Source organism: Callorhinchus milii, unplaced genomic scaffold (assembly GCF_018977255.1).
Source record: "Callorhinchus milii isolate IMCB2004 unplaced genomic scaffold, IMCB_Cmil_1.0 Scaffold6, whole genome shotgun sequence".
In the NCBI taxonomy this organism is placed as follows: domain Eukaryota; kingdom Metazoa; phylum Chordata; class Chondrichthyes; order Chimaeriformes; family Callorhinchidae; genus Callorhinchus; species Callorhinchus milii.
Window position 1 is genome coordinate 17,940,662 of NW_024704747.1, and position 72,089 is coordinate 18,012,750.

Genomic DNA, 72,089 nt, shown 5'->3' on the forward strand with positions numbered 1-72,089 from the left:
AAGACGCCCTTTCTTTTACCATTATCTGCTAATTGGGCCATTAAACTGCTCAGCAGTCTCTTCAGAGAACTTATTACTTCCCCTTTCTGCAAAAGCACATTTCTATACTTCCCTGTCATTTGGAAATATGCCATAAATTAAAATCCAGATATTGGCTTTCCTCTCCCTCTATTACTCTCCAGCTTCCTTTAATCTGGCTCAACCGTGTGGTATAATCCTGGGTTCAGGAGAGAATTCCCTATCTGGGAGCAGGAGGCTTTTTCCACCAAGTTGAAGGTTTTCCTTCAACCATACAAGTTTACAGCACAGAAGACAGCAAATTCAGCCCATTTTATCTGTGCCAGCATGTTTCTGTTCCATTTATTGTCCTTTCCCCCATACCTCTGTAGCTGACATGTGAATACCCTTGTATTTCGAAGTGGACCAGGGAAATTTTGAGCAGAAAAGAACGCCATTCAGCCCTTTGTGTCCATACTGGCTCTTTGAAAGAGCGATCCACTCAGGCCCATTCACCTGCCTTTTCCCCCCCATACAAAAGGAGATTGCATAGAATCAGGAAAGAATTCCTTGGAGCTCATCTCCTGGCTGGTTGCGGCAATCGTTACTGCACAGCGTGCAAAACTCTATCCTGCATGAAGGTGCTATATAAATGCAAATTGTTGTTGTATGAGATTTCATAAAAATGTAGGAATTGCTTTGGCGCCTTATCAAACATCAAAGTGCCAAAGTGCTTCACTGTAAAGTGTAGCGACTCTGTATTTGTTGACAGCACATTTAGTGCCTTTTCCCCATGCCCTAGGGATTAATGCCTCATTATTTACTGTGGGTTCACTATGATTCTCTTCCCATATTGCTCACCCTTAAAGATTGTAAGGAAACCGAACTTCTAAATTAAGGCTGTACAGTATTTAAAAAATTGCCAAATTCCAGATGCTCTGAAACGGTGAGAGAACAACATCAATCTACATCCAGGTGGAATTTCTTCTCTCATCCATATGTAGGTTTATCCTGGGAGTGCTTAAGGACCACCGTACGTGCCAAAGAGTCAGAGGACTCTCCCCATGAGGTGCAGGCACATAAATAAATCAAGTGCAAAGCTTTTTCTTGCCACCCTCTGTCTCAGTGCAAGGGGCCAGTGGCATTGCTGTGGGCTGATTGCATTGGACACACAGGGCAGAGCCCAACACCTCTGTCCTGCAGCAATAGTGAAGCTCACTGTCTGTCAAGTCTGGAGAATGCAAAAATCAGAGGAGAAAATGACCTTAAAGAATAGTAAGTAGGTTGTCCATGAAAATATGAAGACAAAGAAAGAGGGATTTTGCAAAAAGCAAGTTTACATGTACAATATTGAGAGTGGCTACCGCCTTGTGGTAACTGTGAGTATTACACAATAGTATTGATCAGCTCTTCCCTTTCTCATGGCAACTATATGCTCTTCCTGCTGCATCCCAGGCAGAGCCCATGCTCTCTCTGTGTGTTTAACGGGGGAACCAGTCTGTCAGGTGCCCTCTTTTTTAGACAAAAAAAATCAAGGACTTATGATCGTTGCTATCTTTTTAAACACTGCGTGAAGTGGGGTATTATAAAATTCAAGTTGTTGTGGTTTTATCTTTCATTATTGTTGGAACCAGCGATGGCTTGTGGAAGAGGATTTGGAAAGGAGGTTACAGAGTCCAGCTCTGCCAGGAGACTGAGCCCAGACACATTTACTTATTGTAGCTCAAGTGCTCTTAGTTTAAGATTGATGCTAAAACAATCTATTCGATCCCACTACACTATTCGGAAAGAGAAGTGAGTTTCTCAGGTTCATCTACAAAATACAGTCACTACTCTTCTCAGCAAAATACTGTGAAGCACTTCAAGACATCTCGACTTGATAAGGTGTCATATCAAAAGCAAGGTTTATTATTATTATATAAAATGCAAGGAATTGTTTTTTAAATCCTCCATCTTCCCCAACACCTACAGGGGAGCAAAATTCCACCTAATTCTAGGTTTACTCCGTTTATTTTGGCATTTCAGAGTGACCAGTTTGGCAAAATGTTGAACTCAATCTTTTTTTAAAAAAAACTCTTAAAACAAATTTAAAGGAAATGTAACTTCAAAATTTAGGCAGTATTTAAGAATTTGTCAAATTCTGCCCACTGCGAAATGTGACAAAAATAAGAGAAATGTGACAAGTCTAGACCGGGTGAAAATTCTCCTCCACAGAGAACAAAATCCAGGCAACATCCTCAATGCCCTGCTTCAGCTCTGTGAGAGCGAGTTCCAATCAACGCTGCCTTTTTTCTGTCATACGAGTGTCAATGCAATTTGTCACTTGCTGGCTCCTCTGTGCCAGTATGCCAGAGCTGTCAACACTAACATACCTCTTCTCCCCATTTCTGTAGCTTAATCCTGTAGTGGAGTCCTGTAGTTTAGTGGTTAAGAGCCTCGCAAGCAAGAAAATCTGGGTTAGATTCCCAGCAGGGCGAAACGTTGGGCAAGTTTCCTTACTCCACTCTTCTGTTTACCTAGCAGTAAGTAGGAACCCGCTTGTCTGGGGATAATAATTCCTTCAAAAAAAAATAATTTGGTCACTTAATCCACAACTGTTTGTGGGACACTGCTGTGAGCAATTGGCTGCCGAATTTCACCCACAAAACAGTCAATTCACTTTACAGCATATTCTGTGAAGAGCTTTGAGACGTCTAAAGATGGGATAAGGCACTATATCAAATGCAAGGATTATTATTATTTCATTTTGGTTTATAGAAAGAACTCTTCAAATTAATAATTCTTTACATTTATCCAATTTTTGAACCATGTGGCAGGTAGGAATATTTCTAACTAGTTATCTAACTATCTATCAAATGACCGACCAAGGATGAACCTAATGGTAGAATAAAAGCACAATTATTCAGAGCCTTACTTATCACAGGCTTGTAATGATTTTCTGTTCTATTAATTCACAGAATGGCCGTGACTTTATTAGGATTTAATTCTGAATGCGTGGCAAATCCGGCCCTCATTAAGTCAGCGGTTATTGGATCAGAGTAATTAATTTTCCGCCTGCATATGAGATTCTCATCAGTGAATGAAGCGATGATTTATTACATGCAACTGTTACGTTCGAGGTTTGTGTCCACACCCACTGCTTCTACTTCATTTGAAATGGTCATTGCATAGAATCTACAGCATGAAAACAGGCCATTTGGCACAACTGATCCATACCATGGTTTATATTCCACCCACCCTCCTCCCTTGCCTCCCTCTATTCCTTTCTCTCTCACGTGTGCATCGTTTCCTCTTAAATAGGTTGATTCTTTCCGCTTCAACCAGACTTTCGTAGCGAGTTCCACATTCTCATCACCTTCTACATACAGAAATTTAATTTATACACGTGCCCTTTAAACCCATTAGTGGTTATCTTATATTTATGCCTCCTTCTTATGGACCCAAATGAACCAAACTCACACTAGAATACCATTTTATTGAACACAAGACAATACTCTAAGCAGCTTGCAATACGAACCATTATTACACAAGATGATGGCGTGACGTACATACAACATGCAGATCAGGTACCAGTCACGGGGTAAGAAAGAAAGGCCTGGATGATGCTATGGCCAGGAGCTTGCTACTGTTAATGTTAAGATTGGCACAACAGGAGTTTTGCAATAGCCCCATGACTGCAACTTCTCAATTTTCGTCCGACGCTCTTCAAGACAAGTTGAGCAATGGATTGGGAGGGAGGGTTAAAATGAGAAGGGTGGGGGGGGGCGGGGGGGGGGGGGGAGCGAGGTGATTCAGCCGATTGATCCAAGAAGTCAGGGCTGGGGAATCACAAGGCTCTCAGATCCAGAGCCTGAACCAACAATGTGCCTTAGCCCCAACTGCGGCAATACGAAATTTTCATCGTCAACTCTTTCTCCCCCACCTCACCCCCCAATCAAACCAATCTAAAATTCATTCACCTTTTCTTAATTATAAAAAATGGCAGGGCATTAATAAGGGAAGCCATCAATTTGCCTCCAGGACCCGTGGATTCAGAGAGTGTGGGGAAAACCTGGGAAGAGGGGTAGAAATTCCTTAGAATGGAAGCCACTCCCGTTAAATAGTACTTCTCGTCTCTCATTGGCTGGACGGTGACTTTTACTTGGTTCCCCTTACTCCTGAAGTGCTGGGGGTTTCAGCCAGCACTCGGCTTCACCCCACAGCAATACTGCCAACTGAGCACCAACAGTCAACATTTAAAACCGCAACGTCAGCATTGATTAGTGGCAAAATGGGGCAGTGACCAAACCTGGGATACACTGCCAAACACACTATGAAATGCATTGCTGCACAACATTTTAATGAGGCCTGGCTCTTTTCCCCCTTCCCTTAAAAGAACACACGTCAAGTTCTTTTTTAGGAAGGTAAGTGTTCCTTCAAAAAGGGACAAAGTCAGGATTGTGGATGATTTTTGATAAAGTGCTTAATATTCTCCCTCACTAATTTCTCCAGTCTGGCTCTTCTCCTGAATGTTTTCGGACACTTTTCCTTTTATTGTCTTATGATTCCCCAGGCCCTGCCTGCCCTCCTTGGCCAAGTGAGTAGGTGTTATTTATGTGCGAAGCTCAATAGCGAGATTGACTGCAAGGGGCACCATTGCCTGGCTCAAACATGTCCTCACCCAACTACTTGGCACATACACCTCCATCGGGGCTCTCTAGAGAAGTCAGGAACCTCCCTGCTATTTTCCCCTGGAAACAGAGTGGTACAGGTAGTACGTCAAACTGGGCAGCTTTGTGATTCCATGTTCTTGCTGCATAGAAAGCCCTGGAGCCTGGATAATCTTGCTGAGCCATCAGAACTCAAATGCTGGGTACTGAAGGGAGCCCCCAACTTCTCACCACACTATAAAACATCTGCCATTGATTCTGACCGTTAAACTGTTAACCTCTTCAGCAGAGTCACTCAATTTTTAGCACATGATAAAGCCACCCGAGAGGATGGTCCATTAATCTCTGCAGTAAAATCTTACAAAAGTATGGCTTTGCAGTACGTTTAGCATTATTTTAGGAACAAGTCTATCTACCTATTTTTTTAAAAATAACAGTGACCCCATTACTTGAAGGGAGGACCATCTGTGGGATTTACGAGCCCAATGCAGGACTTTTATCACAAAAACCATGCAATAATAATTTAAGGGGTTTGGAAGTCACTTGGGCCAAGATTGCACACAAGAGGATTGGGATTTCAGTGAAGACCCTTCCACCTCCCCCAATGCTGCAAGTAGCAGACATCGCCCCACCGACTCCCACAGAAACCCAAGCGCATGCGGGCTCATGGCATGCCAACAATGGAATTCGGGAGTTAAGCAGCCCGATGGGATCACTTCCTAAAAACACTGGGTCCCAGGTATGTGTTGAAGATCCGCTCTTGTGTTTCCATGAAGCGGGGTTACTTGCACTTGAACTCTGGCTTTGAGGTAGGCTACCCATTCTCATCACCTTGGAGAATATTGCTGCTCCTTTAAGGTAAAACCACTACGTCATGTCACTTGTTGGGAGAAATGGGAGTAGGAATTGTTACAGTTGTGACACGAGTCAGCTGCTATAGGTAAGTGATTGGGTACATTCTAGTTACTGCACTACACGACAGAGAATAGTTAACTGGAGTCAATAGTTAAAATACGTCACCACGTTTTACATTGCCCAGATAAATCAACTTTAGACGTAAGAGCAGTTTGGCACAGAGTACTCTATCAAGCTGTGCCCCCCACAGGATAGGTGACCAAGGTTATCCATATTTCCAATTTTGGGTCAAGAGGTGAGGATCTGGATCATGACTGGGGGGCAGGGAAAGAGATGGGACTCTCTCTCGTTCCATCTTTCCCTTAGCAGTGAGAGAGCGAGAGGAGAGAGAGATGATGCCAACATGCACAAACCCATTGTTTGCTATGGATGAAATCTGATGCCGTCCTATTCACAGTGAAGTGGGTGGCCCTGAATTCAAAGCCATTCTATCTGAAGTTGATTTATCAAATGAAATTAAAACATGGTGATGAGGCCTCATGCCTTTTGTAAGATGCTGCACCTCCTCAGAAGCCAGACTCCACACTGAGACTACGCCGGTTAACGTGCTCAATTTGGCCCGTGATGTAGTCATCGAAGTGGGTCTGGTATTTCGCTAACATTTTCAGCAAAGGTCTCAGCTTCAGCCACCACTGCTCCTTCGGCATCCGGTGCCTGTGGGATGAGGGCAAATATTCCGGGGTTACATCTCGGTCAGGCCAAATCACTCACAGAAATACTGAAAAGTGCTATTCCCACCCACTAATATCAGCTCCAACCTCAATCAGGGTTCCAATCACTGCGTTATGCATGTTCAGTACTTTTAGTCTTCATCTGTCCCAATGATCATTCCAGAATCCTTTGACCCTTCCCCTTTTGACCTTGATTCAGAACAACAGTTTGCAACAGTTATATAGCACCCCTTATGCAGGATAGCATCTCAGAGCCCTGGACAGTGGCGTCAGAGGTGACCGTAAGCACTGTTGCAGAGGAAGGGCTTCAGACATGACTGGAAGATGGGGAAGGAGGTTGACATTTCTAAAACCATTGTCTCCCACTTTGTGACACTGTCCCGGCTGTTTCTATACTGGTATTTGTGTCAGTCAAACACACACTTTTGAACGGTACTGTGCTGTCTGGTTGTTTGAAGTCCGTCAGGAACAGCAGGGCAATACAATACAACACAACTCAACACAACTTGCGTACCAGAATTCAGCTCTACTTACTCAAAGTCAGTTAATGCCTTCAGTTGTGTCACTGGCCGGAAGACTAGAGCTTTCCTGTCCATCCCTAGGACACAGGCCGTATCCGGAGAGTTAGCAAAGACTTGCCCTGTGCAAGAGACAAAAGTAATTGCTAAGTGATGCCTTTGTCGATGCTCATGCAAAAAGGAGTTCCGATAAAACAGAATTTTATTAACTTCTTTGTTGCTGAAATCCCTATAGCACATAGTAACTGTTTGAGGCAGGAATAAATCATCTAGCTAGCTATTCATTTCCCAAATAATTCTTTATGGCACATCTTTCATCACAAATAACCACAAATCCTTTTCATTCTCATCTAGTTCCTTTTTGAAACCCTTCCTAGTTCCTTGATCCATCACCTATATCATCAGTTTGTTCACACGCCTTTCCTTCAGACCGGTAACAAGTCTTGCTCTAGACACACATAATAATAATATAATAATCCTTGCATTTGATATAGCGCTTTTCACATCTTCTAGACGTCTCAAAGCGCTTCACAGAATATACTATAAAGTGAATTGACTGTATATTTGTGGGTGAAATACAGCAGGCAAATTGCGCACAGCAGTCTCCCACAAACAGTCGTGGATTGAAGTGACCAATTTATTATTGTTTTTTTTCTTGAGGGATTATTATTAGGCGTGTGGAGTAAGGAAACTTGCCCAAGGTTTCATTCTGCCAGGAATTGAACCCAGGTCTCTTGCTTGAGAGGCAAGTGCTCTAACCACTGAGCTACAGGACTCCACATCACATAACCTGCACGTTCCATGGTTCTACAGGCATGTGTGAATGGCTGCACTTAACAGCACTGTTCCAACATTGAGCTGGAGGAAGTTGGCTCTCGTTCAGAACACAATGTCAGACAGACAATTAGCCAGGACATCAATGGTCCTGGAGTCGAGGGTGGAGATGGCAAGATAGTGTTTGGTGTCATCCACGTACACTGACCCCATGCCTGTGGGAGCATGTATAGATTGAAGAGGAAGGGACGAGGACAGAGCCCTGAGGGACGCCACACGTGACAGTGTGGGGGCTAGAGGAGAAGACGTTGGTGCTACGAAGTGCAGACAGGGGGAAAGTTAGGATTGGAATCAAGGAATGGAACCTCTTCTCATACGTGATTTCCACTTTATATTTACCTTTTCTACTATGTGTTTCAGCTTCCAGTCTGTGGTATCTTTCTGTCTTGTTGCTGCACTGATTACTCTACAACTTGTTCTAAAGGCTCCTTTTCCACGGACAATGGGCTCACTTGTCTTTAGCTTTACTCCTGACCCATTGTGTAAAAAGTTAACTTATAGTTCTCTGTGCATGTCTTTTCCCTCTGACAGTATAGTGGCAGAACTAGGCAGTTTAGTCACAGTTTGAAATCCTGCAATTCCACTCCTGGTTGTTCCCCTCACCCCCACCCTGAGCTGAAAGCTGGAAATCAGGTGAGGGCAGAATTGGACTTGTTTAAGAAGCTGCTCCCCCCTCCACTCCTGAACAGTTGAATAGCTGCCAAACTCACAGTCAAGTCTCTCACATAAGCCGTGTATCAAAACTAGTGGAAGGAAAAGGAGTCAAATGCCTTAATAGGAAATAAGAAGCTAAACATAAAACAGTTCAAACAAAATCCTACTACCTAGAGGTGGCTGACATCTAACTTTGTATGAAATATTCGCTCAAATGAGTGGATTACAAACTACCTTTCTTGTAGGTCTCCTTCATCGTGTCAGTCAGCCACAACACAGCCTTCACACCCAGTTTAGTTCCAAAATTCCTGTCGAATGCGGTTGGAGCACCTCCCTGGAGGCACAGGAGCGAAGTGTAAATATAATAATAGCTCTTGCATTTGATACAGCGCCTTATCACGTCATCGCAAGGTCTCAAATGCCCCACTTTACTGTGAACTGTAGCGATTGTATTTTCGAAATGGTACCAGTAGCCAATTTGCGCACAGAAATGTCCAACAACAGACGTGAATAGAATTTTTATTTTTCTATTTTTATTTGCATTATAATCAGATCTGGACAACTAGGGCCAGGACACCAGGAGAAATTATTTCCTCTTTTCGAACAGCAATATGGGATCCTTACATCCACCTGAACAGGCAACGGGAACCCGGTTCAACATTTCATCCAAAGGACTGCGCCTCCAACAATTGGTTCAAAGCTCCAATGTGGGACACGACATAATAATAATAATCCTTGCATTTGATATAGCGCCTTATCACGTCTTCTAGACGTCTCAAAGTGTTCACAGAAAATACTATAAAATGAATTGACTATGTTTTGTGGAAGAAACGCGACAGCCTATTGCACACAGCAGTGTCCCACAAACAGTCGTGGATTGAGTGACCCAATATTTTAAGTGATTATTACCCACTGAAAAGTGATCCGTCAATTGACTAACAACCAGATTCCTACTTACTGCTAAGTAACAGAGACATGTGGACCAAGGAAATTTGCCTAAGGGTTCGGCTGCTGGGAATCAAATCTAGGTGGTCAATTAAAACACTCTTACCCCACAGTCTAGTAACATGACCAAGGAATTGCCCATCACGGAGCAGCACAATCGGGTGCTGTACAAAGCAGAAGCAATAGGCCAGGCGGCTGAAGTTACCTGCTGCATGTGACCGAGCACATTGGTGCGACAGTCAAAGACGCCCTTGCCCTCTGCGGAGTACAGGTTGTATAGAAATTCCGTGTTGTAATACTGGTGACACTTCTCATTCCTTTATGGAAGGAAAAGGAAGTTTAGTCGGAATATTTCTGGGAATAAGTGAGGATCCTGCTTACAGGCATCTGTCAATAGCTCATAGGATGCGTAATAAGAGAGGCTGCCCTTCCTTGGTTTAAAGTCTTATCTAAAGGATAACCAATGCAGGGCTCCAGCAGTACTATCAACTTCCACAATGAGCTGAAGTCCCAACAAGGGGCTTGAACCCACAACCTTCTGATTCGTGAATGTTACCAACAGGGCTGACAATGAATGCTTGCCCATTCTCAGCCACAAAGTGTCTCAAATGCCTAACAAGTGGGTGAGTACCTGACAGGTTGAACTGCCATATCACCACTTGTTATAGGGTTAACACCCAGCGCTAACCTGCCTTTCTCCCTCAGGAGAGTGTTAACCTGATGGGCACCTCCAGTCTTACAGTTCCAGTTTACGGCATTTGCAATTTTAGCTCCTCAGTCCTGCTGTACGCTGCAGAATACTGAAAGGCAGAGGTGTCTGTGATACAGAGTTGCTCTTTACAGAATTTCTGAAGAGCTTTCTCCTATTTCTATATGTCCACAAGGCAAAAACATTTTGCCTTGTGGACATATAGGAAGAGGATATTTGAGCCTGTTGATCTATTAGATCTTCTAATCCCATTTCTCTGCTTCTTCTCCATATCCCTTAACACCTTTAATTCCAATAACCCAAATATTTATTCATCTCCATTTTAAAACATCCCAATACATTCTCCCTCTATTGCGTTTGATCACGCCTTATCACGTTGTTGAGACATCTCAAAGCATTTCACAGGATATACTGTAAAGTGGATTGACTGTGTATTTTGTGGGGCGAAACGCAATAGGCAATAGCGCACAGCTGTGTCCCACAAACAGTCGTGGATTGAGTGACCAAAAGATTTTTTTTTTTTTGAAGCATTATTACCCCCGGAAAGTGATCTGCCAATCGACTAACAACCGGGTTTCTATTCACTGCTAAATAAATAGAGGCATGTAGCGCAAGGTTTCGCCCTGCCTGGGAATCAAACCTGGGCCCTCATTTGCTAACCACTATGCTATGGGATTTAAGAATACTTAGCCTGACATTTACTCGTGCCCTTCAAATTAATTCCCTCTGCCATCCTCTACTATTGTCTGTCTTTCTTTAGAATGACAAACCTGATCACGAGCCCTCGCTGGATCGTCGTTTTCATCTTCCCAGTGAGATGCTCCACATTGGCCTGTGGGTATGAGGAAGCAGAACTATAGTAGCAGAAGCTGCCATCACCATTCAAAGCTCAGAGACAAAGGCTTTGGGTCAGATATCTCTCTGTGTAAAATATACTCTAAATGTAAAACTGGGATTTGTTTATCTTTTTAAGAAAAACAAGTGGAGAAGTAATCAATCCCTTGTTAATACGCTGAATTAATTGTCTGAAATTAACACTGGGGGTGGATTGTGTGGCATGCATTCTGTTCCATGTGTAAATACCCGTGTGAAAAGGTGGCCTTAATTATGTAATGATCAATGAGAAGGATTTATTTGTTGGGTAATTAATGACTGATCCCTTTATTGGGGAATTCCACAAACAAGGGAACCTGTTAATCCCTCAATCCATGCGGCACAGAGCCTTTGTTCCCTGAGAAAATGATATCTCCCTTTTCAGCTTCTGTTTGCACCTCATTGACTCACCTTCAGATCGTGAATGTTAATTGGCTCTTCAAAGACGTACGCGGCATCGGCTCCCACTGCCAGGGCCGTGGCAGAGGCCAGGTAACCACAGTAACCACCCATGGTCTCAACAATGAACACACGCCGTTTGGTGCCTGAGGCAGACTGCTTGATTCGGTCACAGGTCTAGAGAGGAGAAAATACCTGGCACATTAACAAACGGTCATAGTTTCAAAACAAGGACAACAAAAAGTCACCGAGAAACAATAACTTGCACTTACATACCGCCCTTCACCCCAGACAGCATCTCGGAGCACTTAAGAAAAGCTTAACAACCGAAAGTCAATAAACAAACGGAACAAGATGTGGTGGAGTAAAGAACTATAAATTGTTCCAAAAACTAATTAGCCAAGTTCCTGAAAATGAAAGGGATTCAGGGATATTAGATGATGATAACTCGACATTTGGATTTAGGTGCACTATACAAGAATTATTTTTAACAATATCGTTTAATAGTAATCCTTGCATTTGATATATCAAATATTTTGTAGGTGAACACGTATAACAGAGTGGCCATATATGCAAACGACCAGAGTGGTGGGAAACAGTCTACTAGCTGTACTGGTATTATAAGCAAACCCTCCGGTTTTCATTTACCTCCATGGCTGCGTTGACAGCAGTGTCACACCCGAGGCTGAAATCGGTTCCGGGCACATTGTTGCTGATAGTGGCCGGGATCACACACATGGGAATGCAGAGCTCTTCGTAGTGTCCACGTCCCTCCGTGAGCTGGAGTGCAGCCACGAACGCCTGTCACACAAATACACTCGGGTGAACATATTCCCCAATAGCATTATTATCCGTATCATTGCACCACTTCTAATAAAGGCGCCCCCTGGTAATGCTAAACTGATTTTCCTCTTTCGCTTCCACTTTTTCCGGCATTTTAATTTCAGATTCCCACAAGCTGAGCTCTTGCCTTGTATCTGCACAATCCTGCAGAGTTATGGCTGCAATGCCATTCAGTGGTCGGTAAGGTATCTGGTGCATGTGGAAACCCATCAGCGCTGTGAAAACTCAACATTGCCACCCACTGCGGTCCAATGGTACTGTAGCCACGTGTAAAATGTACGACAAGCAAACAAAGGGATTTGCCACACTTAGTCTTAAGAATGTGCCCCCTTTAATGGAACACACCAGAGAGCAGAGTTTACATATAATAAATATACATACATTATATATTCCCAAAGTGGAACACTTCGGTCTAATTCGGTTACTGGGGATGAGCAGGCCTACCCTCGCTCACTAGTAAAAAAAATACATTATGTATCAAATATTTATATAAAGCAAATAAAGCAGAGAAGGGAATTACTACAGAGTTTAGTTCCCTCTGCTACACCCAACAGTGAATCCTTAACCTCACAAGAGCAACTAGTGAGCCATTGCAATCATTCATACCAGTTTTTCGATTGGCCTCTCAAGAGTTATGGCAAACTACTTAATACCGCAGAGAGCTGGGCTGAAGCTGCGATAGCCACATTGCACCTAGAACCCACAGGGTGAGGGGCAAGCTTTCAGCTCATCACTTTGAGCCACACTGTACTCAGAAATGAAAGGCTCTCACAATGCACCTCCCCAGTCCTGTTGTTTCTAACCTCCAGCAGAGACTGAATGTGGCCCTCACCTCAAAGCCTCCGATGATGAGGATGCCGTGAATGCTGAAATTGCGGATCTGCTCCAACAACTTCTCCATGCACTTTTCAGGGAGCGTTCTGCAACAGATCAGAGCAGTAAAGGCAAGTGAATTCAGGCAAACGTTTCAACCCAACAGGGACAAGTAAGTCTGACCTTCTACTTGAAATAAAAGAACAGGCTCGGTCATGTTTCTATCACCCAAAAAAGAGACAATTTTTTTTAACATTTTAAAAATGGAACAGTTCTTATAATGAAGATGTAACGTTTGCTATTTTTAGGAATAACAATATAAGAAACTATGGACAGCATTACTCGAGAAGGAAATGAGCTGAACTATCAGGCAGGGAATGACTCCATTGCTCAAATGGGACATGTCTGACCAGCAGCGAATGACATGTCAGATTCTCCCACATGATTGAAGCAAATGATTTTATAAATCCCACCGCAGTGGAGCCATGCTCTAACTCCCTGAGATTGCCTACACACCGGGTTTCTGATCTCCACTGTTGCCTGGCACAAGGAGCAGGGATCAACAGAACCTCATGATTGGAAATGTGAAGGAACAGTTTTTTTAAAAAAAAATTAAGCACAGAACTGCTTTAATGGAGACTGTACGTTGGAAAGCGAGTCTCAGGTCTTTACGGTTCTTGAAAATCTAGTTGCTCAGACAGTGCGACCAATAGGAAATTCTTTACAACATAGAAAATGTTGCAAATGTACAGGATGATGAAAAACTGATATGTGTTCAGAAAGATAAAGGGGTCTCTGCACTCAACACCTCAGTCAGGCACTGTTCACGTACAATAGGGATTCCTCTGTGTATCTGGCACCATAAAACATGGTCCTCACAGAAAAACTCCTCTTTAAAATAGTTCTCGGCAACTCCAACATACGTTAACCATTGGGAGAATATCATTAGCATTTCCTATTAAACTAAAGGGTTTTAAACATTTTTTTAAATTGAAAAACCAAAATCAGATTGTTATCTTGAAAACAATCTTATAATTCATAAGTTGAAGCACAAAACATCAACGTAATTAAGAGGAAACTTGATGCATACATGACAGAGAAGGGACGAGTATAGGTGAGTGGAATAGGAAGGGGTGGGGACTGGTGGAGAATATAAACACCAGCGTAGATTGATTGGGTCGAATGGCCTGTTTCTGTGCTTTGATATTCTATGGAACTGATGTTCCACATTATTAAACATTTCTGCATTTCTAGCTTTCAAATGCAGATCATGACATTTAAAGCAAGCCAGCTTTTCAGAGACATTCTGTGCTCGTTAACTGTTCAGAGACCGAAGGTTGCAGAGACTGCACTGCCTCTTGAAGACAATTAATGTTCAGTGCCCTAAATCCCACGCACCGTTTAGTGCCCAATAGTGAGCCACCTTGTCCAGTCCAGCCTCCGACATCACGCCAGCTCATTTCTTTAATCTGTAGGGGAAATTCAAGGAATGCAAAGTTTAGCAGTTTTAGAGTAAAGTTCTGTCAAATAATAATAAGCTTTACATTTGATATAGCGCTATTTACATCAGGAGGATATCTGAAACATTTCACAGGATTTATTGTAAAGTGGAGCAACTGTTTATTTTGTGTGCAAACATGTGGCAATGTGCCTTACCCCCATGTTTCACAAGAGCACCCTCACTGAATCAGTGTGCGTTTCTACTTTCTACACCAGCCACCCGTCTAATTTCTGCGAATGACATTGGTTGTGAGCAGGTCTACACAAACAAAAAAAACACTGAGCGATATATATCTTGGTACCAAGTGGGGAAGTGAGGGGAGGAAATGTATTGCTGGACTAGCACTGTAAGCCCATAAAATGAGAGAGGGGTATTAACTGATCTTGGCTCAATTGGTACCACTCTCGTCTGTGAGTTAGAAGGTTGTGGGTTGAAGCTGCACTTTGGGACTTGGAACCCATATAGCCTGTGCTGATATTCCAACGTAATGCTAGGGATGTGCTGCATTGTCAAAGATCTTGTCCTTTAGACGAGATATTAAACCGAGATCCCATCTTCCTGTCTACGTAGACTTAAAGATCCCACTGCACAACTCAAAACGTGAAGGAAGTGTTTCCCAGTGTCCTGGTCAATCATCACCCAAACAAAATTGGTCATTCACTCAATGGCTGTTTGTGAGACATTGCTGTGTGCAAATTAGCTGCCACATTTGCCCACACCACATTACAGTAAACTCTGTGAAGCACTTTAAGACATTGCAACAATGTGATAAGGTTCTATATTAAATGCAAGGATGATTATTCTGATAATAATAAGCATAATCCACTGCAATAATTAAATAAATTAAAGAAATAATGCAAAACAGATAACAAAATAGTCAGTAATGAACAAATGCACCATTCAGTTAAGTACATTAAGAAACATTGCCCAATATTTCTGTGCGAGCAGACAGTTATTGATCTGCAAAAGCCCCCACTTTTTGAATCACTATACTGAATCATTCCTATCATTTTCCTGGTCTGATCTGTATGGCTCAGAACCAAACCACACGGTGCATTTACCCATAGAGCTACAAGCAGACTTCACAGTCGAAAAACCTCCATTATCAACTTGTGAAATCAGGTTGCTTTGACCATTTGTGTGAACCAAATGGCTCAGGCATTCATTTGCCCTCCACCTACAGAACCACAGAGCCACCTACCTGTCCAGTGGAAAATCCTTCAAGGCCGTCACTAACAGCAAAAACTTTGTGTCCTTGTGACAGTCCAACTCTGACTGCCGATCGGACTGCGGCATTCATCCCTGCAGCAGGAGCGCCAATGTTCACGATGGCAATGTTGAAATTACTCTGCAGCAAAGACAAAGTTCCAATAAGAGCATGTGTAAATATCAGCACCACATCCCAATATTCTCTACAGGATCAAGGACACAGATCTTACATATAACTCAAGTGAGCACTGACAATGGGACAAAGTGTTCGAATTTCAGTGGGTCCTTCCAAAGGCAATAAAAGAAGCATCAAGAGGTCTGAAATTTCATCTTGCCTTAGCCTGTGAGACAATTTTGTCATAAAATTTGACATTGCGCTAGATTGTGGAAAATTCTCGAGTCTAAATTCAGAAGTCAGTTTCCCCAGTTCTTCATCCTCTCCTCATGGGTTGTACCCACCCACCTATTGGTCCAATGACATTCAACACTGTCCCCACGAATTACTCTGAAGTTTTACCCTTATTGAAGGGTGCAAAAAGTCTGGGACACATTACTGTGGAATACACACGATTCCTTCCTAAATGTTTAGAACTGAGGAATGTTGTACAGGCAGAGCTGCTATGAAGTGCCTTTACCTTGGTTGGAGCAGGCTTCTGGTGAGCCAGCAGTTTGTAGATGTTCCAGTTGTTCTCGAAGCTTCTGCAGTCAGCAAACAAGAGAATCTTTCATTAGGATTCAGAATGAGCTCCTTAGATTTGGGCAACCTTACAATCCTAGGCTCAAGGAGTGTTTAGTTTTTTTTGCCTTTGGTAACACTTAGTTCAGAATGAGAGATAACAATAAGTCAAATCGGGACTACCCCTCTTTCCACAAGAGGGGGAGAGGGCAGAACCATCTACCAGCATCTAAATATTTTCTGACCAAAACTAAAATTGTGAATAGATTAAGAAGCAACAACACAAAGGAAATGGAAGAAATAAAAGAAACTAAACAGAAATCATTGCAACAACTTCAATTCCTGGCTATGAGAAGCACACAGACAAACTGAACTGTACTGAATGGAGCACGATCACAGCAGCATTGAGTACCAGGCAGTAACCCATAGAGAACTCAACATAAATCAATTACCTGCCACGCAACTGGATGGCCTCTTCAAACCTCTTCTCATCCATCGCCTTCTGAACATCCTTGGTCTTCAAACGAAGGCAAAGAAGAGAGTGAGAACCAGGTTACCATTTCCAAAAATATTTAGTAGTTCATACAGAACAACAACAACAACAACAAGATTCCATTTATAAAGCGCCTTTCACGTCAGGAGGACGTCCCAAGGCGCTTCAAACCAATCTTTGAAGCAGATTTGTGGGGAACAAGAATAAATGTGATGTTTTTTAAGCATTGCGATGCTCTCCAATGTTGGGTGCATGGACGTGTGCAGAGCCAGGCTTTATCACAAGAGTACCACATGCTTCGATTTGGTGATGTAGGAATGTTCTCCAGCAATGTTGAATTTTATGCCAATGCTGGAGTGACAAGGTCTCAATGTACCAGTAGATTCTGATATACTAAAATGGTCACAGTCCACTTTACAACAGAGCTTCTGACAGAAGGCCACAGTGTTGTTGCTTTAAACACTAGATGCTATTGCAGTAAGAATGGCTTAATGGGCAGAGCCTTTGACAATACCTTGCTTCGTAGTAAATCGTTTGTGTACCTTCAGCCAGGATTGAAAGGGAAGAGCTCCCAAATCCTCTTTAGAACACAAAGGCGATTAAATCCTAGGGGAGGAATGCACAGGCAGAGGGCACAGTGAGAGTCCTGTGTTCATGGCCTGATGGCTCCGGAGGAAAAGGGGATTGTAACATTGCCGAAAGTAGCCGAAACCTCAGCTATATTTGCTTTTAAACTCTGAATTCTGTAGCATTTGAGATTTTGTAGCTTTGCCCCTTTTTAAAGAAACACAATCCAATATAATTACATAGAATCTACAGCAGATACAGACCAATCAGCTCAACTAGTCTCTGCTGCGAGTACACCACATGAACCTCCATCCAACCTAACTTCGCCCCGCCCTCCCATACCCTCCTCCTCCAGCAAATATTTCACAAGCAGAAAAATCCCCCTCCCGATGTATCTGATTTAACACACTGTTGGGTTAGGAAGTTATTTGGGGTGGGGTGATTCCTTGCAACATATCCACAATGTAATTGACACATAGAACTGACCAGCTCTGCTAGGCTGCTCACACCGATCGACACTCACCAGTTGCACACACTCCATGAGCGGCAGCCGCAGGGCTTGGTTGCCGGAGAGGCTGACGACACAGGCGGAGGTCTCTGGCGTGGCTTCCAGCAGAGCGAGGATGGCTTCCATGCCCATCTTGCTGCTCTAGAGAGCGTGAGAGAGAAAATGAACACCAAGCAAGGCCATCAACATCATTCTGTGAAAACAAAGAGAAAACTGTCCCCAACAGACTGCTTTTTCAATCACGGCAGAGATCTTGCAGGCTCTAGGTTATTTGACCTCCAATTGTGGATAATTTTATCACTCCACCTTCCGCCTTCGCTCTGTATACAATTCCTCTCGCTTCACTACTGAGAATCCCCTGAACCTCCATCGAGCACCCCAGCCAACGCCAAGTTACTCGCCTTCCACATCAGTGTTGATGCCACCACTCCCAGAAAGGACAGGATTTTATATATTGTAGCAATAGCAGAGTGACCAAAAACATAGTAGCAGTAATAGACCTAAACAGAATGCACTGCAGATCTCCACACACACACACACACACACACACTGGGGGCACTGTGACCTGGTAAAGCATGGGGTGGGGGGTGGCTATGACGTGGGCAGTGACACAAATGAGGACAGCACTCATACGATTTCTTACAACCTACTTTTTACTAAGACCCGGAGACAGCAATTGATGTACGAAGATGTTCAAGGTCAATACTCGAGGCATACACTTACCAGAATTCGATCAAACGCAGAGGGGGTTCCGCCTCGCTGAACATGCCCCAACACTGTGACTCGTGTGTCGAATCCAAGGTTTTTAATGACAAGCTGGGAGGAAATAATAGTTAGTCTGCTGAATAAAGCCTAAAACGCTCTGTAGATAGTGTGTGATTTTTACCATGCTGAATAAACTCTTACTCTTTAGTTACAGTGTGAGGTCAGTAACTCTATACAGTTACAGTGTGAATATTCCAGGACTTACATCTTTGACATAACTGGAACTAATAAGTTTCCCATGGGTATCAATCGCTCCCTCCGCAAGAATGACGATATTCAGCCTGGAGCCTCGGCTGCGACTCTGGAGAAAGGGAACGTAAGGTCAGTCAATAGCCTCAGATATTGACAGAAGAGCTGATTGCATGGGAGGAAAGCTCAGGATTGTTGGGAGAAAACAACTGTGCTTTGAAAAAGTATGAGGGCACAACAGCCAAAAGCAGCAGCCAGTGGAATATCTCTGGATTTATTTCCTATCTATGAGCGTTGATGTATTACAGGACAATGCTCCTGCTATTTTACAGTACAATTTACATTAATAATGAATAATAATCCTTGAATTTGATATAGCGCCTTATCACATCTTCCAGACGTCTCAAAGCGCTTCACAGAATATACTGAAGAGTGAATTGACTGTGTCTTTCGCTAGAAGCAGTCAAAGTGCTTGACAATGTATTCAAAGAGTTTGACACTGCTGGCTTGGCACCGGAACTGGGGGTAAATTGCACTATGTTGCAAGCACCAAAGGCTTGAGAGTTTAATAAAGCATCTCCATCATCGAAACCACTTTTCAGTAGGTGTCTCCAAGGCAACTGTTCACTGTCATGCTCCACGCAGCAAACTGTTGCGATTACTTCCAATGCTGTGCTAACCTGCACTTGTGCCAGCACTGAATATGTAACCTTAAGCAGCCAGCCAGCCTGCCAGCCCAGTGATCAAATGAGCATGTCACACCAGAAAGAACCTGAGGGCATTACTCACAACATGGATGAGTTCAATCTGAACAATCTTTGTGCTCTGAATGTCCTTATTTGAGGCGAGTCTCTGTGAACAGGACAAAGGAGCTTCCCAACTCCAAAGCATGATTTTGTTCTGTAAACCTTGTCAAGTTCAAAAAAGTTCTTGGATTTTGGCCTCCCATTCTTTCAAAGAATAAAAAGATAAGGGATCACCCTGAACTGCTTATATGTCCTTCCTGACCGCTAATTACATCAGGAAGGTCAGCAGTCTCGGTCAATTCCCTGAATGGGAAATGGAGAAATTAAAATGGGAAATGGATGAGGCGAATATAAAAGCCCTTGAGCACACATGGTTTTAGATTTCTGCCTTTCTACAGTATATCGATTAACATTCAGGTTTTTTTTTGAACCAATGTGGTCAGAGAACCCTTACCTCTCCAAGTCTTTTACACATCAATTCCTCCCAGCCATCCTGTGGAGGGGCTTCTGGGATGAAAAGCCAGTCAGCGCCAGAAGCTAATGCAGACACCAGCGCCAGGTACCTGAATGGTTCAGAGAAGAACAACGGAAAATAATAGTTAATGATGTCAACAGAGTGTGATATTGTAATGCACAAGAGGGATTTGATGCTCAATATACTTTAATTGTGCCTCTGCTCTCTGGAACTCCATCCCAGGGAATCTCTGACCCATTCGCTCCTTCACCACTTTTAAAGCTCGCCCACCCCACCCGCCACCCCACCCTCTTCAGCTCCCACCCCACTGGCACAGATGCTCAGCACTTTTAGAGACATATATCTCAATATTCCAGCATGTCATATTGAAAGACAAAATTACATAAAAGGTTTAAAAATGAGCAATCAACTTGAATTGTCGTTTAAAACATTTGGCTTAATGTAAAAACACAAAAGAGTTTCGAAGACTGTAACTTACCCACAGTGTCTGCCCATGACTTCCAGAACAAAGGTTCGCTGGTGACTGTGGAGTGGAAAAACAAACACAGTGTAAAGAGGCAGTAATTCATTCAAAATAGAACAACTCAAAAACCACTTCTCCCCCAAGACCATGGATTGAATCAAACCTCTATCATCAGAAGGAGGTCCCAAGGGAAATTTTCTGCCGTCATACTCGAGTTTCTGGGCACACAAACCCACAACACGAGTGCCCAGTTCTAATCTTACATTTGGCTCACAAAACCACAGCAGAAGGTTGGGCTGATGTGGGGAAGGGAAAGGGACAGCACATTGTTGAGTAGAGGACAAGAAGCTTCCACTTTTACTGAACCCAGCTGGAAATGTTGGGACGTCCACCGGATATGAAAGGCGCTATACAAATGTAATTTTGTTGTGTTGTTGTTGGGTGCTACAGGATAGAAAAAGTCTGCATCAATGTACTTCATTCGAGATGTCCCATGTATAAACAAACAGATGTGTATTACACACCATAATAACAATACAACATAATCCTCATCTTTGAGACGTCCTCCCAAGATGAAAAGTGTTTCATTAAAGTCCTCTCATCAGAAGCAGGCCCCAAGGGAGATTTTCACTGGGGATCAGACTTCACAGGATTTTACTGTAAAGTGTGTTTTTGTAGGTAAACCGTGTGTGCAAAGGGAATTAATGGTGCCTTTAGTTATGTAAACTAGCAATTTATTAATCTTTTTCATTGGCTATAAATACTTAAGGGCAACTATAATTCTCTATTTACACTAGGTTTACAAGTGGTGCACAATACAAATAGTTTGCACATTGTGTACAAGAGACCCACCCCAGTGTAATGGGAGACAAAAACATTTTAAATTTGAGACGCACATCTCTCTTGTACAACTGCCTTACCACGTGAATGAAATATCTCAAAGCGCTTTACAGGATTTACTGTAGAGTGAAGTAACTGTATTTTGAAGGTGAACATGTACCTGATACTTTACACAATCACAGACTGCACTATAGATGGAACAGATGGGAGCAGTGTCTTCACTGTAGACACTGCAGAACAGGCTTTCTGACCATTATAGCCTCAAGTTAATCAGCATCATGTCGCAACTACCAGAATCAGAATTGAAGTTTCTTATTCTATCCCAACAGTGTCAAAGATCAAGTCTGATCCCCAGCGAAAACAATGGGGGGATTCTAATTGCTGTCTCACTGTCCCTTAGTCTTGTGATTTTGTATTTTCTTTATCCAGACACTCTAAAAACATTCTGAAGGGAGCCCATGATGATATTCTAACTCAGACATTTGGATTTTAATCAATACTGACAGTGTGAATTGATCTGAATGAAATGCCTATTTAACGGCCAGTTTTCAGAAAGAAAGTATTTTGAAAGCCCTCGGTTTTAATACCAGAAAAAAAGGCCCCATAGGCACGTTTCGACTCAATTTCTCTCACTCTGCCGAAAAACTAATTGCCGAATGCTTTTCGTAAAGAGGACCCCCCATAGAATGAGCTATGACAAACAGCATATGTGTGCCCCAATAACTCGCCAATACTCACTAGCAAGGCTTACTTGTGAATAAAGGCCATGTGGATGAGGTGTCAGAGAGGGAAAAGTACAACTTTGTGCAGTAGACAGAAAAATAAGTCACACAGAAGAGAAGGAAGGGGAGAAATTGGATAAAAATTGATTTGTTTTATGAATGCATTTGGTCCACATTACAAATGATAGGGCTGTGAAAGCTTAATCGTTAACCTCTTTCACCTCCCATGGAAAAGAATGCTGCCTTTGGCCAGGATACTAATCATTAGCAACCCACAATACTAGCATTGCCGTCGTTTTAAAATCAAAGCACTTTCGAGAGATCTGCTTTTATTTTGAAATAACCTGGAAAGGCACATAACAATCTGCTCTGAAAGCAACACGGGCAATCAATGTTTTCCATGGAAATGAGCCAGTGTGCCATAGCAACTAATCTGTACGGCCTGGGTTTAAAGGTTGGAAAAATGCAAGGTGTCATTCATTATGACCTTCAATCCCCCGAAGCTATGCTGCCCGGTTATCGAACATTGAACTGTTGAACTAGTTTTCATTTGATCATTCCAACACGCTCTTTCTAGCAACAAGTCAATACAGTATTATTTAAACTGAAAACAAATGCTCATTCTTGTATCCCTAACTAAATAGAGATACACGCCATTGCCAACGATAAACACTAACTGCGAGGAAAGGAAAGTAGAGGCTTATCTTCAAGATGCTATCCAAAAAGGCAGGATAAAGGCAGGTGCTACAGAGATAGGTTTCTTGTGAATGGAGCTTTAAGCAATGTACATTGAACTGCTGCAATGATACCAGTGACTATTCTTATATGGTTTCTCTTTTAGTCAGGTGTGTTCTGTGATGGGTATAATAATTATTCCTATTATTTGTTGTGAAAGCAAAACTGCAGTCCATATATCCTATTGCAAATGGAGATCTCCCGGAGCTTCAGTATGCAAATGGAATTGCACAAAAGACGTTCTAAGGAACAACAACAAAATTACATTCGTATAGCCCCTTTCACGTTGGGAGGATATCCCAAGGCGCTGAACAATCAATGTTTCAGACCCGAGCTGGGGGGTCGGGATCGGGAAGGGCAGAGGCACGGTCAAGCAGGAGGATCTTGAAGGAGACAAGGGAGAGGGTGAGGCGGAGGGACTGCTGGGTGGAGGCAGTGTGGCTGAATGCCCGACAATGGTGGGGTGGACGATGTGAAACAGGCCGGAGCCCACTGGGGAGGAAGGAGCAGGCAGATTGGTAGGGATTTAGGAGGTTGCAGAGATAGGGGTGAGCGAGGCCATGGAGGACTTTGAAGTTGAGAACCAGGATCTTGAACTGCAACCTCTGTGTGATGGGAAGCCAGCCTAGTCAGGCGAGGATGGCGGTGATAGGGTCAAACAGTTTGATGTGGGAGACGACACGGGTTGCAGAGTTCTCAATTACCTGCAGCCTGTGGAGGGACGAGTTGGGGAGACCGACAAGCAGGGAGTTTACATAGTCAAGCCTGGATGTTATGAACGCATGTATGAGGGTCTCGGCAGCCTGTGGTGTGCGACAGTGGCGGAGCTGGACGATTTTGCGGAGGTGGGGGAAGACAGAGCGTGTCATGGCACGGATGTGGGGTAGAAGGGATAGTCGAGGGTCAAACAAGACACCAAGGTTCCGGACTGACTTAGTAAGGTGCATCCTTGGATGGTGATACTGTCAGTGCCTGAGGTTTGGAGGTGGTGACGGGAGCCAATCATGAGGGCCTCGGTCGTGTTCACATTCAATTGTAGAAAGTTAGCTCTCATCCAGGACTTGATATCTGATAGACATTCTGTCAGGACAGCAGTGGTCCTGGAGTCGAGGGGTGTTTGAAAGCTTTCTATTTCCAGCAAGGACAGACAATGGGAAGTACGTAGGGTTTGTGACTGATTTGAGATGCTTTTCCAAACTATGCAGGTGCCTTTGCATCACCGCATTGTACTAAACCTCTGACAAGCCAGAGATATCCCAGCAGTAAGAGTGCATATGGTTTGGGACTTGTATCCTTCAAGCTCTTGTAAGTACACGAATGGTTCTGAGGTGTGAGATAGACTGGTTCCAGAGAGGCAAGATGCATTTGATAGCTTTCTATTTCCAGCAGGGACAGACACTGGGAGTACGCAGGTTTTGTATAAGTGGGATTGATCGCTGCTCCTTTCGCCAAGGTTCCACGTTCTCCAATTATTGCAATTTGGAATATTTCTCTCTGGCATGTCTTGCTTGTGAAGCCTTTTTATCCAGAGGAAATGGACCATCTCTAAACAGCAGATCAGAGGCCATTGTTCTCCAGTTGTGAGCATTCTCCAAAGCTCATCACTTTAATGCCTCACAACTCATTAAACACTGGCTGGACTCCCAACAGCAAAGCACAGTACAGCGCACTGTTTGCTGCTTTTCTTTAGAAGGACTATCATGTGGCCACCAAGTTAAAGACTCTGTGTTCTTAGCTGAGGTGAGGACAAAGGGAATGGTGGACCTATTAATTATTTACACTAATGATCTGGTTTATCTAAACAATGAAAATCCTGCAATGAGAAGCCAACATTTCTCCCTTCCCCCCAAATACAAGTGTACTTTTTATAAAGGTCCCACGTTTCTGTCAATGTTTCTCTGTAACCAGCTCCTCCCACACTTCTGCCAGTGCCTCTCTGGGACCAGTCTATCTCACACCATAGAACCATTTGTGTTCTTACAAGAGCTTGAAGGATACAATTCCAAAACCTTATACACTCTTACTCCTGGGATATCTCTGGCTTGTCAGAGATTTAATACAATGCTCTGATGCAAAGGCATCTGCATAGTTTGGAGATGCAGCTCGAATCAGTCACATACTCAACAGCATTAGGAACATAGGAAAACAAGAAGAGGCCATTCAGCCCATCGAGTCTTTTCCACCACTTTATTTAGCAGATATTTTAATCCCAATGCCTTCTCCTCAAGACCCCTACAACCCAAACCCTTTGGCTGGTTTGTTATCTGCACTCATAAGGCCTGTCACCCAGCAGAATAAACTTACCTCTGAGCAGTGGTGGTTATGGCATCAATCACCTCCATAATCCTGTGCAGGGCTGAGTCCGTGCCAATGGTCATGTCTGTCCCACAGAAGTCATTGTCAATTGACCCCACCATCCCAACAATGTTCAAATGGGTGTACTTCTGGGAACACTCTTCTGTGATCTTACCTGAATAGGGGAGGTAAAACTATTAACTTTTATATTCACTGTGTAAGGTTTAAAACACTGGTACAGTATTCTTTGTATAACCCTTTGGGAGCTACTTATTCAGCAGGGAAAAGGTTACTGACTGAGTACTTGTGCAGGAATGGGGAGGAGGTGGAATGGTTAATGCACATTAATATAGGAGAGAAAAGGAGATTCATCTGACACCTGATTGATGCTACTTTGGAAGTTGGTTCATTTTAAAGAACTGTGATAACTGCTGTAAGAATTTTTACAATTCTGTGCATTTACATTTTAAGACGCTAGACTTGCAGTGTTTAAGATCAGGTGTAATTTCAGGCCATTGTACTTTTATTGCAGTATCTGGACCAGTATCTTTGAAACTGATAGTTCCATATTAATGACCACCAGTAATTCTACTGTGTGCTCGCTCACGTACCCTCCTTAACCAGCTCAGCCAGCAGGGAGTTCCATTCTGTCCGAAAAATGTTGGCTCCAGTGAGACTGCCATCTCCTCCGATCACGCACAGGTTGTTGATTCCATGCTGCACCAGGTTAAGGGCTGCTGCCAGGCGCCCTTCACGGGTACAGAATGATTTACATCGAGCGCTGCCGATAATCGTTCCTCCCTAATCCTCGCCAAACAAAAACAATGTCAGCAAAAACAATTACAGACAAACTGATACGAGATGAAAATAAAGACAGTGACGAGCCTGAAGAAAGAAAAATAAATAAAAATGAGTTTTAACTCTTCTTAAAGGCTACTCTTCCTCCACTTTTGAATCCAGAACATGCAGCATCATGCGGCTAAGATTTATGCATCCTTATGTTTGGAATAACACCTTTCACATCCGAAGGGTGTCCCTAAGTGCTTCACGGGATATACTGTAATGTGCAACGACTGTGTTTTGTGGGCGATCATAGCAGCCAATTAGCGCCTAGAAGTGTCCCACAAACAGTCATGAGGTGAATGACGAATTTTATTTGGGGGATTTGTTGGCCAGGACACACCAGGAGAATCTCCCATCTCTTTTCAAATAGTACCAGAGGATCTTTAACGTCCACTTGAACAAGCTTGAACACTTCGTTTAACATCTCACCCGAAGGGCGGTTAGAGCAAAGTATAAATGCAAAGAAGTCACCCGAGCCACATAAAATTTTCCTGTTGTCGGTAAATTGATAGATCTTGATGGGCGAAAACATTTACAGATCAGCTGAGAATATGTTGTTCTCTTCCACTGGTCTGTCATTTTACAGTCTGGAGAATACCACCACCCTTGGTAATCTCAACTTCAACTTTCTTAATCAATAGCTTTCAGTCATGCAAAATACATGCAATGCTATTGCAATGAAAGAAAGCCACGTAACCTATTCTCCCTCCACATGCTACATAATTTAATGACCATTGGATTAGAACTAGTGGCACAGAACCTTAGATGGAGTGTCAACAATGTTGAAAACATCTCAAAATACTTCATAGATAGTACTGTAAAGTGTAGTGACTTTATTTTTGTATGCAAACACAGCAGCCAGTTTGTACTTGGCAAAATCAACAAAACAGCCATGAATTTAATGACCAAAGTTATCTGGGGGATTGTTGGTCAGGACACCAGGAGAAATTCCCTTCGGTTTTCAAACTGTGTTGTGGGATCTTTAAAATCTTTCTAAATATCTAGCAGATGCTGGCTCTCAACATGTATGGGCAGCTCTGTAATATGTTAATTAAGTAGAAGCTTGCCACTGAATTGGTCTGCAATGGCATTAAGTTTGCCAATGGAAGATGTTAAATTCATTCTATAATCAATGGAGCTTTGAAATGTACAAAACGTAAGCAAGACAGTGACAAAAAGTCAGATGAAGGATGCATACCACTTACTGAAAGGCAGATTTATGAGAAAGCTAGGCTGAGCCATGCAATCACTTTACAAATGTTCCAACCAGCATCTCCTACATTTCATCACAGCCATGGCAAGATTGAGTCAATGTATAACAGTGTCACCTTACCATATCACTGCATTGTTACTTTTCTTTTTTGAGGGTAACCTGAGATAGACAGACATAGTGCGAGACAAGAGAGTGGATAGTGACCGTAATAATAATAATAATAATCCTTGTATTTGATACAGCACCTTATCACGTCTTCGAGACGTCTAAAAGTGCTTCACAGATTATACTGTAAAGTGAATTGACTGTATATTTTCTGGGTGAAACATGGCAGCCAATTACACCCAGTGGTGTCCCACAAACAGTCGTGGATTGAGTGACCAAATTATTATTATTAATTTTTTTGAAGATATTATTACCCCCGGAAAAGTGATCCATCAATCGACTAAGAAGGGGTTCCTACTTAATGCTAGGTAAACAGAGGCGTGTGGAGTAAGGAAACTTTCCCAACATTTAGCCCTGCCCGGGGATCGAACCCAGCTCCTCTCGTTGCAAGGTGAGTGCTCTTGCCACTAACCTACAGGACTCCATGTAGCTTAGTAACTTAAGAGAGAGAGAAAAAAGAGAGGAAGCTCATCAGCAAGAGATAGAGAGAAAAGAATAACGAGACGAAGAGAAAGATTAAGCAAAGCAAGCGAGACAGAGAAAACACAGATGAACAAAGGAAGATCCAATAGCTCAGTTGCTGTGTATCAAAACTCTGACCTGTCCCTCATTTTGTTCCAATCACAGCAAGATACCTGATTATTCTGCCCACATAATGGCCAGAGAAGGCTTTATGAAAGAATGTGTAGCGTTTAACAGACATGAATTTGTTTGAATAATTTAACTTGTTTTCTTTCCAAATGCTGGCTGCTATTCCAAGCCTCCCAGGAACGCCTGTGTGATCTTCACCACACAGAGAGTCCCAGATCTCAACCGGGCTGTCAACGAGAGATGTTTAATCAGAGGTGAAGCACTCCCCAGAGGTAGGGAACCCTGGAACAAGGCTGCTCAGTTGGGAATAATGAAACATGGGTGGAGAGGAAATAGCACCAAGTAAAAAAGATATTACCACCAAGTCAGGCTCTCATTCAGTGATTATGCCTCATTTTCTTTTAGCTCAAACCTCATGCATGACCTCATTTATTCTTCAACACTGAGAGTTGACCAATACAATTCTCAGACGTGTGGCTGAATCATAGGGACAGGAGTAGTGATTTAGCCCCTCGAGCCTGTTCCACCATTCTATTAGCTCATGACTGATCTGTACCTCAACTCCATTTACTTGCCTTTGCTCTATATCCCTTGATACACTGACCTAACAAAAATCTAGTGACCTCAGTCTTGAAAATTTCAATTGATCCAGCATCCATAGCCTTTCGAGAGGTGAGAGTTCCATATTCCATCTTCCCTGTGTGAAAATGTATTCCTGATTTCACTCCTAAATATCACCAGATGAATTTGAGCTGTGAGTGACTGCGAAGGGAAGGAAGACTTTCTGGTGGCCCACCTAGACTTCCACCTCTCTCAATGATCCCATCCTCCTGATGATTAAGCTAAGGGGAGCAAGACTGTGGAGGGCTTTAAAGGTGAGGACCAGGATCTTGAATGGTATCCTCTGTGTGATGGGAAGCCAGTGGAGTTGGGCAAGGATGGGGGTGATAGGGCTGCGGAGCCTGGTGTGGGAGAGGACACGGGCTGCAGGGTTCTGGATGATCTGCAGCCTGTGGAACGAGGAGTTGGGGAGGCCAACAAGCAGTGAGTTTGCATAGTCGAGCCTCGATGTAATGAAGACACGTATGAAGGTTTTGGCGGCCTGCAGTGTGAGACAGTGTTGGAGCCGGGCGCCGTTGCGGAGGTGGGGAAAAGCAGAGCGGGTCATAGCGCAGATGTGGGATAGAAAGGATAGTTGAGGGTCAAACAAGATCCCAAGGTTCCGGACTAGCTTAGCAAGGTAGAGTGTGCAACCAAGGATGGTGATGCTGTCAGCACCTGAGCTGAGGAGGCAAAGGTACAAATTCTCTCAAAGGTGCATTTTTAACTTGAGTCTTGTGTTTATAAATCCTGAACTAACATGGCTCCCTACTACAGTATCTGAACGATAACTAGGTTTTTAGCACAAACCCAAAGCACTTTAGACAGTACTTGTAAACACTGTATTTTTCCCAAGCAAGGCCGAGAGAGCTGTGGAAAGAACAAAATGGAAGGCTGTAAATCCTTCAAGTTCAGTATCTTACCAGCTGTATGATGTTCGAAACACTGTCCCAATCAGCCAACTTCAAGTTCTCTGCTCCATCAACTAGCCCCTGGTAACCCTGCGATAGGAAAGAACGTCCATTACATCCTCACAAAACACTTGGGTCAAAAAAAGCTGTGCAGTTTGTTGTAACGGGGTCAAATGTGGCATGGCCCTCAGGGGATACGCAATACTCCATTTACCAACAAATAAATATATTGGTACACCACCTCACTCTCTTGACTCCTCCACCTCCCATCTTTGAACCCGGAGTTTTAGCAAGTCACAATGATTGACCACCTGACAATCTTATCCAGGAGCTACACAGATGAATTTCCATAAAGGGAAGTAAAATGCAAAGGAAATCAAATAGCAAAAAAGATAATTTAGTTTTTCATGTTTGTGCTGGTGCTTGCTCCCCACCTGCAGCTATCTGCTCCATTCTGATTCCCCTGCTCTCCCTCCCCCTATCACATCTGTATTGTGATAGCTCCCTTGCTGGAACCCTCTTTTCAAATCGCATTGCCCTGCACTTTTTACTGAATTGTTTGGTCAAAGCTCTCTATTGTTAATCCTGTTCCTTTAGCATGCTTCCTTTCAAATTTTAACTCAGTTGTACCTCATGTTCACATAATACTTGAACAGACTAGACTGACAGAAAGACCAAGCCTGACCATCCATACGCATTAGACATATCGACATTCAGATGGAATGAGTCATTACTAGCAGCAAGTTCCCACAGGCAGCCTGATGTTCACTGGATCCTCAGCATTAGAAAACCATGATGGGGCAAAAAAAGAACTGACCTCATACACAAAGTAAACGTCAGCTCCCACATAGATTCCCATCCGTACCACTGCTCGGACTGCAGCATTCATACCTGCAGATCGTATTAGAGTTTGCATTAGTAAAACATAAGCCATCATGTTACATATATAGGTACAAATGACACCAATGAATATTATTCCTCAATACAATCCTCTGTGGCGGTCCCAGTAGTCTGGTTCCTGAGCCAAGCGGGTCCCCAGTATTCCAGGGCATTGACAGATCAGCCAGACTGGCTCAGCGGTAGCGCTTGTATTAGCAGACTAGTCCTGGGAGCATGGATTCTTCCCACTCAGCTCCTGTTAACCCTGCAAGCCAAAGCTTGCCTGGACAATGCTTTAATTTCAAGCTATGAGGTTTTAGCTGGTTAGATTCCCCAATGCACAATCTGTGGTCCGTAAGCCTGGACTCTAGCCAACCTTCACCTAATACTCTCTGTAATTAAGTACCTGGCACGTGTCCCTCCAGGGAGAAAATCCACATTCCATTCCACATGGAAACTTAGGAATTTCCATGTGTAGGTGGCATACATGGAACTCAGTCTGGTTTGGATACTCTTAAGCATGGGGATGGGTTTCTACATGTGGCAGACCCCCAAATGACCATAAAAAAGTATTTTTCATCCAAATCATTCCTTGCTGAAATTCCAGCAATAGCAGCCATTGGGCAACAATCTTGCATTAATTTCTTGTGCTAATAACCTTATACTCACTGGTCATTTATGTGCGATCGAGGCCTTGTTCGCCAATTTCATGCCTAGTAGACAGTCAGGGAATGGGTGATTGAAAAGGAACTTTGTAGCATAGATGCTTCTATGTATGGATTTGTGTCATTATTTTTTTGATGTTCCTCAACAGGGATATTAGGATTTCTGCTGAATACTTCCATAAAATATAAAGAATAGTTTAATGCGACAATACTTGGTCAGCCTAGTAACTGACACATGCAGAAACCCCATCACTGTGCTTAAGACACCAGACACAATTCCACATATATATGCTAACTACACATGGAAGTTTCCTTGTCTGGAATGGAATACAACAACAACAAGATTACATTTGTATAGCACCTTTCACGTCAGGAGGACGTCCCAAGGCGCTGATACACTCTCCCTGAAGGGATGCACACCGCTTACCTAATTCCAGGGAATATTATGCGCAGATTGGTAAGAGCCAAATCTTGGGGACCCCAGAGCATGAATTGGGGTATTGCTGTGATTTTACCGGATAAAACCACATAGCTTGCCATTAACAGCACTGTCTGACAAGCTTCCCCTACTTGTCCAGCTGGCAACACTCGAGCTGTCAGGACTTTAGCTTGAAGAGTTAACAAGAGCTGAGAGGGAAGAATCCCTGCCCGCGGTGACTTACGAAGACATATAAGGATGCAAATTATAGACAGAAATTGATAAGACAAAATTTTGTGCTCAGTGCTACACATGGGTCCACACATCTTCACTGTTGATAAATATGGGTCATTTCCCATTGATTCATTCAGGAGATGCACCAGGTGGTACACAAATATATAGACGAGGAAGATTCACAGTTCAACTCTGATTTGACTGAGTTAGTTCACCTTGTCTAGGGTTGAGGTGGGGATCTCTACAGGTTTAGATGAAAAATTAGGTTCAAAATATGACGGATACTCACTCGTATCACTATATTATGCTGCAAAGTGCATGTATGTGGATCACATGAAGCCAGGATTGGACACGGTTGGGATGGCTCTGTCAACAGACTCACTGTACAAGTTCATGTATTAAGAATGGCTATTTTGGTAACATACTGAATAAAAGGGTTGGAGGGGAAGAAAATTAATTAAGCAAACGTTAATCATGAAGATGTAATTCGGTTCTGTGTTCCCCTGTGGTTCAGAATCAAGGAACACAAGATATTTTAGTTTAGTAGGCAGAAAAGTTTATTAGACCCAAGATACAAAGTCTAAAGTATGTATTCTCATAAGCAACTTCTTTCCAGAAATCTCTTCTGTTTCCTCTTCCCAAAAACCTCTCTGGTTGGGTCCTGAGTCCATTATTTTTTCAAGTCTCCTTGTGTAAAGAAGAGTCCAACTTCCCTTTTTATTCCTAATCTTTTTAATTTAAATCAGGTCTGTTTTGGTTTTAAACCTCTATCATATTAAGGAATTTTCTTGGATCAACATCAACATTCATAGTCTTGCAAAAATATTTTTGAATCCTTAATCCTTCTAATGTTACTAAACCACACAATTGACACTAAAATCTAATCAGCATTTGACACTGGTTAGGCACAAGCTGCATATTTATCTGTGCTTGGCCGCACCCCTCTTCGGCTCCTAGGCCAATGTGATTTCAGAGCAGAAAATATGAATCTGTCTCAATTTAATGTGTTTTTATTACTGGAACTGCTAACCAGGTTATCAGAAAGTGTTTCAGGCCAGGGCACTGGATTCATTTAAGAAACAGCTTGATGCTGTAATGGGAAGACAGGAGGGTGGGTATTCTGGAAACATGAAATCAAAGAAGCTGAAGGGCCTTCTTCATCGTCTGAACCTCTCCAGCCATATATAATCCATCATTAAGTGTATTTATTTTTCAGGAGCTTGTAGGAGTGCAATGACAAGCGTCAAAATTCCAACAACCTTGACTTGAGGTAGGATCCCAGCTCCTGTTTTTATCGTAGAAAAGGTATGCAACTGAAAAGTGATAGAATTGTTTTGCACCACCGATTATGTAGTACTATTTGAAATGCAATACAAATTTACATTTATATGGCACCTTTCACTTTAGAAGGGCATCCCAAAGCACCAGATGGTCTCCTAAGGTTAAATCTGCTGGGTTGGGGAGAAGAGGTAAAGCTGCTTTGTAAAGAGGGGCTGGGGGGTAATTTTTGGAAATCTGCTGAGGAGAGGAAGAGAAAAATGAAATAACAAGTGCATTGCAAAGGGGGGGTGGGGGGGGGGGGGGCAAATCTGCTGAAGGAGGATTAGAAAAGAGGATAAGTGGAGTCCTGTAGCTCAGTGGTTAGAGCACTCGTTTTGCAAGCGAGAGACCCGAGTTCAATTCCAGGCAGGTCACGGCGAAACCTTGGGCAAGTTTCCTTACTCCACACACCTAATAATAATCCCTCCAAAACCAAAAACAATAATAAATTGGTCGTTTTCAATCCACGACTGTTTGTGGGACATTGCTGTGCGCAATTGGCTGCCGCGTTCGCCCACAAATATACAGTCAATTCACTTTACAGCGCGTTCCGTGAAGCGCTTTGGGACGTCCTCCCGACGTGAAAAGCGCTATATCAAATGCGAGGATTATTATTATTATTATTATGTGAATTAACAAATGGATTGCACAGCAGGAGGGTGACAAGCCAATGGCCCAGTGCAGTACCAGTGCCTCACTAAGTGCAGCACCAGGAGCTGTAACTTCACACCAGAGCAGAAATAGCCCCTTTCCCCCCCCACCCTCGTCGTTGATATTATTATTATTATCATTATTATACGACGAGGGAAGAGCAACTGCTGCAATGTTCTGGTGTGTAGCTAAGCAGCACGCACCGCCGTACATGAGCCTCTCCGTGCAGCTCAGCACGTCCGCCCGCGCCGCGCCGCCATCTTTTGAGAGCGGTCAGCGCACCTCGAGCCCCGGTGCCGCCTGTTTGGGAAACGCGTCCGGTCTTTACTCCGTGCGTTTCTCAAACGGATATCTTAACCCTCTCGAGAGTCATTCAAGAGCTTAAGTCTTCCAACGCGGTGCCTCCCGTGATTTTTTTCCCGCTTCTCTTTCCTCCTCCCCCGCCCCTCCTCGCCTCGCTTTGCCAGTATCAAAGATGGCGGCGGGGATTCAAACGCGGAGCCGTTGAAAGGGCGCGAGACTCGCCTTCCCGCCCCCCTCTCGGGCGGGGTCGGTTTCTAACGGCTCGAAAACACACAACTCGTTGCATTGCGAGAGAAGCGTGTGGAGAAGCCGAGGCACAGCACTGAGGGAATCTCTCTTCTCTTCCTCCCTCCCCCTCCCCCTCCCCCGGCCCAACCGCATTCACTCCCAACCCCAACGGCAAATCTTCAGGACAAAAGTAACGTCGCGCAACCGGACGCCCATCGGCTTCCGGCGGCGCGGGAGGGCCTAACCATCAGTGTGTGTTGGCGCCCTCCTGCCCGGTCTGGGCTGCTCGCCCCGCTTCCCTGTCCGCTCGACCCCCACCCCCCCCCCCCCCCGCCCCCCGCGGCCATTGCTACCCGCCTTGACGCCAATGGCGGCTTTCACCTTAACAACGTGAGTTTGAACAGAAAGTTGCGGTGTAAAATCCGCACCGACCTCATTCCCTACACTGCAGCCGCTCCGCCCGGACCCCCTTTTTACACGCTGCAGTTTTAAGACGTGTAACTGGTTTCTGCCCCTCTCAGATCCGAGGGAGAGGGTCACGCGGAAACGTTGCGGTACTTTACAATACGTTAAACCGATTTCTACCCCCGTCAGAGACCCGCAGAAGAGGCAAAAGCTGCAGTAAAATACGGCTGAATTTAACCGAATTCTGCCCTCTCGGGTTTTAAGTCGGTGGAAATTGCTGCCTTTTTTTCCCCTCTCAAACCCGGGAAGTGGGTATCTGGAAATGCTGCCTAAGTAAAAGCTGCGTTCCTTCCACCCTCTCTCCGAAACCCGAGACGGATACTTGGAATCGCCGCGTGTTTATATATAACACACACAGTGCTGCAGCCGGACTCCTGGCCCCTCAGACAGGGCGGGTCTGTCCCTGGAGATGCCGCAGTCCCCCCGACAACTGGTATTGTACCACGGGCTGCGGTATCAACCCAAAGAGGGGCATCTCACGCTGCGAGTAAACTCGTGCAGCTTTCGGGTTTTTGTTTAAAAAAAAAGCAGATGCTTTTGAAGTGACGAGCAGGGGGACGGATGCATAAATGTACCTCTCTCTCTCTATATATATATAGTATATAAACGTACCTTGTGCATCTCCACCACTGGTCAGCACTGCGATGGATTTCCCAGCGCCGCTCCTCCTCAGCTTTTCCATTTCCAGATGAGCCATGATGTCCACTTTGCAGGGTTTTTTTTCTCCCCCTCCCCCCCCCCGAAAAAAAAAAGGGGTGAGAACAAAACCGAGTCCCGCTTTCCCTCCGCAAACTTCTTCTTAGCGATCTGACACCTTTTGCGGGCCACAGCTTCCCAACCACCGCAATCCCTGCCGGTGAACCCCAGATCCAAGTACGTGCTCGGTATCCCCCTCCCCTTTACAAAACGAGCTCCTCGTTATTTCTCACCCAAAATTATATCAGATCGACCCCCGATGCGAACGCGTTGACACCTCCTCGGAGAATTTAAAGATTAATTTCTCTCTCTCTCTGTCTCTCTCTACGTGTGGGAAATTACAACCCTCCTGTCGTACAAAGGAAATACTTTTCGGATGTCAAACGCAGACCTTGAAAGGGGGGGCACAGCCCCCTCTAAAACAAAAAAAAAGGATCACGTTGCAGCAAATAACTCCGCCTTTAGCACGGGATTGGTATGCTTGATTTTACCATTCGCCCTTGGCAGGACCGGGTTCAAAGTGCTGCTCATCGAGCCATGTGCAATCTTCACATGGAAGAAAATTCGCACCTTCGTCTTTATTTATTTTTAAAAAAAAAATATATGAGAACACACTAAAAAGAATACCGAAAAAGCCCGAGGAAGCTGGAACTCATTAAACATCTCTGGCCTGAAAATGGTTTAGCAGATTGTCACAGCCATTAAGCAGTCTTACCTTCCCTTTGCTATCCACCCGAAGACCTTGAAGTAGATGGTGCAAGTCTGGCTCAGTTGGTAGTACTCTCACCTTTGAGTCAGAGGATTGTAGGTTGAAGCCCCCTATTTGGGACATTTGAGCTCAAAGTCAGGGCTGATGCTCCAGTGTAATGCTGGTAGAGTACCGCAGTGTCAGATAACCTATCCTTTGGATGAGACATTAAATGGAGACTCTTATCTGTGAATTTTAAAGGTCTCATGTACGATGTGTGATGACACAAAATACCACAGGATCTCCCAATATTGGTTTTAAGGCAGGCACAATGTCCTGTTGTGAGAGGCCCTGTATAAATTGTAAATTTATATAAATTTGTGGACAAACTGTAAATTTATATAAATTGTAACGTTATATTGTATGTAATATGATGGAAACCTCGCAAAATACCATTTTCTTGCTGATTGTGAATTATGAATGAATGCAATTTCATATGGACCTTAAAGATAACACGACCCCATATCAAAAGAGAAGGGAGTTTCTCCTAGTTTCCTGGCCAACAATCATATGACTAATTAACTTAACGTTTATTGTGGGACAGTGCTGTATTCCAAATAGATACTGTGTTTGTCCACAAAGATACAGTAACTTTATATTAGTGGTGCTCACAAGCAGCCACAATGAAGTCTTACACAGTCACTGCACGTTACAGTAAATCCTGTGTAGCATTTTAAGATGTTACAATGATGTGATAAGGTGCTACGCCAAATAATAAGTTATATGATGTTCTTTGGAAGGAAGCGGCATGATGGGCCGACTGGTGTTATCTCATTCCATGCTTTTGTGGGTTTAAGCCCCATGGAATCACGTAGTCTAAACCAGGTTAGTCCAATCTTTTGGCTGCTGAGGGCTAGATGTCCTTTTGAGAAAAATCTGCAGGCCACTTAAGCAATAATTTTGTTGTTTCCCTTCGAGAAACAAAATATAACATTTATGGGTTATGGAGGAAGCGGGTGGGCCAGATGAAATGGAGGGGTGGATGAAATCGGCCCGTGGGCCGCCAGTTGGACCACCCTGGTGGAGGTGCCGTCCTTCAGATGGATGTCAAACCGGGGTCCCGTCTTCCTGTCCAGATGGACATTAAAGATCCCATGGCACTATTTGAAAAAAGAAGGGATTTTCTCCTGGCCAACAAAATTGGTCATTCGCTCCATGGCTGTTTGTGGGGTATTGCTGAGTGCAAAACTGACCCTCATGTTTCACCCACAAAATATAGTCAACTTTACAATATAACCTGTGAAGCACAATGATGTGATAATACGCTATATCAAATGCAAAGATTATTACTATAATAGCTGACAAAAATAATTGTTGCAAATTATTTTTCTTGCAGGTCTCTTAATGCTGAGAAAAACCCCATAGACTATTCATTAGCTGAAGAAGATAAAATCAGAGGAAGGTTTACTCCCATAAGTGTAAACAAAGCATTGTATTTCCTAAATGCTTAAAAAGAGTTGACTTGTTATCTCGGGTCGCTTGTAGCAACAGTAGAACATTGACCCTATCTGTTTTGGTTGTTTGGCTGTGATCTCTGCTGTTCGTCAGCTCACACAACTTCACAGATTGGTGCTATATTGCAAAAAGCTCCCACTGACCTGGATGCACTTCCTCAGGGAAGGTCTTCCGCTATAACTAAGCCATGACTTGGAAACAACAGTGATTGCATGAGACTTCGTGGCACAAATGTTTCTTTGTTTTTCTGTTAGTATGGATTACGCCCGGCACAATGAAGGGGGAATCCACAGCACCATTGTTTTATCTGAAATAATACTTGTCTGAATAATCAAACAAAACAAGTATACTCAATTGATATGTCTTTTGAGTGACAGTATGATGACATAGATTTGTATATTAAACACACAGCTACCAGGAACTATTTTCCATGTATTTGAATGAAAATAACTTGCACTTCATGCTACCTTTAGGGATACTACCCAGCACTATATAAATTCAAGTTGTTGTTGTTGGGTTCGACAGTACGGCTCTAAACTAACATTTTTGAAGACCAACTAAAAGTTTCTAAACTACAAATGAACTGATGTCAATTTATTGAGAACTCATGGGAACTAAAAGCAGGCAGTGATACATTGCAAGATACAGAGAGGACTTAAAGATATGTAGCTATTAAAACAATTTCAGTCACATGGATTTGTCTGTTTTGTAGGTAACCCAAAAAGGGCATTGAATCTTATTGGTCCAGAGGAAAGACTGATCATTCTATAGCGTTGTTCTGTTTAACATTTTACCATGTTATTAGATTAAAAACATTGATTGTTTAGTTATTAACCATAAATTAAATGTTGATTGTAACAACAACAACAAATTGCAATTATATAGCAACTTTCAGTCCGGAAAAATGTCCCAAGGTGAAAGGTTTGTACTCAAGCTGGAATCAAGAGGGATGGAGTGCAAGTGGGGGCTGGAGGTGGGAGTATGACCGAAAGCACGGTCAAAGACAAAGGTCTTGAGATGGGCCTTGATGAAGCAAGGGAGGGGGTGAGGCAAAAGGAATTCTAGAGAAAAGCTGAAGGCCGATGGTGGAGCGAGTGGGCAGGTGGGGATATGGAGCAGACCATTGCCAGCCAAGTGGAGGGAGCAGACAGATTGGTATTGTTTTAGTAGGTCACAGAGTTAGGGAGGAGCATTACTTTGACTGCAGGAATTATATCCTGCAATGCTCTGTTCGAGTCTGGAGTATTTCTTGTTCGAGGCTAGAATAATTCTAGTTTTGTGTTCACAAGAATTCTATTACAAAGTAGTTGTATTTAAGTAAAGCAGCTTTATATAAAAACATGCATCTTGTTAGATACTTTAAGTTCACATTTAGGTTGCATTCTCTATGCAAAAGTGAGATACAAGCAGTTTTGGCAGATATCTTTTTTTAAAGTAAGAATGGCTTGGGAGGCATAAATATTATTTCATTAGTTTTCTTACTTTAATCACAGTTTCTAGAACAACTAAAATAGCACTGGCATAAGTCATTGCGACCTCAAGGGAAACAAACAATAAAAACAAATTACAATTATATTGCGCCCTTCACGTAGGAAAGATGTCCCAGAGCACTGGACAGCCAGGGTTTTTTGAACCTGAATCTGCGTGGAGAGCGCTATATAAATGCAAGTTGTTGTTGTCAAGGGATAAATGCAACGGGTGGAGGGCAGGGATGTGGGGTTGGTCGGGTGGCCGAAGGCATGGTCAAAGAGGAATGTCTTTAGACAGAACTTGAAGGAGGTAAGATAGGGGGTGATGTGGAGGGATTGCGGGATAGAGTTCCAGGGTGTGGGGACAGAGAAGCTGACTGCCTGACCGCCAATGGTGGGGTGGGAAGTGCGGGGGACCTGAAGCAGGCTGGTGACCGCCGAGCAGAGGAAGCGGACAGGCTGATATGGGGTTAGAGGTCGAAGAGGTAAGGGGGAGAAAGACTGTGGAGGACTTTGAAGGTGAGAACGAGGGTTTTGTACTCGATTCCCTGAAGCCAGGCAAGAATGGGGGTGATTGGTTCCCGGAGCCGGTGTGGAAGAGTACACGAGCTGCAGAGTTCTGAATAATCTGCAGCTTGTGGAGGGAAGACTTCAGAAGTCCATCAAGCAGGCAGTTGAGGTAGTCAAGCCAGGACGTGATGAAAGCGTGGGTCAGGGTCTTGGTGGCCTGTGGTGAGAGGCAGTGGTGGAGGCAGAAAATGATGCAGAGGTGGAGAAATGCGGAATGGTCCTGACACAAATGTGCAGTTTGAAGGATAGCTGAGGGTCGAAAAGGACACCAAGGTTTTGTATTGGTGAGGTGAAGAGTGCAGCCATGAATAGTGATAATGTCAGCAGCTCAGGTGAGGAGGCGCTGCCAGGAGCCAAGCAGGAGGACCTCTGTCTTGGCAACATTGAGCTGGAGGAAGTTGGTCATCGTCCAGGACTTGATGTCAGACAGACACTTAGCCAGGACATCAACGGTCCTGGAGTCGAGGGCAGGCAATGATGCAATGCAAGATTTTCAATACAATATAATATTTGGTTGTAATAATAATAATTCTTGCATTTGATATAGCGCCTAATCACGTCTTCGAGACATCTCAAAACGCTTCACAGAATAGATTGTAAAGTGAATTGACTGTATATTTTGTGGGCGAAATGCGGCAGCCAATTGCGCAAAGCAGTGTCCCATAAACAGTCATGGATTGAGTGACCAAATAATTATTATTTAATTTTTTTGAAGGGATTATTACCCCCGGAAAAGCGATCCGCCAATCGACTAGATTCCCACTTATTGCTAGGTAAACAGAAGCGTGTGTTTGTGGAGTAAGGAAACTTGCCTAAGTTTCGCTCTGCCCAAGACTCAAACCCAGGTCCTCTCGTTTGCAAGGTGAGCGCTCTAACCACTAAAGGTACAGGACTCCACAGGGCAGGAATGTCAGACACTCAGCTGACCACTTTGGGTGGAGGCACTGTCCCTTGCTGCATATGCAGGTGGGGGGGGCGGAGTGGGGGGCACAAGCTCTGCTGGTCTGTGGGGAATGTGGTGTTGGGGAGGGATTGGAGGTGACCCCAGCGGCTGGTCAGAGCAGTGAGACTTTTGACATTGGCGCCAGAGTGAGAGGGAGCGCTGTGTCCCAGTTCCTTACAGGGAGACAGCGCTTGTACTGGTGAATATTACAGTACATTGGAAAATATAATATTGGTTACCTATTACATGGAATCATAATTTTTTTTAACATAGAAGAACGTCATTCAGCACATACTGCCTGTGTCAGCTCTCTGTAAGAACTATGTAATTAGTTCCACTTCTTTCCTAGGAAAATATAAAAATATGTGTTTTTGGATGAAACTGTATCTAAGTGGATAATTGGTTGCTGAATCTTGTCTGCATGGAGCTGCTTGTCTGCATCTTAGCTCAATTGGTAGTACTCTCGCCTCTGAGTCAGAAGGTTGTCGGTTCAAGCCCCACATTAGAATCTTGAGCCCATAGTCTCGGCTGCCAATTTAATGCAAAGTTCGAGGTGCACGGCATTGTCGGAGGTGCCGTCCATCAGATGAGATGTTAAACTGAGATTGCATCTGCCTGTTCATTTGGATGTTAAAGATCCCATGGCACTATTCTGAAAAAGTGAAGAGAGTTAGTTTTCCCTGGTGTCCTGGCCAATAATCTCCAGTTAAAATTGGCCATTCACTATATGGCTGTTTGTGGGACATACTATAATAATAATTATAATAATTCTTGCATTTGATATAGCGCTTTTCACATCTTCTAGACGTCTCAAAGCGCTTCACAGAGTATACTGTAAAGTGAATTGACTGTATACTTGTGGGCAAAACACGGAAGCAAATTGTGTCCTACAAACAGTCGTGGATTGAGTGATCAAATTATTATTGTTTTTTTGAGGGATTATTAGGGGAGTAGGGAAACTTGCCCAACATTTCACCCTGCCGGGAATAGAACCCAGGCCTCTTACTTGGAGGCAAGTGCTCTAACCATTGATTTAAATTATACATTAAATTATATGCAAAGTATCTGGCACATTTGCCTAAAAATACACTATAGTTTAAATATAAAGATGATTTTAATTATAAAACTGCATGTTCTTAACAGCTCAAAAAACAAACCAAAGGCTGCAGGTTACTTTTTCTTATTGCATTGTAATCAACTCACAACTTCACTTTGTTTTCCCTCATGTAAACAGCCAAATTCCATCCCTGAAATATCAGACCATAGTTGCTTAGGTGGCTCATCTGAACAAAAATACCAGCACAGATGGAATGTTTTTCATCAGGAAATTGAGTGACAACAGCTGTGCCTTTATATCATTTATAAATCTCTAAATTACCTATTTCTCTGCTGCTATATTCTGATTGTATGCTGGATGTTTGCCAGGGTAAAATTGTAGTTCCAGAGCAGCGCTAAATAACATACCAGGGGAAGTGACTCTGAATGATCCCTGGTTTAATTTTGAAGTTGAACTTTTAAAGCTTCTTTTACAAATTAGCCTTTATGATAAGATCTATGCTGATTCACTCCCTTTACTGGCTCAAAACCGGTTTGCACTGTTTGGTAGTAATATGAGCATTGTCCACATGATGGCCCCCACATTCTTTCTGTTCTCTCTTATTCCCGGAATATTGGCAGCGCAAATTTGTGAAATTGTTTTGTCTCCAACCGAATCTGGGAAAATGAACTCTGTGACAATCCGGCAAAGCTATTGGCTCTCTGTCACAAATTGTTCTGCCTGTTTTGTATTCGATTTTGTATTGTTAAGCGATCAAAATAGTAATAATTCTAACATATGGTATAGCTCCTTTCACATCTCAAAGAGCTTCACAGGACATACTATAAAGTTGAGTGACTGTGTTTTGTGTGTGAATCTGAGCTATGTATATTTGGTAGATTTGACTTAAAATACTTTTACCTAATATTCTCTCCTGTTTTCAGCACATGAGCTTGTCCGCTCCACACAATTGTACCTTGTGAGGAACATAAAAAAGTACTCTACAATTTAAACATAATATTCTTGTGACTACAAAGACTGAGTAGATTATGATCTGTTCACCTTTGACTTAAATGCTTCTTAATGTGTTCATGGCTTTTATTCTGTGCAGTAGCATTTTGAATTGTTTGAGAAACCTCAGTTAAGACCAAAGGCTCATAGTGTCAGGAAACCACCATGGCTGACAAGAATAGGAGAATAGATTTGATAATTCAAGATGTTTTCTTCTCTTATTTCTACAAAGGCCCAAATACTCAGTCCCACATGGTTTTACTTGACCCTTTCTCATACTCTTAACGCATACTTTCCCAGAATTTTAATACTGCAGAATGCCTTGCCCCCCTCAATTGTCCACTCTTCCTGTAATCTTTCAGGCTTTTAAAACCCCAAGCTTGATACATATCAATATTATAATATTACAATAATGGTATTATATAATTTTAAAATATGGCGGCATACTGTCAACCTTTGTTACCCAATCTCATATTGCTGTCATATTATAGATTTCCTACTAGGTCCTTGTCTGTACCTGGTGTAATATTTACAGCAGATCACTGCTAAATTGCAAACCAACTCCTGCCTCTCACATATCATACGTATGCTGGACAGACCCAAGCTGTTTTTGATGTGGTGTACCTTGTCCTGAAAAACCCTCTGTCTAAAATAATTATGAACTTTGTAAATGCCTCAATAATGGCTAATTTCATTGCAACATCTACAGAAACTGTCTATCAATTACCTAGGATGTGTCTGGTGCACCCTGTTGATATATTTGACTTGTGTATAAGTAGATTTCACACTGTGAAGTGGGTTCCGCATAATAGATTTCTTATTTCTTCCGATGCTCAGAGTTGACAGAATGGGGGCATGCTTCACATGCACCTGCATGCATACGTTGTCTCTTCCTACTATACTACTATTGGCAGGTATATTGGCCTGCCATCTGGAGAGAAGCAGCATTGTTTGATGTGCTCCATTTGTATCAACAACCCAATACACCAGCAATAGTGTAACATAATATAAATTGCAACAGTGCAAATGACTGCTAATAGTCCTGGCAAGGATCCTAAGAAGAAAAGTTCTGGCAAGTTTACAGTTCCTAGCAGGCATAACATATCACAAACCCAGAGCTGTTGATTAACAACAAAATAATATCATAATTCTTACATTTGATATAGCATCTATAATGTCAAAATGTCTCAAATGAAACTATGATTTTGTAGACAAATGTGGCAGCCAATTTAAGCAATGTAGACCCTAAACAGCCTTGCCTAAACTATCTTGACAGTCCATGCATTGTTAGAAGTAAGGTCCAAATTGAATTGAAATAGTTTATAATAATAATCCTTGCATTTGATATAGCGCTTTTCACGTCAGGAGGACGTCCCAAAGCGCTTCACAGAACACACTGTAAAGTGAATTGACTGCATATTTGTGGACGAACGCGGCAGCCAATTTGGATAATTGTTTGGATAATAATACCAGAAATATCTACCAATTTTATTTCCTAGGTTCTTTTAGGGAGAGGAGAAATACGCATGAGAAGCATGTCTTTCTAGCCATATTAGTCACTTACTCCTTTGGTGGTGAAAGTAGTGCCTTATAATTACAGTGTCTACATGCTCCTGGGGAAATGTTGTATGTGAGAAGCTCAATTGCTAAAGTATGGGTTTGATCCATGGTGGATCAATGACAAAAGTGTTAGCTGTCCACCTATACAGATTTTTGGGAGGTTTTTCAGGAGTCTTCTGCCAGTGCTTGCCTAAGGGTGAAATACAACCTCAGCTATTAGCAGACAATAGGCTTGGCTTTGTGAATATTCAAAGTTTGGACCTTCAAAAACAAATTCAAGCTAGATAACCTGAGCATTTAGCCAGTTTTTTTTCATGCAGTTGAGTTGGCTCCAGATCAATTCATTCCTGAGCCTAACAAAAGCAATCCAGTGCATAGAATCATAGCATCCCAGAATGTTACAATGCAAAAACATGCTATTCAGAGCATCAAGTCAGTATTGGTGTTTTTTTTCTAGATGTGAGACCTAAATGTAGAAAATCCTGAGTCAAGTTCTTCAATGCACATCCAAATATTCATATGTGAGCCATTTTAGGTATACAACTTGAAGTCATTCCATTGCTAAATGTCAGTGTGTCAGCGTGGTGCAGTGGTAACACTTTGACTTTGAGTCAGAAGGTTGTGAGTTCAAGCCTCATGTTGGGACTTGGAATCACATAGTTTAAGATGACACTCAATACAGGGCTGGGGTGGGGGTGGGGGTGGTGGTGTTGCGTTGTCAAAGTGCCATCCTTCGGATGAGACATTAAACTGAGGTCCTGTCTGCTTGTTCAGGTGGACGTTGAAGATTCCATGGCACTATTCGAAAAGAGAAGGGAGTTTTCCCGGTGTCCTGGCCAATAATCCTGTGGATTACTTTGAACACTTTTGTGTACTGGATATAATTTGATTTGATGGTTTGTCATTTCTATTAGGGTTGAATTGCTGAATTGGGCAGCAATACAGAGATTTGAAAATGAGCATGTTTTATTTCTAGTTTTACGGAAATCTTAACCTAAACAGAAACTCTCTTACAAGTGCAACAATGTGATTAAATTCTTACATGTTCCTGAGACTTGCTCATTTCCAGCTTTAAGATTTAGATTGAGAATGAGTGGTAAATTGCCACCCAGCATCTTGCAGAGTGCGAAGGGCTTCAGCAGTACCTTTCTCGAGAGCCTGTACTTTAAGAATATTTTTGTGAAACGTAATCAGCTGCCATCTTGAGTTTCAATATTTTCATGCATTTTTGGGGGTGAGATGCAAAATTCTTGTTAAAAACTCAAATTTAAAACAAAATGCACATTGTTTAGCAGCAAGAGTAAGGGTTAAAGTACTAGCGTCTGCTTGCATTTAACTCACTAAAACCTTGAAGCTCATTTGAGGAATTTAATTTCCATACTTAAAATGTCTGTCATCTGAATTCTTGCCTACAAATCCTAAATGAACCATTTGCAGAAATTGGCGTGTCCTGGGAGCAGCTACATCGATAGGGCATTACGGCTGAGGAGCTTATCATGAGCATTGAAGGTGGTAGTTTATTCTTTTGTGGGGACATGACTACACAAACTGCAGCTGAGTTTTCTCAACATAAACCTAAGGAACTACAGTAGTTTGCAAGTACCAAAAGAGAGACTTTCAAATCTCCTCTGACCTATTTTTTTTCTCTTCAGGAAAGGATGACGTTTTAATCTTGATTTCATTAGTATGGTTTTTGAGTCATTGATGTGTTCCAAACACAGGAAATGGTTTTTAAAGGCATTCTGTGCCCAAGAGTAGGATCTGGGCAATTTGCCTGTCACTAGGGAAACTGATATTAAATGGTAATAAGCAAGGTATAACATTGTTCAAGTGTGTATATAGATCTCCCAAAGACAGAGCAATTAAGTCATTAGTACCTTATGTGACTTGTCCTCGGAAGTGCATACAGTCAGGGTTTCTCTTTGTAAAAGTTCTTATGTATGTGAACTTTGCTGTTTAACAAATATCTGCTCAACTAATCGGTTTAATACAAGAGTCTATTGTTGATAGTTTGGCACTGTGTTCTCACTCTGCCTGTAAACCATTTGGTATTCGAGACAAATATACATTTTTTTAAATAATCTGTAATTTGATAGGATTAAACTCACTTTACTGCACTTCTAGTTTCATTATGATAAGAGTTATGTCCACTGAGCAATAAGAGTTATGACCACTTAGTTTGAGTACTAAATGGAGTCAATATAAATTTTAAAAAATGGTCATGGAGAAAATAATGCGACTAAAGACAAATCTCCAGGACCTGATAGATTCCACTCAGGGAAGAGAAGTAGGGGAGGAAATTGCAGATGTGTTAGTCATAATTTTCCAAAATGCTCTATATTTGGGAATTGTGTAATTGGATTGGAGAATTGCAAATGTCACTCAATTATTTAAGAAGGGAGGGAGGGAAAAACCAGGTAACTCCAGACCTGTCAGCTTAACTTCAGTTGTGGGGCAGTCACGAGAATCTCTCATCAGAGACAGAGTGACTGAGCACTTTGACAAGTGTGAGCTAATCAAAGAGAGTCAGCATGGATTTGTGAAGGGTAGGTCCTATCTGACAAATCTAATTGAATTTTTTGAGGAGGTCACTAACATGGTGGATAAGAGAGTGTCTATGGATGTCGTCTACATGGATTTCTGGAAGGCATTTGATAATGTTCTGCACAAGTGGTTATTAGCAAAAATAAAAGCGCATGGCATTGGAGGTAACGTTGCAAAGTTGCTTGGTTTAATTGGTTGGGAGGCAGGAAACAGAGAGTAGGCAGAAAAGGAACGATCTGATTAACGGGATGTGACAAGTGGTGTTCCTCAGGGTTCTATACTGGGGCCTCAGCTTTTCACCCTCTCTGATGAATTGAATGAAGGAATAGAGAGTTTTATATCCAAATTTGCACGTGACACAGAGATAGAAGGCACAATAAGTTGTGTAGATAGGAGCACGAAGTTACAAAGGGACTTAGATAGCTTAAGTGAGTTGGCAAGACTGTGACAAATGGCATTCAATATGGGGAAGTGTGAGATCATCCACTTTGGATGCAAAAATAGCAAAACAGAATATTTTTTAAATGGTGAGAAACTAAAAACTAACAACAAAATTACATTTGTATAGCGCCTTTCACATCAGGAGGACTTCCCAAGGAGCTGGACAGTCAGAGTTCCAGACCCGAACTGGGGGTCGTGATTGGGGAGGATGAAGGACGGGAGGAAGCAGGATGATCGAAAGCACGGTCGAAGAGGAGGGTCTTGAGATAGGTCTTGAAGTAGGGAAGGGATGAGGTGGAGGGACTGTGGGATGGAGTCCCAGAGGGTGGGGGAAGAGTGGCAGAAGGCCTGCCCACCAATGGTGGGGTGGGTGAGGCGGGAGACATGAAGCAGGCTGAAGCCTGCTGAGCGGAGGGAGCGAGCAGGATGGTAGGAGGTTAGGAAGTTGCAGACGTAGGAGGCGCAAGACCATGGAAGGCTTTGAAGGTGATACAAGATCTTGCTCTGTATCCTCTGTGTGATGGGAAGCCAGTGGAGTCGGGCCAGGATGCGGGTGATAAGGTCACAGAGCCTAATGCGGGAGACGGGTTGCAGAGTTCTGGATGATCTGCAGCCTATGGAGGGAAGAGTTGGGGAGGCTGACAAGCAAGGAGTTTGCATAGTCAAGCCTCAATGTAATGAATGCCTATATTTAATTAATAAATGGATTTGATAGTAGATGCAGAGAATCTACTTCCTCTGGTAGGGGAATAATCTTAAAATTAGAGCTAGGCCACTTATGAGTGAAATTAGGAGGCAGTTTTTCACCCAAAGGGTAGTGGAAATCTGGAACTGTCACTCCCAAAAGGCTGTGGATGCTGGATCCATTCAAATCTTCCAGACAGAGGTGGTTAGATATTTGTTAGGTCAAGCTATTAAGGAATACGGGGCAAGGGGAGGTAATTGGACTTGAGGTACAAATCAGCATGACCTTATAGAATGGCGGAACAGGCTCGAGGGGCTGAATGGCCTACTCCTGTTTCTTTATGCAGAAATGGATCTGTGAAATATTCATATTCAAAGCACAGAGCAGTCTCGCAATAATAAACTCTGAAACCATTACCTAAATTGTTCCCATTGCAGACTTGGCCTGGAGTGAAGTGCCTCTGGCACTGCACCTGAGGCTTTGCTCCAATAGTAACAGAAAAGCACTCCAACGACTACACACTCCAATGTGCCAAAGCTACTGTTGGCTCTGGTAATTCTGCTCGCTCCAGTACCAATAAGGAGGTCCTTAGCCCCACTGAGCACACGGAAATTGTGGACACAAAATTCCGAAAATCTGAAGCAAGTGTTGCTGAATTGTTCCCTTTCTAATTTTGACCCTGTGATTGCAGCAAACAGGGCTTACTCCATCACAAACAGCAATGGTATATCAGTTACCCATCTTTCTGCTAAAAGCAGTGCAATGTGGAGCTCTAATAGGTTTGATGCTTCAGCGCCTTGGGACGTGCTCCCAACATGAAATGTGCTATGCAAATGTAATTTGTTGTTGTTGGATATTCTAGACTCTTGGACGTTGGACAACACGTCAAATTCTCCTTCACTTACTAGCAGACTAATTTCTGTGCAGATATGATTAAGATGTGTGCAAGTGGACAAGCTAACATATAAGACAATCCTACATACTATTTATTATTATTTATTATTATACAATGATTTTATATCAAATGCTAAATTTGGACCAAGCCATTTATGTGTGGTTAAAATTGAGGTTTTAAAACTTTGTTATTCTTACACTCTTCGCCTTTGGTGTAAAGTTTCAGAGATTCTCCTGGGAAAATAAGTCACTTCCATACAAACTGCCCATATTGTAGACAAGTGTACGTGGCATTTTTTAAGGTATAGTGTTTTTGATTTTATTTTATCCGCAAAAAAAATGCATTTTCACAGTGACTTCTCACCTTGAAAAGTCAAAACTGTCAAATGTAGGGTTTGATTTTGTTGGCAAATTTGACAGCAAAGTCCCACAAATAACCTTCAAGGGAATGAGCAGTTAATCTAAGCAGTAGATGGGATTTCGGTTTATTTTTCATCTGAACGATAGCACCTGCAACAATGTAGTACTCCCCAACTAACTGCACTGGATTCCAGCCTAAATTGTGCGGAACCCACAAACTATACCAAAATTCAGGTCATTTTTTATAGATCAAAACTTAGCAAAGTTTTTAAGGGATAATAGGAAACACTTTCCTTTTCCAAACCTCATCCATACTTTTTAAAGTCTGTCACTCCTTATATACTGCTTACAGATGTCACAGGCTGTCACAGCAATTTAAGGTGCTCAGTGAAGGGGATACAAGCAAGTCATTGCTAAATACACTTTAACTATTGGGGAGTGCTGTTGTATTCTTCAGTGTGTTAAACAACCCTCTCTGTTTCTAATGTCAAAAATAATTTCCTTCTTTTCATAAAGTAGTGAATGGCAAGTGCTTACTAGCTGACTTATTTACAGCTGTTAATGCAGCACTTACCATCCAGCCACATTTCTGCACTCTCTCCCAGAACACCATTATTCCTCACATTAGCACTTTTCTTTCTTCTAAATCTATAGATGGGCAATGAGCACTTTTGTAAAAGTCCAAAGCCAGACAGAGAGGACACAGAGTGAGAAAATAGTGATCCTTGCACCTGATATAACATCTATCACATTGAAATGTCACAAAGTACTTCACAACTAATTATTGTCAACACCAACAGGTCGGAGAGGTAGAGGGGAGCAAAACCGATGAGGGCTTTGAAGATGAGGACCAGGATCTTGAACGGTATCCTCTGTGTGATGGGAAGCCAGTGGAGTTGGGCGAGGATGGGGGTAATCGGGTTGCGGAGCCTGGTGTGGGAGAGGACACGGGCTGCAGGGTTCTGGATGATCTGCAGCCTGTGGAGGGAGGAGTTGGGGAAGCCGACAAGCAGTGAGTTTGCATAGTCAAGCCTTGATATAATGAAGGGGTGTATGAGGGTTTTGGCCGCCTGCGGTGTGAGACAGTGTCGGAGCCGGGTGATGTTGCGGAGGTGGGGTAGGCAGAGAGGGTCATGGCGCAGATGTGGGGTAGAAAGGATAGTTGAGGGTCAAACAAGACCCCAAGGTTCTGGACTGGCTTAGCAAGGTGGAGTGTGCAACCAAGGATGATGATGCTGTCAGCGCCTGAGGTGAGGAGGCGCTGAATGGGAGCCAATCAGGAGGGCCTCAGTCTTGTTGATGTTCAACTGAAGAAAGTCCTCTCTCATCCAGGACTTGATGTCTGAGTCAAGGGTGGAGGCATAGAGGTAGAGTTGGGTGTCATCCGCGTACATGTGGAAGTTGACCTCATGTCTGCGGATGATGTCACCAAGAGGAAGAATGTAGATATCGAAGAGGAGGGGACCAAGGACAGAGCCCTGAGGAACGCCGCACAAGACTGTCTGGGGGCTAGAGGAGAAGCCGTTTGATGAGATGAAGTGCAGGCGGTGTGAGAGGTACGATCTGAACCAATCAAGGACAGCGCCGTGGAGGTTGAGGTGAGGAGAGGCGGTGGATGAGGATAGAGGTCAAGTCTGGTGATTGTTAATTGTAGTAAATCTGGCAAGCATTTTGTACACATAAGTTTAAAGTTGAAAAAAACAAATTCAGGACAGATGCCAGGAATTTTTATTTGCCATGAAAGTAATTTACAACTGGAACAAAAAGGATTATTAACACCAGGATACTGGACCCATTAAAAATAAATAGCTTGATGCTGTTATGGGAGGCTGGGAGGGTGGGTATATAATAATAATCGTTGCATTTAATATAGCGCCATATCACGTGGTTGAGACATCTCAAGGTGTTTCACAGAATATATTATAAAGTGGATTGCCTGTATTTTGTGGGCGAAACGTTGCAGCAAATTGTGCACAGCAGTCTTGGATTGAGTGACCAAAAACATGTTTTTTTGGAGGGATTATTACTTCCAGATGGTGATTCAGAGACACAAGGAAATGTAATTACTGTTAAGTCAACATTTGCCCATCGGTTAAAAATAAATCTGGTGTTTTGACAACAACAACAACAAGATTACATTTGTATAACGCCTTTCACATCGGGAGGACGTCCCAAGGCGCTGGGCTCCCTCCCTCAACCCTTCATCTCGCCCCCTTCTTTCCCATCTTCAGGTTGCGCCTGAAGACCTTCCTCTTCGACCGCGCCCACAGTCATCCTCCCCCTTCCCCTGGATCAGCCTCGGGCTTCACCATTGTTAAGCTTTCTGAGACGCCCTCCGACTTGGAGCACGCTATATAAGTGCAATTTGTTGTTATATACTGCATTTCCACTCCCGGCATAATTTGTTTTGACAGATAGCTCTCACTCTAGGTACGTTGACTGACACAACTCTATTTGCCTGCTATTTCCATAGAGCCCCACCTTGCCCTCCCTTAATATAAGAACGGGTAGAATGAGTAAAGTCCATCAAGGCATCATATTTCAAGATTTCAAAGACATTGCTGTGCACAAATTGGCTCCAGCATTTCCCTGCAAAATAGTCACAACACATTACTGTATATCCTGTAAAGCGCTTTAAGACTTCCTCCTGACATGAAAGATGTCACGTTAAATGCAAGGATTATTTACATTGTAAACCAACTTTTTCCACAGTAAATGTAGAATCTAATCCCATCTATGTAAAACTAGGGGAAACGCTTGCATAAATTATCCCCAACCTTAAGTCTAATCGATTTGAAGTAATAAGAAGTTATGCCAGAGAAAATGTATTGAAATAATTTCCAATGATCCCTTGTTTAAATCCTGTGCAACAGGGATTAATGTTGCTAAAACATACAACAGACTCCCTTTGATATACAGTATATTTTGTTTAGCTAATATTCATGAAATGACTTTTACATTCAGCTTCAAATTATGGTGTCTTTTGTGTCTCATATTACAGCTCAGCATATCAAAAATGCACTGTTTGACATTGCGAAGAGCAGATGTCACTGTTTTTCAAAGACTATTTAGTGGTAATAAGCACTAATTTTGTCGAAATAAGGTATACCGTAAAAATGCTTGATAAAGAAACATATTATATGGGGAGCAAGCAAGAGCGTGGGATTAGACTGTAGGTGATTTATGTGGAGAAAATAAACATTGCAGAGTTGATAGGCTGAACTGCCTGTTTCTGTGCTGGGATGTTCTATGTTATCACTCTTTTCTTAACAAAAAGACATAGCTCCATATTTTTTATACGGGATTATAAAACGTGGTGCTCTGCAGATCAGGGCACAACCTTGGGCCAGTTTCCTTACTCCACATGCCTCTGTTTACCTAGCAGTAAGTAAGAACCCAGTTGTTAGTCGAATGGTAGATCACTTTCCGGGGGTAATAATCCCTCAATAATCCCCTGTTTCGCCCACAAAATACAGAGTCAATTCAATTTACAGTATATTCTGTGATGTGCTTTGAGACATCTCAATGACATTATAAGGCTCATTATAATCAAATTATAATTATAATCAAACGCAAGGATTATTATATTATTATCATAATTACTAAACCCCAATGTTGAGTGTTTTGTGAGTCAAACCTCTGTAAAAACCAAAACCTATTTCAGAGCACTGCTGATGACAGATCCATCACTGGGGTCAAGGATTCTTCCCACTCATCTCCTGTTAACCCTGTAAGCCAAAGCCTTAAATGTGTATGGTGGTCCTAGCTGGACAAGCAGTGGATAGCTTGCCAGACAGTGCTTTCAATGGCAAACTAGAGGGTTTTAGTTGGTTAAACTCCAGTGGTTCTCCAATGTTCACTTTGGGGTCCTCAAGACTTGGCTCTTGCAAATCTGGCTAATACTCTTCAGAATTAGGTAAGGAGGGAGAGAGCGAGCATTCCATTCCAGACACAAGAAAATTTCCATGTGTCAGACACTGGCTGACCCAAAAAGATGGAACCATGACCTCAGTAGATGGAAAAGGAGTCAAGTACCTTTAAGAGAAGAGATGAAGAGGGAAAACAGTGAAGGGAAAAATGCCTAGCCTGTCAGACAGTGCTTTCAATGGCAAGCTGCTGATTCGCTAACAACTTTCAAGAGAGAAGTGGATAGATATTTGGGGAGGACAAATTTGCAGGGCTATGTGGAAAGAGTGGGATTAATTTGGACAGCTCTTCCAAAGAGGGGGCATGGACAATATGGGTCAAATGGCCTCCTTCTGTGCTGTATAATTCTATGATATTATGCCTGACCCTTATCACATTAGCCATGCAATGCTTACAAACTCAGGGTCATTCACACTCAGAAAGGATAGCCCTTTCTCACGAACAAGGTTTGGGACTTTAAACATGAGGGGTCACCATGGCTTTGCTTCTGGTGTGTATAATGTTGGGAGTTTAGTGGAATTTTACTTCTCAGTCATGACTTCACTGGTTTTATTAGTTTTCTGCACAGGAGCCCTGAACACAATCTTCCAGAGCTGCTGCCCACAGGCACTGACTCAGCCACTCCAGTAGTTAATATATAAAGCGCAGTCAGTAACATTAAACAACCTTCGCAGATCATTGATACACTGGAATCTTTTACCCATGCCAAGTACATATGCAGCTCTTCACAGCACCCATTAGACTAATTATTGTGAGCTGTTTCTTGGCTTGCTATCTTTACATTTTAATGGTGCAGGAATAGGTTATAAATTTACTGTTAAATGTAATACAAAATTCAAGCTGGCTAGATCGTTTAACAACAACAACTTGCACTTATATAGTGCCCTCCACTCAGGATAGTGATTCAGAGTGCTTAACATTGGCGGAGCCTGACTCCAAGCTGGGGGGGGGGAAACAGTTGTCTGTAAGCACGGTTGAAGAAGAAGGTTTTCAGGTGGAACTTGAAAAGGGGGAGAGAGGAGGCAAGGCAAAGGATTGAGGGAGAGCTTTCCAGAGTTTCGGGGCGTAGTGGCTAAAAGCGATGGTGGGGCAGAGGCCGATGGTGGAGCGGCGGGTGCGAGGGCCGAGCAGGAGGTTGGTGCCAGTCGAGCGGAGGAGCTGGGTGGTGGGTTGGAAAATGACGAGGTTGGAGAGGTTGGGAGGTGCCTGGGAGTGAAGGGTTTTGAACACAAGTGTGAGGATCGTGAAGTCGATCCATTTGGTGATGGGGAGCCAGTGGAACCTAGCCAGAACTGGTGAGATGTGGGTACAGAGTTTGGTTTGGGTAAGTATGTGGGTGGCAGAGTTCTGAATGAGCTGGATCTGATGAAGAATCTGGATCTGGAACTTAATGAAGAATAAGTCATTGTGATTGCTTTTTCCATCCAAGCAAAATGAGACTTATCATCTGATCCAATTTCAACTTCTTTCTGTCTTGCTCTTCCTTTCTACCTTACAACCTTTCTTATCTGTAGTTTAATCATTACTGCTTCTCTGAACTGTATTCTTTTGCCTTGCCTGATTTCTAATTATTTTGCACATGTGTCTCCACCTCTCTACACCGGTATCAGTCCCGTGTCCTGTATCGAAATTCAAATGTTTTGCTCTAACTCATTCAATCCCAGGAGCTCCAGACTTGAATTGCTTACCTCCCTCATTCAATTTCTCCTACAACACAACTGCCTAAAACAATTTGAGACACTATCCAATTTGTGCTGACTTGTTACTGTTTAAAAAAAAATTATTCAGCATCACCTAACCAATGCTTCATTCAACTTATCCTCTTGACCATTGGTTGGCTCTGCCTTACACCATTAATTTTGTTCTATATCCCTTCTTGGAAGCAGAAATGCTTCTATAATAATAATCCTTGCATTTGATATAGTGCCTCATCACAAATGCAAGGATTATTATTATTTTCTCGGTTTAGGAACTGGTATAGGTTTATTCTACCATTCTACCTCTGATACGCAGGTACTGACCTGCTTCATGTCTCCTGCCCTACATGCCGTTACATTGGTTTCAGACTGCCCATAACCACTCTCTGGAATGTCATCTAGAGAACTTGAGGTTTATTAACTGTTTCCCTCCTGGGACATTGAAATTGAGGGCGGAGGTGGTTGACTGACTCCTTCATTCTCCTTTCACGGAGGAGGATGGCTGGTCCACAGCCTTCTTGTTCCCAAGGGCATGGTGGTCCATTTCCTCTTCACTCTCTGGGAGGTGGTGGTGATCTGTTACCACTAATGGCCCAATGCTGCCCCTGGTTGTGTAGAACAAAGGGTACTGTTCCTTTAATGCAGTTCTGCTTGGGACATCCTCCTGATGTGAAAGGCATTACATAAATATAAATTTGTTTTGGAATGTATTTCATCCAGAGTTTGTAAGTGAAGTGAAACAATTGAAAAACTTTCCATTTTCTTTACAATCAATTCATCATCTTCATGACAACACATTCAATCTTCCCTCTCAATGCCTCTTCCCAAAAAACGTCCATCTTGGATCTAATGTTTTAGTATCCTGAATTCCAGCTGTCTGCTGTAAGAGGAAGGAAACTATTACTCACCTACCCCACATTTTCTGTTTGGGAAACTCTTGTCTGACAGAAAGATCCGTCTACCTTGGTCTTCACTGTCCACCAGATGGTGCAATTTTATGGCGGAATGAAAATATTCAGAGTTTAGCTTTTCCTTTAAGATCTCAGGATTTGAGGAGAAGACTAAAAATCGTAAAGGTCAAACATTTAAAACAATTATAATTTTCAGTTCTGTGAGTTGTCTCACAATCCATTTGGTACATTTGGGAAATTGGGAATAGGATTTTAAGGGTTGCCATTTTTTTCAAAAGTCCAACAACAACAACAACTTTGATTTATATAGGGCTTCCACGCCGGATGGCATCTCAGAGTGCTCCACCTACAAAATACAAAAATTATGCTTGTAGTACGTCCTGTGAAGCTCTTTCCTGTCATAACAGTGCTGTATCAAATGTAAGAATTATTATTATCATTAAGGGTAGTGATTTAAGCACAAAGATGGCACAACATTTGCTATAGATTTTATATGGTAGCTGCTGCTTTTGTAGGATATTGCTTTGAGAAGTTAAATAACAATTAAGAAAGAGCCAATGAAATACAGTAGAAGCAGGAAGTAGAAAATGATCCTGGGAACTGGTGGGAGGATTTAAGGTTTGCGTATCCCATTGTTGTAAGTAGAAAATAAAAGAGAATACAAGGAAATACACCAGTGTTATGGATTGAGAATCATGACACATGTGAAACTGAAGTTAATACATCACGAGTCATGGCTTAACATCTCATCTGAAGGACCTCCAACAACCTAGCATTCCACCACCAATGCATTTCAGTGTTAACCTGGACTGCAAGTCCAACGTCCACCTGCTGTGGGTTACTCGGTTCTTTTTTCTGTGAATCAATATGGGAAAAGCACTAAAGATTCTTGTTGTTGGGTTGTGGGGAGAATAGACGGAAATACAAAGAACATGGATTGTACAAATACTACGTTTCCAATCTCAGTCATGTCAAGTAATGTCAAGAGGAGAGAAAGAAAATTGAGCAAAACACATTCAGAACTTCATAGCGGGCAATTTTTGTATATAGAATTGTCAGAGTCTTAAAACAGATCGTTCATTCACCATCTCAGTCAAAGGATGTGGGCATTACTGGGGAACACCCATCCAGGGAAAGAAAAGACTAAAGTAATAGGAAATGCTGTATGTAAGCAACACAGTAAAGCCAGGTCATTGGACTTTCCATCTGGATAGTCACACAACTGATTCGATTCAAGTTAGTGCTTTGAGTAATTTGAAATAATTATTTTCATTATTATCAATTGCCACTAAAAATTATAGAGCTCCCTTTTACTTAAATAGAAGCAAGCTGAAACATATAATTTAACGTGACTCAGATGGAATATTTGAGTTAGTTTTACTATTTGCATTGAGCGTTAATCATTTGCCAAAAGGAATTTAACCACACAGGCAGCCACATTGCTTAGCTGGGCACTTTCTGAAGACACTGGGGCAGATTTATCTGCATGGCACAACACCACAGTCATTTGGCATGTCAATGTACTCACTAGTTTAGGTCATGTACAAATGGAAGGTCCACCTCAGCAACGGTGGTTCTGTTTCTCTTTAGTGTTTAGACTGTGTTTGGGGTCTGCTACAAGTGCGGAAACAAATATAAAAGGGTTGGGTTAGCACTTTGTTTGATAGGATACCATTTTCTCTTTTAAAATGCTACATATGGTTTATACCCAAATACACAATTTGTACACACTTTACAGTATATCCTGTGAAGCACTTTGAAACGTCTTGATGCTACAATAAGGTGCAATCAAACGCAAGGATTATTATTATATAGTTTTTTCTGCCTTGGCAGGTTATGACTGCTGTTAAGATAAAATGTTTTTTTGTGGGTGATTTTCAAGAATAAAAAAGGTCCTTTTCTCCTACCATAAAATGTTACATTGATCTCTATTATAATTGCACCAGATCTCCTAAGGATGGAATGGCAAAGGATGGACGTTAACTAGGACTTCCAGGAATGGAATTCACTTCATGGCTATTTGTGGAGCATGGCTCTGCGCAAATTGGCTGCCGTTCACAAATGAAATACACAGGCACTACATTTTACAGTATCCCATGTGAAATGCTTTGGGATGTCCTCCTGATTTGAAAGGCGCTATGATCATTTCACCACAAAATAAACAGTATATTCGGTGAGGCGCTTTGAGACTTACAGGCTAAAAATAGATAGAATCTCAACGATGTGATAAGGCACTTTATTAAATGCAAGTATTATTATTATCACTCAAACATATGGATTATTGTTGCGAGAAGTGACGGCATTTCCCAGAAACTGCTCAAGAGGGATGTTGAACGGAATTACTGAGCAGGGTCTTCATTGATCGGAATCAAGTCCACATTGCAACATCATGTATAAACAAATGGAACCCTTGATAAATTGCTGAGTTGGCTTTGAAGAAAGGGACAGGAAGCAGAAAGATTTTTCCATGTGGAAAGCCAGACGGTTGTCTGGGGAAACACATTGCTGGGAATTTCCAGCAAGTGGCAGCCAGCAACTATCAATTAGGCTGAATTGTAGCGGATCACATGCGAGTATTGGCCATGACTATATCCAGTACTTCAGATAGGGAAAGGACTTACTGTGTTATCCTGATACACTTTACTGTATTTAGTGGAGCCTTATTTTAAAGTGAAAAATCTGCCAACGGGCCAATTCTCATAAAGGAGGAGCTAACTAAAGCTGAAAGAGCAGGAGAGACAGTGAGAGATCAATCAGACATGAGGGTTTGACTTAAAGTTTAAGATTAGGCACAGTTGTGAAAAAAATCAGTTTTCCGCAGGTCTTAAAAAGAAGCTTCCAAATTAAGACTGAATTTAAGATTTTCAAAATTTATGAGTTAATCCTCAATTTCTTGAATTCAGGCTTACTTGAAAGACATTTCTTTATGAGTTTTGTCTAAAATCAGCAATACCACCATTTATGTAATTAAATAAATGCTTGCATTTGACACAGTATCAAAACCTCAGTACATCTCAAAGCGCTTCACAGTATAATTGCTGACATGTTTAGTGACTAGCCAAATGCGACAATCGATTTGGCACAGCGATTCCCACAAACAGCCATGAAGTTATTGAAGGTGTGTCAGCCAGGATATCAGGAGAAACTTCCATCTCATTTTGGATACTGCCATTGGATATTTAATCTCCAGCTGAACAGGAAATTTGGTTTAATATCTCATCCAAAGGATTGCACCACCGACATGCGATTATTCTCTAGTACTGCACTGGAGTGTCAGTCTGAACGATGAGCTTAAGTCCTGACATGGGCTTGGAATCCATCCTTCTCTACAATATGAACAGACTTGCAGAATCAAACTTGTTTTGGTTGAAGTAAAAATACTCAAACAGAAACGTGTTACAAATATTGAACTTTGAGATTCTACCCAGCCTTTAGTTGGGCTGTTTAACCCTTGCAAAGCCTGCAATAGTTGCTCATTTCCGATTCTACTTCCCTTCTCTTTGAATGCCAAGAATAGCTTATTGTTAATAATGTGTGAAATTTTAGCTCGTGAATCACGAGACTTAAGTGCCCACTTCCTGCACCCAAAGCACTGTCCCATGAGAATTCAGGAGTTTATACAGTAGCAACCTTCACACTCAATCTCAAAATGTCTTTCCATCAATTCTGTCGAGTTTTGCTTGCTTAGAGTGGCAATCTCTCATTTTGGTATAAAATTATGATCCATTGCTACATGCCTTGCCCTTCATTTAGAAATCTCCATAAGTTACTTAAATAGGTTTTGTGTCACTTTCCCATTCTTAACATTTCCCACATGTTAATAACGGCACTGTAGTCTCTGTTGGTGGTCTTCTCTCCCTCTCCACCATTACCCGTTTGAACTTCTTCTCTCCAGCAGAGAAACTCTGCTACATCGATTTAGAAGGTTAGTGAGCTAATTTCCAGGTTGTTTTCATTATTAATTGCCTTTTTCCAACTAGACTTTGAGTGACTGCTGAGATTTACCATTGGTTGATGTACTTCAACACATGATAACAGTGTGACGCTGTGACAACAACAACAACAACAACAAGATTCCATTTATAGAGCGCCTTTCACGTCAGGAGGACGTCCCAAGGCGCTGCACAGTTGGGTCATGACCCGAGCAGGGGGGAAATGGTCAGGGTGAGGGGGGGGAGGGAGAGAGGAGGGGAAATGGTCAGGGTGAGGGGGGGGAAGGGAGGGAGCGAGGAGGAGGAAGAGAGTCGAGAGGGGAGCTGAAGGCACGGTCAAAGAGAAAGGTTTTGAGACCGGCCTTGAAGGAGGAAAGGGAGGAAGCAAGGCGAAGGCACTGGGGGATGGAGTTCCAGAGCAAGTGTTACTTGCCTGACCCTCCCTTCTTTACTTGTGGTCTTTCTCTCTTGAGTTCGTGTGATCAGAAATGGTGCACACTGCAAAATCTATTCAGAGATTCAAGAGCGTAACAATGATTTTCATAAAAAGTGTAGTTCTTTTCAAGTACAGCAAAAACAGTTTCTAAATTAAAGCTGAATTTAAGAATTTCTCACAATTTTGCACAATCTTCATTTTTAAGACAAATTCGTCTTACAGATACAACTAGCTGTAATTTCAAGCCTCTGTTTTAGTATGTGGCTGCAAATAAAGTCACTGCACACTGCCATAAATCCTTTGAAGCACTTTGAGATGTTTTGACAGTGCGATATGGAACTATATCAAATTCAATGATAGTTATTATTAAAAATAATACTGTAGGGGGATTCTGTCACGCAATATAGTCGCACTTAGAACATTGTGCTTTCAAATTTAATAGTAAGAAAGGGAATAATACTGCTTCTGCGTTTCTCTTCTTGTAGTTTAAACTCAGTTCCTTAGGTTGTGACTCAGATGGCTTACTTGATAAGTACCTAATGCCCTCTTTATGTTGTGCTGTGTACATTGGCATGGAAAAAAGTAATTTGGAATTGGATGAATTCATTCCCACACCACTCCTTTGCAAATTCTTGATCCAATGGGAGTTAAAGATTTTCAAGGGACTATTTCCTCATGGTATTGAAGAGTTGGCCAGCTATCCTTACAAAAATAACTGCTGATATCTGGATTCTGTGAATGCCCAACTGGGTTTATTAACAGCACAGGGAGCACCAGGTTGAATAATAATGATGATAATAATCCTTGCATGTGGTATAGCACCTCATCATGTTGTTGAGACATCTCAAAGCACTTCTCAGGATATACTGAGTAAAGTGGAGTGACTGTATATTTTGTGGGTGAAATCATCTTTTTTGCTGCATATTTCTATTGATTGGGAATCATTTCACATCTAGCACCATAAGTAAGACTTTAGATAATTTATACTGATGTGCTTTACAGAGTGTGGGGAATGGAAATGTGACACTAATGGAGCAGTAAATCTCTTCTTGGATTCAGATTGTGAGCTTTATTTTTGTAAACCCTGAAACTGGAAAAATGACAGATTTTTGTTATGGTGCTGTCCATCCCTTGGATAATAATAACAATAATAATAATAATCTGAAAAATGTTGACAGAAAAACATGAAAACTGTTGACCATACATGACCTACATGGTATAAAAGTTGATCTCCAATGTGTTTATATACCATGAAAAGGAGGAAGTGGGCCTGATTAAAATTGAAGCATCTTACAAATCAGCAACTGTAGGTTTAGTTGAATATATCAGAACAAAGCCCGATGAGAGTATCAAAATGATAGAAAAACATGAAAAACAGCAAAAGGCATTTTCCATCATCAAAGAAGCAATCAAGATGTAGTGAATATGTGTTTTGTTAGTGAACACAGCAGCCAATTTGCACACAGCAGTGTCCCAATGTTGGATGGCTGTAATTTATATTCCGAACAGTGATGTGTCTTTTTTCCAACAGCCAACTTTCAACCACACACTACTCAGGGATTTGTTTATCAGTCCTGCAATAAATTAGTAAAATAAGCTTTTGTCCACTTTTGAGGCTGTGGGCTATCAGTCTTTCCACTGGCTTGTTTGTTTTGCTCCATTGGCAGTATGTTAATGTGCAACTGGTAAACACCATTTGTAGACTTCACATAGACAGTCCAGCTCCAAAGTCAAGGAGTAAGTGTTATTGGTTTAATAAGCTTATTAATATATTTAAAAAATATTAAGTTCAGTTTTGGAAGAACTTCTTCATGTAGAGGATGGTGAGAATGTGGAACTCAGTGCTGGAAGCTGTGGCTGAAAGACAATCACATAGCCTGTGGCAGCTAACGAATTTGCTGACTTTGGATAGTTCAAACTTTGAAGTGACTCTTAGAAGTTCAATTGCTATATAAGAACATTGAATGTTTGGTTCACATCACTGCGATTTGTGCGGAGGATTTTATGAGTCATGGTCTTCGACTGCAGTTAAGATTGCTAAGAAAAGCAAGGCTTTAAGTTATCACGGTCAAACAATGCAGGCCCTGTCACCAGCCACGAGGAGGAGTGAGAGAGCAGCCTCATTCATTTTAGTATCCTTGGTGAACTGTTCAAGATCACAACTCATCATATAAACAAAGGTTAGGCCATCATTCCCTGTCATTCCATAGCACAGTTCATAACCCATCGTTCATAACACATAGGAATGTACAAGTCCAGAAAAAATAATGCGTTCTGCCTGACAAATCCTATTACTTAATCTATTTCAGAGATATTTATTTGGATGGAATATGGACTCTCTCCCTGGAGGGACGGATCCGGTTTACCTAATTCTAGAGAGTATTAGTCACGGTTTGACAAGAGATCAGGCTTGGGGACCCCAGAGTGTGCGTTAGGGTACTGCTGGAATCTAATCAACTAAAACTGTATAGTTTTCCATTGAAAGCACTGTATGACAAGCTTTCCCACTGCTTGTCCAGCTATGACCATAACCTAGTATGTGACCTACCTATTAGAGCTTTGGCTTGTAGGGTTACCAGACGCTGGGAGTCCCTGGTTTCAGTGACTGACCTGGCCTTCCAAGTCCTGCTGATAAGCCAGGATGACTTGCTTGTCATCAACAACAACAACAACAACAAGATTCCATTTATAAAGCGCCTTTCACGTCAGGAGGACGTCCCAAGGCGCTGCACAGTTGGGTCATGACCCGAGCAGGGGGGAAATGGTCAGGGTGAGGGGAGGGAAGGGAGGGAGCGAGGAAGGGGGAAATGGTCAGGGTGAGGGGAGGGAAGGGAGGGAGCGAGGAGGGGGAAGAGAGTCGAGAGGGGAGCTGAAGGCTCGGTCAAAGAGCAGAGCAGAGCCCTGGAGTACTGCAGACCCACCTGGCTCAGGAACCAGACTATCAAGAGTGCCACAGAGAGTTGGCTCGATTCTGACATTCTGTTGCCAAACATGTCACCTTGGAGCCAGTTCAGCTCAAAGAAGACCCCATTTACCTTACCTGGGAATCAAACTACCCATGATAGTGACTGATTTTTAGCAGATCAGGACCAGCTCTGTTTATGTTAATATGGATAGCAAATATGTGTTGAGTTCAGCTTTCCATCTGCAAGCCCTGAAACTGGCTCAAACCACAACAGATGGCTTTTTGGTACAAATAATGGTTTGATAACAAAGAATTAAAGCACAATTGACAGGCAGAGCAAGGTTTAACGATTCGTACTCCTCCTCAGTAATAAAATGATGGGGGTTTGGCCTGCTAAGTGCAGTTTCTGTATCGAGGGCTTTTGTTTATGCATACTAGCTTTGACCAGTTTCATTTAATATCTACAACAACAACAAAATTACATTTGTATAGCGCCTTTCACGTCGGGACTTCCCAAGAGCCGGACAGACAGAGTTACAGCTACCTAAAAGTTACTTGACATTTCATCAGATCTTCACATGATTGAAAAAAAAGAATTGTAGCAACATTTGTCGGTGTGGCATTCTAAAAAAAATACCTCTACGAGGATCCACTGCTACATCTCTCCTGGATCTAAATCCAGCCCCCAGAGGGCAAAGGCTGGTATCTAGTCCAAAAGATAGCTGAGTAAAAGGCCAAGGTTCATAGTGCAGGACACGACAAAAGCTGCGAAGGGCAGAAGAGAAAACCATAGAAATCAAGATGTAGCTGTTGGCAACTCAAAGTCCTTGCATCTGTGGCTGCTGGATGGACCTGTTTGCCTGACCAGGGCTCCTGATTGGCTGGCGTCAGCGCCTCTGCACCTCAGGCTCTGGCAGCATCAACCTCCATGGTTGTGCACTACAATTCACCAAGCCAGTCAGGAACCTAGATGTCTTGTTTGACCCTCAACTGTCTTTTCTTCCCCACATCCAAGCCGTGACCCGCTCTGCTTTCCCTCACCTCCGTAACATTGCCCGACTCTGCCACTACCTCACCCCTCAGGACTCTGAAACTCTTGTTCATGCCTTCATCACATCCATGCTCGACTATGCAAACGCCCTGCTTGTCAGCCTTCCCAACTCCTCCCTCCGCAGGCTGCAGATAATCCAGAACTCTGTAGCCCATGTCCTCTCCCGCACCAAACTCTGTGACCCCATCTCCCCCATTCTCTCCTGACTCTATTGGCTCCCTATCCTTCAGAGGATCCAGTTCAAGATCCTGGTCCTCACCTACAAAGCCCTCCATCCTCACCCTACCCTAGCTCTGTGACCTTCTAACCCCCTACCAACCTGCTCGCTCCTCTGCTCAGTTGGCTCCTGCCTAATCCATGTCCCCTGTCCCACCATTGGCGGGAGAGCCTTCAGCCACTCTGCCCCCAACCTCTAGAATTCCATCCCCCAATCACTCCGCCTCACCCCCTCCTTAGCCTCCTTCAAGTCCCGCCTCAAAACCCTCCTCTTCGACCATGCCATCGGTCACCCCCCTTCCCCTCCCCTCCCTTCTCCCCCCCCCCGACCCCAGCTCGGGTCTGAAATGCTGTACACTGTCCAGGCCTTGGGATGCCCTTCCGATGTGAAAAGCGGTATACAAATGTAATCTTGTTGTTGTTGTTGTTTATGGCTTTGACTGCAAAGTGACCACTTTTTACTGCTACGCTGCCAGGTTTGCGGATGAACCAGTGAGCACCTTTAATTCACAGCAGTATCTGAATAACAGTTGAAGGCAATCTTCCTACTGGCTTCATTCAGTGCAACAATGTGTCTCTGACACCTCTCAGGGTCAGGATTCAAGGTTAAACTAATAAGTTGCTTTTGCTCCTTCTATCAATTTTTCGATCTTCTCCAGCAATTTTTCTGTCCAGCCCCTTCCTTAAATAGCTATATTTGATAATGGATATTGCCCTATCTTGAGATTCTTCTTCAAACACACCCGTTCAACTATATATTATCTCAGAGTAGCTCTCTGAGCAATGAGATAACAAATCAGCATTGTCTTCTTTCTCTGTACTTGTATTTCAAGTTATATACAACAACTTGCACTTATATAGCACCCTCCATGTAGGGTGGCATCTCAGAACGCTTAATAGTGGCGGAGCCTGACTCCAAACTGGGTGGGGGGGTGTTGGAGGTGACCGTAAGCATGGCTGAAAAGGAAGGTTTTCAGGCAGGACTGGACGTTTCGCCCACAAATATACAGTCAATTCACTTTTCAGTCTATTTCTGTGAAGTGCTTTGAGACGTCGAGAAGACGTGAAAAGCGCTATATCAAATGCAAGGATTATTATTATTATTATTATTTGACCTATTTCAAATCAAAATGCCTGCTCTGTTTTCGTGCATGTGCTTGTTGCATTCCCCAAATAAACTACAGTTGAAATCAAACCCAGACAAAGGTCACCCTTAATATGTTGTAATCAAAACAAAGAGGTCTGGATGTGTTGAGATTTTTAGTCGAGTCAGTACATGTCCCAATCCATGACTGAAAGAGGCTACAGAGAGATACAAACCTTTGGAGGGGTGAAACATGAATTGACTTGTGTTAGTTACGGTAGATCTACTTCAGCCGAAGTTAACATTGGTGCAGAATGATTAGCAATGTACGAAGAGGGCTGTAATGAATACATTCTTTCAGTGGTGGAGGTCATCACGCTTCAATGACTGACAACTGGCAGGGGGACATGCTAGAAGTACCTTCTTTACCCCGACTCAGTGTCAAACAGTGAGGAAATAGTTTCTTCTTTCAACACTTATTACTTCAATACAAGTTGCTTAACTTGCCAATTCTCTGTTACACAATCCTGGAGCATAATGCTTCTGATTGCAGGGCTTCAAGGAGCAATCAAAGGTATTGAACGGTCATTTCGAGTTGCAGATCTAAGTCACCACCTAAAGAAATGTTGTTATAGGAAGGAGACAGCTTAACTAGGGTAAATTAATTACTTTTCAACAAACTGATATATTCATATATATTGTATTTTGGGGAGTCAGCTGGGTGTCTGACACATGCGGAAACCCATCACCATGCTTAAGAGTATCCAAAGCAAGTTGAGATTTCCATGCTTCCCACCTAAACATGGAAATCCCAGAGATAGATTGTTGGAATGGAATGCTCACTTTCTCCCTGGAGGGATGCACACTGCCTACCTAATTCCAGAAGTATTAGGCGCAGAATCGAACCCAGGTCCTCTTGCTTGTGAGGCGAGTGCTCCAAGCAATATGCTACCAGACTCCACATTAACTGAATTAGCTGATCAGAAAAAAACACCAGGTAAAAGCTTTTTCTGTACTATATGCAAGATTGAGTTAAAGGGTACATTTGAACTCCTTTTACTTGATGTTAGTAACTTGGATCACAGTTTGTGAGAGAAATTGCTCTGAGTTGGACGTATGAAACACAAGTCTCTTTGTCTTTTTCTTTATAGGGGAATCAAGATGGAATAAAACCCTCGAGGCTTGTCTCTGCTACCGGCCATCTGGCAGAGGTGTAAATCCTTCAGTAGGATATTGGAGGGTTAGCAAGTATAATATTGATACTGATCTGTCATAACTACTACCACATGGAGTTCCACATGTGAATATTTTTATTGAGTTTTGACCAAATCAGATCAAGTGGCAAATTCCATGTGAACTACGTTACTTCTCAAAGTTACTTTTGCACCAGATGAAACATGAAGGGATTGATTGCCATCAAAGAAACGTGGAATCTTCCTCCCCGTTATCCCGATTTATATTCCCCTCCTTAATCATAGGCAACGGTTAAAAATATTCGTGGGGAGTGGGGTGGGGTGGCTGGGTAAAACTCAGTTAAAGGGTTGGTCCCTTTTAAGACAGGTAAGCCTTTGGCCATTCAGAGGTGAGGACACCCTGATGAGCAACCCACCGGACCAGAACTGGGAGAGAGGCAAGAGAGGGTCCATGGGTGCCGTAGGTTGGGGCTGGCCAGAGAACTGGCTGTGGTCATCCTCAGGCCTTTCTCCTCCCAGCCCTCCTGGAGATAGTTTTGGGAGGGGAATATCTGGAGCAGATTGTCTGCCACATTTGCCTGGATAACAGCATTCTTTTCCATTTCTAATCAATTACATGTAGTAAAGTGATTTGAGACATTTATTTTATGTGAAGGGTGCTCTACAAATACAAGTTTTTTTATCATTATCATGGAACGGCCAGGTCTCTTTCCCCGTCTCGGGCCTTTGTTTTGCCTGTCGGCCGCAGTGAAGCTTCTTTCAACACTTACTATTTAACTAGTTCTTACGTTCAGACAAGAAATGTCTTTTGTACAAAAAATCTTTCATTTGAAACTGAAATGTGTTTTCACTTTTTCGAATTAGAAAATTCATTTTCATTTAAAATATGTAAACCACACCCCTCCCAACTTAATAATCATAAAATGATAATTTTTGTATTTGATATAGTGCCTCATCAAGTCATCACGATAAATAAAATAATCATAATCCTTACATTTGATGTCTCAAAGCACTTCACTGTGACTGTGTATTTTGTGGGTGAATGTGGCAGCCAATTTGTAAACATCAATGGAGTGAGTGACCAAATTTATTTGGAGGATTATTGACGGACACCATGTAATATCCTGTGATTAATGTGTTAAATAATATCTCAAATTATATTTGCGATGTTTATGTATTTGAGACATAGGTTTAATCTTATTTGAGGGGAACTGGTTGTAACTAGCTTGTAGAAAATCCTTTCTCAAGGAGGAGAAACAAAAGACTGTTTATAGATAACAAACTGTTTTCATTCATCTCATGGAAAAATGGTCTGCAGCTGAAGAGAGCTATGTTGCATTTTTTTCACAAAGGAACCATCTTGCAAAAGACAATAGGTGAAAGGTCACATAATCAACGGTGTAAACGGAGAGCGATTCGAAGAAAGGAGAGAGACAAGGAAGAAATTGGAACTTGGGAGGCGTAAACCATATTCCAGTTTCTAAGGAAGGAAGATCAAAACTACGATTTAAACAATACTAAACGTACAATAATTCCTGGATACTTCTGGGTGATATCGAACTGGGAACCGTACATTAATACTTAGATACCTTTTTGATGGACTGATTTTTGGATTAAAATGGACATTAAATTGGACATTGCTCCTCCATCTCTCCCGCAGCATTTGGTTTGATCAACTCAAATTATTGTGAACTACAGTATATGTGGATAAGTAAGCATAATTGAATGTATTCTGTTATTTACTTCTAGTTGTTATCAATCTGAATTAATAAACCTTGATTAATTGTACAACATTTATGTCAGTCCTGACTTCACCGCAGGTTTGCGAATATAAATTAACCCTTACAACCAGGAGAAACTCCCCTGTCCTTTGGATAGTTCCATGGGACCTTTAACTTGGACAAATAGATAGAACCCAGGATGAACTCCTCAACGGAAGACCGATTTAGTTCTTAAAGATAATAATTGTAATAAAAAAATAGATTGTTTCTGAATTCATAATAATTTTGGTCTAAATTCAGGAAAATGTATTGTATACAGGCTCTTAGCATGAGCCACAGGCAGATGTTATCTGGTCTCTTTTAGGCTAGTGTTGTTTTGTTTGTACAGCAATCTACTCATGAAGGGAAAAATTCGGCCAAGTCTCCTATTCTGGATCCCTACCCATTGACTCCTACTGGGAAATACAACAATTATGAAATCTGATTGTTGGCAGCACTCTAGAGTTCTTTCCCGGATTTAGTGGGAAATATTCTCAAAATACACTCGTTTTTGCCCGTAGGTGTGCTGAACTTAATTCCCTTTTCTCGTCGGATTGACAGAGAAAGCAAGGACATTGTCTTTTCCTCCCTCCAGCATTGGATGATTTTACACTTGCTGGCAGTTCAATGGCATTTTTTGTTTTGGTCTGGCTAAATTTAGTATTACTTTAAACATCTGGAAAACAGCAGGTCTCAACAGTGAAAGAACCGTTAAAAAAAAAATCCAAAATGAGTATTTTACAGAGAACTGACTACTTCACTGTGCTGAAGGGGAAAATAACTTTGCAGTGCTTGGCCGAGTAACTTGGAACAGAGTAGGGATGATTTTATTTCTATTGTGTGTTGAGGCTTTGACTGGCGGATGAAACTTTGATTGAGCCTTTAATTCCTAACCCTGCAAGTCCTTCAATCTTGATCTGACTGACACTGCAGATTTGCCATTCACAACCTTGAAGAGTCCAGCACTCACATCTCTTAGTCACATCTCCTCATTGTCAGGCCACTAAAAGCAGCCTTTTAGCTAATTTCTTTTTGGCTTCAGATCCCAGCTGCGATATATTCTAACAGATTTCAAGTTCCCGTCACCATGAGAGAAAATGGACTTCATGTCTGGGCTGGATTTGTCCCTGTTGGAAAAACAGTAGCCTTTAATCAGCCTAGAAAATGGAACAAATCCAAATTTTAACTTCAGCACCCAATCTTTGAATCCAAAATCCTAATTTTAATCCAACAGCCAACTTTCGATAGGGCCCTGAAGTCTTAAAGTTAAATTGTCTAACTCAGACAATTAGTTCCAGTAGCCACACTTAATATATTGAAATTGGCCAATGGATCAATGTAGATTTGGAAATTACTTTGGCGTTTAGTGGAATTTACAATGGTTGTTGGGACCAACATGGTCTTTTCTAATCCTACATTCCCATATTACATGTAGATACATATGTTACGCATAAGCCTACAATTACATACTCACTACACTTCACTCTTAGAGACCTGTATCTTAGTAGTTAGAGCACCTGCCTCGCAAGCAAGAGGACCTGGGTTCGATTCCCGGGCAGGGCAAAACATTGGACAAATTTCCTTACTTCACACACCTCTGTCTACTCAGCAGTAAGTAGGAACCTGGTTATTAGTCGATTGGTGGATTATTTTTCTGGGGATAATAATCCCTTCAACAAAAAATAATAATAATTTGGTTCACTCAATCCATGACTGTTGGTGGAGACACTGCTGTGCTCAATCGGCTGTCGTGTTTCACTCACAAAATATACAGTCAATTCACTTTACATTTTATATTTTATATTATTTTATATTATATATAGTATATTATGTTATACAAGGATTATTATTATTATTTACAGTAAATGCTGTGAAGCGCTTTGAGACGTTTCAATGACTCAATAAGGTGATTTGCTATGTGCAAAAAAAAAGTTTGCATTTGATACAGCACCTTTCACATCAGGAGGAGGTCTCAAAACACTTCACAGATTTTATAGTAAAGTGTAATGACTGTATCTTCTAGGCAAATGAAAGGATTATTATTGTGAGTATTATAAAACAACAATTTCTAATCTTAAAATTACCGTGAACTTGCCAATATTTTCTTTCCACTTTCCACAAACATTGTAGGCTGTACATGAGGGTAGACCAGTAGGTGCGGCTCCTAAGTTACATAAACAGCTCAGTAAAGGAAATCATTCAGACTGGACCAATTCCACTGATTAAACTGTGGAGAAAACTGATGGAAAGCAGCTGAAGATTCTTCGCATCAGTGACACTGATATCCCTTGGGGCGCAGAACATCCTGTCCAGATTTTAAAAGATGCAGTTCCTATCATATTTGGTAGCTTTAACAAAGGGGGTGGAGGAAGTTCCGATGCGAGATATCATAAAGAGGAAAGATTATATTTAAGATCCCTAATGTGTTCAACTAAAGCACAAACCAAACACGGTCTTAAAGTTGCTGTCCACTTCAATCACGCATTCTGTCTCCTGGTATTTAATTTTCACCGGATCAGAAAAGAAGCTCGGATGAAGAAAACACCAACAACAAATCACATTTGTATAGCACCTTTCACATCAGGAGGACAAAGCACTGGACAGTCAAGGATCTGCACCCGAGCTGGTGGTTGGTGGATCGGGAGGGGTGGAGGGTGGGGAGGGTAGGAGTAGGAGGGTGACCGAAGGCACGGTCAAAGAGGAGGGACTGAAAACCCTTCAACCAGTCTGATAATTGCAAACCACCAGAGGGAAACACGGTTACTTCATGTCTGATAGCTTCTAATTTTTTGTCTGATTTGATTCCAATTTCACCGTCCACGAGGTCCAGCTCATCCAAATCTCTGCTGCACCCATCCTCACCTCATTATCCTCATTATCCTCATTATCACCCCACTCCTCACCAGCTTCCATTGGCTCCCTGTCTCTGAAAGGTTTGATTTCAAGATCCTCATCCTTACATGCAAATCCCTTCACACTCTGGCATCTCCCTACATCTCTGACATGCTCATAACTCACTCCTCTGGCCACCCTCTTCGCTCAGCTAACTGCTGTGTATCCCCCGACCCCTCCACCAACCATCAGTGGCTGTGCCTTCAGCCACTATGCTCCTAACCTCTGGAACTCTCTGCCCCAATCTGTCTTGCCTCGCCCCCTCTTTATCTAAATTTAAATCCCACCTTAAGACCAACGTACCTCGACCATGCCTGTGGTCACCTCCCGATCCCTTTCTCCCTTGCTCAGTTTCCAAACCCATCACTGTGCAGAGGTCGGAAACGCTATCCTGTGTGAAGGGCGCTATATAAATGCAAGTTGCAGTTATTGCCTCTGTTCACTCCTCATTTGGTTCCTCTCCTCTCCTGAAGGTAGTGACTTTCTGGTGTGATATAATGAAGCAGTGCAGGCTGCTCTCCAGTGTCTGATAGCCTCTACTTTATCGTTTATCATGTGTGAGCCAGACAGTGATGGTCAGCAGGCAATCTGACCACACCAAAGTCTGAGCCAGTCTTCACCCAGAATCCACATTCTGTGCATATTCTAGTGGAATGAGGTATTTGGATAATATACAATACAAAATTACATTTGTAAAGTGTCTTTCACATCGGGAGGACATCCCAAGGTGCTGAACAGTCAGGGATTAGGAACCGAGCGGCACAGTCAAAGGCACGGTCGAAGAAGAGGGTCTTGAGGCGGGCCTTGAAGAAGGCAAGGGAGGAAGATCCAGAGGGTGTGGGGGCAGAGAGGCTGAAGGCCCGACTGCTGATGGTGGGGCGGGCCGGGCAGGGGACATAAAGTAGGTCGCAGGCTGCTGAGCAGAGGAAGCCGACTGGTTGATAAGGGGTTAGCAGGTTGGAGAGGTAGGAGGGGGCAAGGTGAGGATGAGAATTTTTAACTCGATCCTCTGTGGGATGGGGAGCCAGTGGAGTAGGGCAAGGGTGGGTGTGATGGGGTCATGCAGCCTGGTGAGAGATAGGACACGAGCTGCAGAGTTCTGGATGATCTGCACCTTGTGGAGGGAAGAGTTGGGAAGACCAACAAGCAGGGAGTTGGCATGGTCGAGCCTGGATGTAATGAG

General features: G+C 42.6%; 1 protein-coding gene across 1 annotated transcript; it reads right to left on the reverse strand.

Annotated features, from left to right (window-relative positions):
- Positions 1 to 4,080: 4,080 nt before the first annotated feature.
- LOC103182881 (ATP-dependent 6-phosphofructokinase, liver type) lies at positions 4,081 to 35,940 on the reverse strand. Its single transcript, XM_007900053.2, has 22 exons — positions 35,103 to 35,940; positions 30,145 to 30,218; positions 29,340 to 29,417; positions 25,616 to 25,805; positions 25,014 to 25,179; positions 20,428 to 20,472; positions 19,929 to 20,037; positions 18,745 to 18,840; positions 18,498 to 18,590; positions 17,790 to 17,915; positions 16,659 to 16,723; positions 16,166 to 16,229; positions 15,523 to 15,669; positions 14,219 to 14,289; positions 12,840 to 12,927; positions 11,813 to 11,965; positions 11,177 to 11,341; positions 10,663 to 10,724; positions 9,389 to 9,500; positions 8,473 to 8,572; positions 6,767 to 6,872; positions 4,081 to 6,215 (listed from the first exon to the last, which is right to left on the reverse strand). Exons 1-22 carry the CDS (start codon positions 35,185 to 35,187, stop codon positions 6,068 to 6,070), a joined length of 2,343 nt encoding a protein of 780 aa, XP_007898244.1. The 5' UTR covers positions 35,188 to 35,940; the 3' UTR covers positions 4,081 to 6,067.
- Between the last annotated feature and the right edge of the window lie 36,149 nt (positions 35,941 to 72,089).

Coding starts and splice junctions, on each gene's coding strand:
- LOC103182881 (XM_007900053.2), bottom strand. CDS start 35,187: ATGGCTCATCTGGAAATGGAAAAGCTGAGGAGGAGCGGCGCTGGGAAA. Junction 30,219..35,102: donor CAGTGGTGGAGATGCACAAG/GTACGTTTATAT, acceptor TACGATCTGCAG/GTATGAATGCTGCAGTCCGA. Junction 16,230..16,658: donor GCCATCCAGTTGCGTGGCAG/GTAATTGATTTA, acceptor TGCTGACTGCAG/AAGCTTCGAGAACAACTGGA.